The sequence below is a fragment of the Sturnira hondurensis genome, unplaced genomic scaffold, assembly GCF_014824575.4.
Source record: "Sturnira hondurensis isolate 20B ecotype Veracruz unplaced genomic scaffold, ASM1482457v3 Scaffold0014584, whole genome shotgun sequence".
NCBI lineage: Eukaryota > Metazoa > Chordata > Mammalia > Chiroptera > Phyllostomidae > Sturnira > Sturnira hondurensis.
Window position 1 is genome coordinate 273465 of NW_028087215.1, and position 60948 is coordinate 334412.

Genomic DNA, 60948 nt, shown 5'->3' on the forward strand with positions numbered 1-60948 from the left:
AAGGGAATTTTTTACTCCTTATTTTATTTTTCTCAACAAAGATTTTTTTTAAATCAAAGTTCTAAAGTCTTTGTTTTTATTGGAAAGCAATTACATGTTCCTTAATTTAAAGAGGAAATGATAGTTTATTCTACAAGCTTGAGATAAGTGTTGGGACTTTTTCCCAGAGCATTCATGTTATAATTTATTAAGATTTCTATGGCAAAATTCCCAATTATAAAGTCTATTTATTTTGAACTTTCATATTAGGAAAGTAATTTGTCATGTTGCCTTATTATGAGTGTCTGGCTTCCTTGCCGAGCAATTTCCAGTTAGGCTCCTGTTGGGAATCCCCTTGATGTTTGGAGCTACTCTGCTTCCTTTTTCACTTCACTTAGTGCATAACTTAGACTTCAAATACAAGTGCAGCCTCAGCTATAAAGTGAGGAATAAGGCCATGAAACAAATTGATATGAGTGGCCCATGACAACTGGGTCACATAGCATTAGAATCGATCATCCAAAACAATAAATATACATTCAATAATAAACAAAGCAGCAAAATACATTCAGACAGTGATAGCTGCCATTAGTACAATAAAATAGGGGACTGTGTTAGAGAATGATTGAAGACTTCATTTGGATCAGTCATGCAAGGCTTCTCTGAGTGTAACCAAATGCAAGTCCAACTGCCTGCCACTCACTACAACAGGCTATACTCAAGAGGCAGGTGCTGACATAAAGGAAAGTGGTTTGTCTGCAGATGCTGGCCCTCTGGAAGATGGGGGACTCCTGTCTCAAAGCCCATCTCCACCTCTCAGTGGAGGCAAAAGTTTTTATAAGGAGGGAGAGGGGAACAGAACAAAGAGATCAGGGAAGGGATTGAAAAATTCTCTATGTGCAGATGAACATAGCCCATTCCAATAAGGCATGTGATGGTCCGGTGTCCATCATCCTGGTTTAGTCAACCCAGCTTCACGTCATCCTGGCTCCACAGGTAAAGGCCAGCAAATCACCTGGAGCTGGGATGCGTGAAGGTCCGGGTCTGTATCTTTTGAAGTTAGTTCTTAGGACTCTTATACAAACATGCTGTTCATCTACAAGCTACATATTAGTCAGAGTCAGCACTTGCAGAAACAATGTCAAAGGAACGATGGGGTGGGTTACAATTTCCCACTGTTAGAATTTTCCACTGTTACATGAGGAGATAATTTGGCAGGGAAAAGGCAAAGAAATCAGCTGTGTCAAGAGCAGATCTCCCTTAGCAGAGGAAATAATAAGTGCCCAGGCAGTGAAGCAGGAACCAGCGTGGTCTGTTCCAAGAATGAAATGTAACCCAGGACAGCAAGTATAGAGTCAAAGACGTAAGCAAGGGCAAGGTCACTTGCACTTGGGAGGCCATGGGGAGGAGTTCACCTTTAGATTTTACTCCACACATGGGTGAGGTGAGGGTATGGTCAAGCAGCAGCACGGTTTTCACAGAGGAAATCAGAGATGGTATTATGTCCTGTTTTTTGCTTGTAGAGCTTACATGGGCCATAGGTGAAGAGAGGACTGTAGCATGACAAGAGTGGAGGCAGACCAAAGAGGAGGCCATCAATAATATCAGAGCAAGAAGTGAGGCCTCCTAATCCAGAGGGTAGTGGAGACGCAGAGACTAAGACAGAACATCAGGACTTGCTGGGAGTGGAAGGGGGAGCAAAAGGGATCAAGAGCAACGATTCAATATTTGACATGAGCCTCCATGAGCCTTCCAGTCACTGTAATGAGCTTGGCGATAAAAATGACAATAAGACATAGTAGTTGCCTTATGGAGTTTATGATCTATAACTATTTAATAAATGCTACTTAGTTAATAAACTAATAATTTAGAAAAAATAAGTTAGATTTAAATGTCCCATTTTTAACAACATGAAGTCCAGATAGGTTGAAATAGGCTAAATTTAACAAATAAATAGTAGCTAAATAAATTACAAGGAAATAAAATATATATGTATATGTATATACACATATATATTAAGATATAGAGTAAAGTAGAAAAGCTTTTTTTGACACTGGGGTATAAGCAATAAGGAAAAATAGTAATGGGTTGACTTTAAATTTTTAAACTTTCATATGTCAAAAATGTATCATAAACAATACTAAAAGGCAACCAATACTGGAAAATATAATCACAGCATATATGACAGATTTGCTGTGCTTAATGTATAAAGAGACCTTATAAATCAATACAGAAAAGATGAACAAAGCTCAATAAACAAAAAAGCAAAAATACAGGGTAAGTCTAAACAAAAAGTTACAGGTAATCAATAATATACATATTTAAAATATAATATGATTTTTTACCTTCCAAACTGGTAAATATTTTTAAAAGCATAATAATAATCCAGGAGTTATGCTAAGAGAATAAAATTGACACTTTTTTTGAGAGAAATTCTTTTAAAAGTTCATTCCCTTTTATCTGGCAACTTTTTTTTTTAATGTAGCTAAATGACGTAGTCAAGATTGTGTAAAGTCATATATAAATTTTATGGCACTGTTAGGTGTGGTAATATAATTTCCACAATAGGGCGCTGATTAAATAAATAATGGTAAATCCACATGGTGTAATATAGTGTAGCTAGCTAAAATCGCATGGCAGAAAAAAAAAGAACTTACTGACGTATGGCAAATTGTACATAACATGTTTTATGTGATAAAAGCAGGTTATAAAACAATAAGCCAAATATAATATTTTTGTAAATGCTCATAGAGGAACTGTGTCAATAAAGACATTCACCAAATTGTTTATAGTAACTACCCTTGAGAAATGAAATTGTAAGTGATTTTTTCCCCTCTACATGTCTGTGTTTTCCAAAGTTTCCACATTGGACATGTGTGATAATGTCTTTTTATATTACAAAATAAATGTTATATATACAAAAGGGTAAGTCCTCAAAAACAAAAGGAGTCACTGAGCCTCTAACTAAAGGAAACCAACTGTGATCAGTCATCAGAATAAAGGCTTTCGGGACACTCCCACGTAAAACGCTCAACACAAGGTTCCCCTGATACTGATAATAGACCAACGACCCCCGCCCAGTGCGGGTGGAGCAGGGACAGGAACAAAGACATCCTGAAGTGCACATCCTGTTAGTCATCCTTCAAAGGTCAGCCCATACCAGCAGGAAGCGTGGTGCCAACAAGGCAATCAAACTAGTACCCACAAGTACTTGCAAATCACACTGTCCTCTGAAATGAGGTGGCACAAGCTTTGACTGTGACCCAGTAGACCATTTGTCTGATTCTATTAAAAGAGCCCGAAGAATGATCAACCTGGTTGTTTCTGGTCTCTACCTGCTATAAGTTAACTAGGTAAACTGGCCGACTTTATGAAACACTGTATCTAACAAACATGTGACCCGAAAATCTTGAGTGATGATCAATCTATGAATTTAACACTTGAACATTCAGGAGCCCAGAAATCAACTCTACCTACTAAACTCATTGTAGGAGTTACATGTAATTTCTTTTGAAGCCTCTATGGTTTATACTTAAAAAATAACTTTAAAAATTACCGTAGTTGCTTTACATAGGAAATAGGTAAAAGCCTTTGTATTTCTACAGCATCTGTCATTTGAGGGCCTCTAAGTTTCTGGTGTCCCCCACCCCACTTTCTTTAGATTGGTCTTATTTAATTTCAAATAAAAATAAAACACTTTGGCATTTTAATTGTTTTCAGAGGAGCTTCTTTTTTCTTTTCTTTTTCTTTCTTTCTTCCTTTCTTTCATCTTTCTTTATGTCAATGCCTGTGTCCATTCTTTTTTTTTAAATTGAGGTATAGTTGACATGTAATATTATATTAGTTTCAAGTGCACAACATAATGACTCTATTTGTATGTATATTTGGAAATGTTCACCACAGTAAGTCTAGTCAACTCTACCTTGGTGGTCTTGAAACTGGAGCTACTGAAAAAAAGTAAAATCCCCAAATCCAATTCAATAGGTAGTATCTAAAGTATTATTAGTTTCCTCTTTTATACTTTACTACAATAGTTTTCAAACTTTGATGTCTACCTGATTCTTCTGAGGAGCTTGTAAAGAAATAGACATGCCTGTGAGACTCTGACCAGACCTACTAGGTCAGAGTCTCACAGGTGCTGAAGCCCTACTAGGGGTCAGCAAGTTCCCTTGGGGTTTCTGGTGCACGCAGAGGTGGGAGAAGCACTGCTCTGGGTGAAAAGGTGCGGTGGGTGCTGGAGGTAGCCAAAACAAGTATGAAATGTCTAACTGAAAGAGAACATTTAAAAAAGAAAGCTGAATAATGGCATTAAGTCCTAGTTGGGGTCATTTTTATATGGGCTTTTTTTCTATAATCTGGGTAGAGAATAGATATATTAGAATCAGTCCAATTCAGTGGTTAAAGTGTTAATCAGAACGTCCATTCACTTCTCAAAATGTGTGACAAGGAGCAAAGGAGTGTTCCTATCAGCTGATCCTAGGGAAAAAAAAGTAAACACTCCCAACATGCTCTGAGGCACAGGGAGTGGCTCAGGTTTCTGACAGTTCCCTGAGGTGGTGAAAAAAAGTAATAATTAACAGCTTCTTGGGCTTGATGACCTTGTTGAGTGCGGAGGAGGACCGCCTGCCAGGAGCCAGAACCCCAGCGGTGCTCAGGTAAGCCACGCTCGCCCCTCCTCCTGCTCTTGGCACAGACCTCCAGAACAGGTGAGAGAGCGCTGATTTTCGACAGTTCGTGACCCAGCAGGGGAGCACAGTCTCCGAAGCAAGTTCAGCCCAACAACTAAGGTAAAAAGGCCCCTTCTGCTCACACTGCGAATAACAGGTGAAAGTGGGGGTAGGGAAAAGCAGAACCCGTAGGCAGCCCGGTTGAAGGCATCAGAGCAGCCTGAAACCCAGGCATTACTTTTCCTTTTGATTTTTTCAGAATGCCCTTTCCTGACCAAGGTATGGAGGGGAGGAGCAGGAAAAGGAGGGAGGGAGTGGGGAAGGTGGGGGAGGTTAGTGTGGTCAATGAGCCCCTCCTCCCTTTTCTCCAGGGAAATATTTCAGTGAGCACTTGACTTGGAAGTGCACTTACTCTCCAGAGATACTAGCCTACTTACTCTGAGTGTTCTTAGGGTTACAATATTGTATTTAATCAGCAGGCAAGGAAGGTCTTTTTAATCGAGGGTTCAGCTAAACTTTCGTTTGTTTCCACAAAGCTACAGAGATGTCTCCCCCACCAAAAAAAAAAAGAATAAGAAAGAAAAAGAAAAAGATTTGTGATAAAAAGACCAGATAAAACAATGAAAGAATAATCCTAACTGATTAAACGGGAGTCTGTGAGTTAAGGATAAAACTCAGAGGCAGGAAAGCCATAGGTTCAAATCCTGGCTTTGCCACTTAGCTTTTTGTCCCTTAGCAAGTTACTTAACTTATCCATGCCTCAGTTGGTTATCTATAAAAATGAGCATCCTAACAGGACCTGCCAGTAGAGCTTAGATGGGTATTAAATACTTAGCAAGTGTCCTATAAATGGTACCTCCTATTAGCACGACGAAATAAGCTATTCTGCCAAAGGAGCCAGATCAGGAAGCAGGAGCTGAGCTGGGGAGACTGTAGACATTGTGGAGGCACTGGAGCTGAACAGGTTTCCAGAGAGCGGATCCAAGACATGGGAGCAGATGGCAAGTGGGAAAGGTATTACCTTTCTTAGTAGCAATGAAATCCTGACTTCTTGCCATTTTTCAAATAGGGTAGTGGCAAATTCAAATTTATTTGTTAGTCAATCACTTTTACTTTGGAAAAGTCATATTTATATTCATCCATATCTTATTCCAAATATGAAAGACAATTTTGATAGGAGAGTTACGCACAATCCCATATTGTGGAACCCATGATGTATGAGTTTTGTAAGACATATTGCCTCTTGAGTAACTGGGGAAACTTAGACCACAGAGTCGATGTCCTACATTGTAGCACATCATTGTACTGTTTGTATTGAAGTGAGGCAGACCTCCATTTGTGTCGATAGTCAAGAAATGTAAAAGAGAGATACCTGTTTTTGTTGGTCTTTGCCTCTTAAATTATATGCAAGTGACCTTATTTTATGAAATTTTTTTAAAGGGCACTCTTGTTAATGTTGTTTTATTAGTGTTGATAACTTTGAGGAAGGGACAAATATAGTAGCTGTGACTAGCAAGGTATTTTCACTGATGAAATTTTATCTTTTTATTTTATCAGTATAAAACATGTAAGTGGTTTGCAGTTAATCCTAGTTTAATATCATCATTTTTTTTGAGTGCCAATACTACCTGGCTTTCTTAAATTTATTTTTTATTTAAGAATAGTTGGCATACAATCTTATATTGGTTATATTAGTTTCAAGTGTGAAATATAGTGATTGAACATTTTCATTCCTTACTGTTACAGAACAGACGGGGGGTCTCGAATGATGTACTGTTACCAAATGGACCCACCCTTGTGCCCCAGGGGTTCCACCCCACAACTACTAGGTTTGCCTTGCCCGCGGCCAGGAAAAGACATCTTTCAATACCAGAGACTGGTGAAAAGGAAAGGGATTATTCATTTAAAAAGTTATACAGACTTAGAGTAATGACTTAATGTCTTCATTAAAAAGGCTAAAGTCCTTAGAATACCCACAAACACACAGTCCTTCTTCCTTCTCCCCTCTGCCCAGTCCGGGGTACCATATCTCAGGAAAAGAAGCAGATGTCCATGGTTCAGGCCTCGGCTCCAGCACCATTAGCTGTGTCGCCGCAGTGTTCTCCAGTTAATCCAAAACCATATGGCACCTTCTCATGGTCCACTAGCAAGAGTCCTTTCACCCCTTTTCTTCCAGGCAAAGTCTCTCCTGCTTCCTAAACCACGTGGCAAAAAGGGAGCACCCTAAAGCCGCACAGTCCCAACTTCCACCAAAACCATGTGGTCCCAAAAAGCCCCCAATGGCTTCTGTGCCTGGGTTTAAATCCCAGCGCCAATCTTCCTCTGCAGCCCCATTTCTGACTCCTCCCACAATTAGTTATACCTGCCAGCATTCCTGTATTCTTCCAGTTTTACTGGGTTGCCATAGTAAGTCCAGGTAGGTGTGGCCCCATGTTGTGGAGCCAATCATCTCCAAGCTCTCACATAGGCGCTGTAACCAGAAGGAGTTGCCTCCCAGTAGCCTCTGGGATTGAAGTCACTCCCATCCCCCTGGCTCCAAGCTTCGCCACAGCTATTTAACCTATCGATGAAACCAGTTAAAGGTTATAGATATGTTAAATGACCATTCTAGAGGTTATCTGCAAAACTGTTGCTATTCAAAACAACTGTCAATGGCCCTGCTCCATGTATCCCATCCCCTAGCTCAGATTTGTGGGGGTAAGGACATCTTATATACTTTTTTTTCTAATATTTCCTGGACACCCTGAGTTCTGGACCCCGTTACCATTTGGGCGCCCCCCCCCCACTTGGCTGTACCCTGCCGTATTACCATGTGATCACCCCACTAATTCCATTCACCATCTGTCACCATGTAACTTATCACAGTATTATGGACTATATTCCCCTTCCCCTTTTCACCGATTTCCCCACACTCCATCCTGGTAACTATCCCTTTGGTCTCTGTTTTTATGAGTCTGTTTTTGTTTTGTTACATTTTAAATTCCACATATAAATGAAATCACACAGTATTTATCTTTCTATGCCTAACTTATTTCACTTAGCATAATATCCTCTAGATCTATTCATGTGTCATAAATGGCACGATTTCATTCTTTTTTACTGCTGTGTAATATTCCATTGTATTTACAGGGGTAGGCAAAAGTAGGCTTACAATTCTTCTTGTGGAAAAAGACATGCAGGTTATGAAACAACAGCAAACTCTGCTTCACACACTCACAACTGTAAACCTACTTCTTCCACTCTTGTATATGCCACATCTTTATCCATTCATCTCTCAGTAGACACAATTTTCTTAATTGCAGAATTAAAATTCTCCAATGTACTTTTCATTGTACATTGACTGGAAAATTGTGGATAGAATTCTAAACCCAACCAAACTGAATTTTACTACAGTATGGTCTTCTGGAGCCTGATTGCATCTAGTGTGGTTTAGCTAAAATCTTATAAAAGAAACACATAAATGGGGGTAAGTCTTCCTAAAGTCTGTTTTAGTACGCAGTTTTAATATGTTTTTTCACTATTCTAAAGCATATGACATTTTATGATAAACTATTAAATGTTTTGGGAGAGGGAGAGAGAGAAATAACCAACAGTGATCAAGAAAAAATTAACCTTTGACATACATTCAAGACAGCACATGTATATGGCGTGTCTCTTTAAAATGTAATTTAAAGATAGAATTACATCTATCTTTAACTTCCTAATATTTGTTTTAACTTCCTAAAATAAGAAGCATACAATACTTTTAATTTAAATTGAAATATAATGCCAACATTCAATTTGCTTGTACAGACTAATTGCTTACACCATGCAGACTGAGAATTTGGAGTTGTTAGAGCTACCTGGGCTTCATATAAAACTTTAGATTTTAAAAAAATATTCAAGTATGGGTCAATTGAAAAAATACAACCCCTAAGAAAGAACAGCTTCTGAATATTCTCTCTTTGCAGGAATGTCTAGGGTTAGAGAGGGTTAGGCTCTGTTACAAAAATTAGTGGTATGCCTTTCAAAGCTATCAAATACAGTGATTTCATCACTTCATAACATCATCTCAAGTACCTAACTGGTATTACTGCTTCCAGTAGCCGAACATCAAAGTGTCTTCTTTTTAAGTGATGAGGGTGTCATTTTAGTAGCTGAAATGGCTGAAGGACAACTTCTAATTCGTCATCATCGCAGAGCCTAGCAATTGGAGCTCAAGAGAAGACTCCAGTTCTTTTGCAGACAGCATATGAACAGGAGAGATGAATCAGGATGCCTGTCAAGTCAACCTTAGAATCTTCTCTTGGAAAGTTAGATAAAGTAAAAAATCCTTGAGCTATACCACAGCGGCAGTTCCAGAAGATGCACTGGCAGGCTGAGCAGCTCCCTTCTAGACTGTGTGCAGGTGAGATGCTTTGAGGCTTACTACAGCTAGTTTGCTTCTTCCACTACTCTTGCTTCCCTCACTTCCCCGAGGGCACACTGGGGAGAACAAAGCACATGGCCTTAGCAATGTGTAAATATGCAATGGAATATTGAAGTCTTGCTTTTCAAATTTGATCTGCCTGAACTGAGAGCAACGGCACGCTCATGTAGAAGTCTGATTATTGTTTGAGCCACATCCTGTTTAGTCCTATCTTAAATTCAGGCACTATGACATATTCTTGTTTATTTTTTTGTCTCAAAACAAGCGTTTCCTGACTGCAATTAATATCACTTAATAAAATGATAGTTTATGTACTCCAACTCTTAACTTTTACCATCTCTGCAAATGAGACACATTCTTTAGGAAAAATAGTGGAGCCAAATGTTTCCCCAAAACCACATGTCTCTTGACTCTTTTGGATAATAAATAGAATTACAGTTTTTTTTCTAATTTCCTTGAAATGAGATAATTGGTATATAGATTCTTTCTTCTCAACTTCAAGATTCCAGGTCAGAGCTTAGAGAAAACTTTATTTTCTTTAAAGCTTTATTTTGGATCAGAATACATATTTGTAACTTTCCATTGCTTCTTCAAGCCAAAACCTGTTCAGTAGTACCTATGAAATAAAAAACAATAATTATAAGTTAATTTCATAGCTCTCGATTTTACTGTTAATATTTTAATATGCCTCCCCATATGTTGAATATATTCATTATTTTGCATGTGTTTTGGATATATATATATATATACTTGGATATCTACATTCACTCTAGGCTTACAAAACAGAAATAGGAAATGATCCTGTTCTGAAGGAAAAATAGTCAAATTAAGTAAAATAAAATGTGCTACTTGAAAACAAAAAGCAGTAAGTAATTAGAAATGTGCAGGTATTTTCCTGTGAAAGTTGAGTGGCAGCAGAGATTCTCTTTACTGGGGAACCTAGGGAATTTAGCGTCTGTACTTTTTTTAGTTCATTGTAAAATGATGGCCACCCTGACGCTGCACGCACCCATTGGCCTCAGGGATAAGGTGCTGTGGACAGAGGTACAGGCCACACTTCCTGTGGTTGGCATGGCAGTGGAGCCAGAGGCGGAACTCATGAAATAGTTGTTGACTATACAAAGGAGCGAACCAAATCTTCCACTTTTTAATTAAACAAGTAACCATTTCATTACTCCATGTTTTGGGCACAGGAAGGTATTTTAATTGGCTGGCCCATTTGAGTTCATTGCAGCATGGATTCCCCATCCATCCTCTGGCTTCCTCTAGTAACTGGCCAGTGAGGGCAAGCCCACATGAGAGCAGCATACAGAGCAGGGGGAGGCAACCTCGGATGTGTCTGATGCTCTCAGGTCTCTGCTGCCCACACACTCAGCGCTCCCATTCTGCCTGCTCAGATCCATTCTACCTGCCTAGCCTCTTTCCTTCCCTGCAGAGCCACCTAGACTTATGTGAACCTATACTACCTAGTACTGTCAGGACTGTTTATTTCTCTAAAACTGAATTGCTAACCCTCCTAATTACTATCTCTTGAGTTTCATTCTGTCTAGACAAAATGAAAAATAAGTAACCACAATTGTTAAACCATCTTATTTCATACACAATCTAATCAAAAAGCTCTGGCCTCAGGACTAAAGAGGGGGCCTCCCAGTAAAGTACATCGATTTGGACAACTGCCTTCTTCTTCAAGTCATAGATTATTGTGCCCTCTCAAATTAATTGTGCACATCCAAAGTAAGAACTCTAGGTGTCTATATCTATAATTTTTTCTGTTTTCATAAACCTCTCCATCTCACTAATCCTGACCTCCATTCTCCTCCTCTTAAGTCTTTAGAGGAAACTAACTCAGGCGCATAAATCTACTGAGTCCTTATAGTTTAAAAGGTATTCACAGGGGCCCAACCAGCTTTTACTTTGCTATGAATCATGGTTAATGGGAATGGAGAGGGAAAACTATTTGAATTCATAGATCCATTTATTATTTCAACAACTAACAGTAAAATGAGACTTTTACCAAATTACATTTTTACGTATCAGGTATTTAGACTGTTTGAATATTTTGCCTAGCCTGTTTGTAGATTCATACATGGTTAATATTCCTTCCTATTCAATTAGCATTTGCAGCTTATGAACAAAAAATTTATATTGTTTTTATTTTCTTCCCTACATTCCATTCAATTATCTTTCTTCCTGAGGTCAGAGAATAATGTTAAGAGCTTTTGAAATCCTTTAATCCCATCTGAAATCTCCTGCTTGGCCTCAGCACAGGCCATGAGTTTACAGAGCTGTTATTTGCCATCTTTGATGGTACCTTAGCTATTTTATGAATACAAATAGGAAGCCAATCAGGAAGCTGCTGCAGTGATTCTGGAGCCCATCACTGTCAGTTTGCCCCTTGTGATTGCAAGAAGCATCCATCTGTAGTTCTTCAGTTCAGAATATCTCCAGCTTCTAGTCTCAGCTAGAAAATGTTTTTAACTGAGGTCTAGGATGGTTTTATCAATAATTCTTAATCCTTTGGGCCATATCTGCAACTTTACATTTAGTCAGTCACTCAACAAATATTAATGGAATTCTTTCCATGTTCCGGGCAAAATTCTAATAGCTGGAGGTACACATGTAAATTTTTAAAAGCCCTTATTGTAAGAAATTAATGTTGTAGTTAGGGAAGATGGACAATGTAAGTAAATAAGCTCATTTCAGATACTGTTGTGTAACTAGATGAAAATAATGTAAGTGTGGTGGAGACTTGCATAGAGAAAGCCTCTGAGAGAAGAGACAAGTGGGCTGAGACCTGTAGGATGGGAAAAAGCAGTCATGTGACATCGGGAGCAGGAGCTCCCACCAGGAGGAGCAGCAAGTTTAAATCCCCGAAACAGGAATTAGCTTAGGAGGTGATTGAGAACCAGAAAGAAGGCCAACATAACCAAAATTGAGTGAATGCTGAAGAGATTGGCAGGACCTTGTGAGTCATTGCAAAGAGGTTATATTTTATTCTAGTTCATTCTTGGAAGTCTTTGCAAGGTTTTAATCATGACGAAGTCTGGTTCGATCTTTAAAATTATCGTGCCGGATGCTGTGTGGGAGAATGGAATACCGGTCACAATGTGGATGCAGGGAGACCAGCAGGAGGCTGATGGAATAATTCAGGAAAAAGATGATGGTGGCTTGACTCAAAGTGCTGCCTTTGGAAATAGAAACTTTTGAGACCAAGTTACATATGAAGGTACAATCCATAGACCTTACTTCTGAATTGGAATCTGGTTATGATGAAAGAAGAAGAATGAGAACGAGTCTTAGTTTTGATGAGTAATCGGACAGATAGGGAAGAATTGTGGCGATGGGGATTCTGGAGCATGGGAGAAAGCCAGTGGTCCTGTTCTGGCCGAGTCGACATTGAGATGGCCTTTAGACATCCAGAGAGGTTAAGCTGTAGTGACATGAGTCTGGAGCTAAGCAGAGAGGCTGGGCTGAGGAGGGATTAGACTGCCCAGAAGAACGTGGAGATGAGAGGATGGCCCGGGGCAGAACCAGCCAGCACTTTGTGGTTGTTAGAGGAGAAGTAGGTGGAGAAGGCCATGAGACAGCACGAAAATAAGGCAAGGTGGCTGTGACTGCTTTAAAAAGCCTTAAGGAGAGAAGTGTTTCCAAAGAAGGCAACAATCAACCTTGTCAAATGCTGCAAAGAGACAGAGAAAATAATGAGAAAAAATGAACTGTTGGAATGGAAGAGGAGAGGTGCAAGGAAGGGTAACTTAAGGGATAGATGATAAAGAGCCTGGATTCAGGAGGGAGAAGGCAGCGTTTGGGCAGCAAGATAACCCCGGGAAATCTTACTAGGGTGCATCAATAACTTTTTCGTGGGTGATTAGAATGACCAACCTTGGTACAAAAGTGAGGTTTTAGAAACAAGAGCAAGGGCTGTGTAACGAAATAACCCAAACTAAATATCGTGAATGAGTGACTGAGATTACTGGGGCTCACAAAGCATGTTGTGGATGTGTGGGAGGCAGCCTAAAATGCTAGGTAGCTTCTGTCTTACAAAGTCAATTTGCCTACTTTACTAGCCTCTGACCCTCTGGCTTTAGTACTCTCCATGAGACCCTCTTCCTCCAAATGATGTGTTATCAAAGAGGATGGCATTCCCAACTAGAGAAACACATTCTCTGAGCAAGAGGATATGAGTAGAAAAGACATAAATCAATAAAAACAATGCAAGGCGGAATGCAGAACATGGCATCACAGCAGTGTAGGTAGGTAGGTAGGTAGGGCCCTAGGAGATTAGATAAAGTCCCATTTGAGCAGGGACTAGAAGGAAGCAGAAATCTGGATTTGCAGTGATGAGAGCCTTCTTGTGCAAAGGAACTGGTGAGAAGGCTTGGTGGTTTGAGATTCCTTTGGACTAGAAGGCCTGATATTAAAAAAAGCTTCAACTTTAACTTTGAAAAGGTAGGTTTGGGTGGAATTGCAGAAAGCCTAAATGTCAGATTTAGGGGTTTAGGCAGTATTTGCTTAAGAATGAGTTCCCAGGGAGGTTTGTAAACAAGGAGATGTTAAATAACAAAGGTAAAATCATAAGGAAAACTAGTTTAGTTTAGAGACTACTTAGGTCAGAGACTTTACAATGTGCCTGCTGAGATATACTCATACTTTCTAGTATAGATTATAGATTGTAACAGTGTGCTACAAGAAAAAATATGCATCAGGAATTTTGTGAGAATAGCTGTTTTCCCTCCATTCTTCTGTTTGTTTTGTTTTTTACTTTATTTTATTTTATTTAGTATTGCCATTCTGGAGAAAAAAGAAGACGTATTTTCCACACACCCTACCCCAACTGAAATTATCTGATTTAGAAGGGGAAGAAGAAAATTCCTCCCTACTTTTGTTTTAAATTTTTTTAAATGATCTTTTCTCTCCAGCCTACCTTTTTATTCTGGTTATATCCCTTGTGATTCTACAGGCTTGAAGCAGTGGTAATTAAATATTCCATTCCTGCAAGATGGAATAACTAGAAATTACTATACTTAAAATCTCTGGTTATACCTTAAGGTCATTTACATGAAGACCTAAAGGAGGTTATCATTCGTGTCTGACCACAGTTTCAGAGCCTGAAAGAGACTTCAAGGATGTTACATCACGCTATTCAACCCCGCGAGTCTGAGCTTGACTTTGGCTGCCTGAAAACATAAGATTGTGTTTGTGGGAATGGGCAGAGTTCAGCCAGTCTGGATTGAATTTCTATGATGGAATGAATATGTTTCCTTGCAAAGAATCTCACAGGAGAAAGTTCTTTCTAGAAATACTCCACAAACAGACTTACCAAACTGGCACATCCTTCCTTGGCTCAGGTCCCTTATTTTGTAGTTTTTCAACTTACCTAGTACAGTTTTCTCCTTTCTTCACACCTCCAAACATTGCCTTAGGAGCTCCCCTCCACTATAGCTGCTTACATTCCCCTGATTCCACAAACAGTTCAGTGATTGCAAAATGCCTCTCTTTGAATCATAGAAGACTTTGGGATTTAATGTCTTCTTAGAAAAAATAACAATGAGCTGCTAAGTAAGCAGCAGCTTGAAACTGAATAGAGTTTTTCCCACAAGTCTCCAGAAATTTTATTTTAAGATATAATAACAGTCAGACATCTAATATTTTTAAATAAATTTTTGGAGATTTTACTATAAAATATAACCGGCAAGCTTTCATAAGCATCATTTCAGCTGGGCAAATTCTTCGTGTGGCTTCTCACGTTTTACCTTTATTCTTCTCAATAAAATATAAGCTGTGCGGCAGCTTCAAACACTCCCACACCTTTCCATTTATAAAGAGATGGGGCAGGAGGATGACTTAAATCACTAAAACCTGGTCATATCCAAACTGTGGATAAATTGAAAAAGAAATCCTTAGGGTGTATTCCAAGGCGAATACTAAAACTTCAGAAATAAGATTCTGTACACTAGGAGTAATGCCGCATTTGGACGTGCTGGGTGTGCTCACTACTAGGAGTGTAACTAATGCAGCCATCAGCTGTAAAGTGATTATCAGCATAACTCTGATGCAGGATTTTTCTAAAAAATGTGCAAACCATTAGCATTTGTAATGGGCCAACATTGTGGTGTGTATTGCACTTTCATAGAAATAGTGTTCCACCCTGTCCGCCTTTCTCTCTCTCTCTCTCTTTACCCCACATGGGTCGATCTCTCAGGTTGATTCCCCGTGGGGAGGCTGTTCTTCAAGTTGTGCATAATTTTTTCATATGTCCTCTTTGCCATCTCTCATTAGAGGCTGTTGAAATTAAATTCTATGTTCCTCTTCCTTCACTACTATTTTCCCTAAATTATCGGAAGAATATAATATTCAGTTTAAAGTAGAAGGTGATATCAAAGAGAAAAAACTGATTTTTCTCAAAAGCACAGGTTGAGTAGTAAGAACAGAGGAAAACACCTAAGCATCTTAAAACTTAAATGGATTGGGACTGGGAAAGGTGGGTGGGAAGACAGAAAAAAAAAACATTATTACTGGTTCCCAAAATAAATTATCTTATGAACAATTGTGAAAAATAGGTTTGGAGGATGCCATTTAGAAACTCACTCATAGTGAGTTGTAGTTAAAACTCTGAACTCCAGGTTTATCTTCTTATAATTGAAGATTTTGGAGAACATCTCATTTGTCCTCAATAGTAATTCCCTCAGACATAGAAAAATCCTTGAAAAGAATCTTAGCATGGACTGATTTATAGAAAATCAAAATTTTTCATCTCTACTACCTTTTCCAAACTGCGAAAACACCATTGGTGAACTGGGAAAAAGTACAGGCCTTGCCAACACTCAGGCCTTGCTTCAAACCACCTGTCCCACTTACTAAGTGTTTGAAATGGAGGCAATGTATCCACACCTGGCAGGGGTGGTCTGAGGGCCAAATGAGAGAAGGTCTATAGATTGGCTCACCTACCCAGTCTGAGATCCGTAGCAGGCAAATGCTAAAAAGTATCTTCTTTTCCCTTCCCTTCCTTCCCCAACTGAACCCTCATGCCCATATGTGAAACACTGCTTAAACACGCCACTCAGATATCTCTACACACCAGGCACACGACAAAAAAAATTCAGTTTAAGTCAGAAACTTAGTCAGAAACTGATTAATGAATGCATCAGAAGGACATACCGCTAACATTATTCTAATGTTTTAGGGTATCCTTAGATGATCTCAGAAAGGGGGAGAAGATGACGATGACGGCTCACCAGTGCTCTTCTTGGATCTTCGTCAATGAGAGGACATTCCTTACCGGGTAACTATACACCTGTCTTATATGTTATCCTAGTCGCAGTCATGTGTAGATTATACCCCAGCAATATGCTATTCTAAGCATGATATATGACCCACAACATTAAAAATATGAATTACCAGTTGAGAAATTAAATAAGAAGTTGAATAAACATGTTCCTAAAGACTGCTAAACCATAGCCTTTCATAGAAAATCACTCATATTTTATAAATGTGGTTTAATTTTACTAAAGGCTAAATTTATGCTATAGTAGTTGGTATAGTTCTCAGGAACAGCATTGAACAGAGGATCTAAGGCTACACATAAGTGACTTATCCAAAGAGTTAGCCGAGTAGCCCACACAGGGTTTCCTGTCCTCTCCTCTCTCTCCTCTGGCCTCAGGACACACTTGATTTTGACCATTTCTCTCTAAGCATTAGGTTATGCAATATATGGCCAACATCCACGGCTTTTTTTTTATACACAGCAAATAGCATATTGTGTTGCTTTGGTAATAATGGAGTAGGGATGCAAAAATTATCAGAGAAAAGATGAGAACTGAACTTCACTGAGCTGGGGCTGCAGCGAAGGAAGGAAAAGGTTACATGCTAAGCAACAACAAGTGGTACCTTGACCCATGTCTTGCAAGAAACAGAAACCGAGCCACATACATGAGAGAGGGATGTGAATGTAAATGATGCAGAACTGGGAAATAGGAAAGCAGAGGGAACAAATATGCTTAAAAATGGCATTAAAGCCACAGGAGGAAGATAGCATGAAGTATAAGCAGTAGGAAGAAGACATAACATAAAGGATAGTGGATTCCCTTTTTCATTCCTCAGATACTTACTAACTGCTTCCTGTGGGCAGGTACTCTTTTTGATCCTGAGCATTCAGAAATGAACCAAACAAAGATTTTACCATCATGGGTGTGCCTTCTAAAAAGGCATATAGTAGCCCCCCTTTATCCACAGTTTTATTTTCCACAGTCTCGGTTAGCTGCAGTCTGAAAATATTAAATGAAAACTTCCCCAAATAAGCAATTCATAAGTTTTAAATTGTGCATCATTCTGGGTAGTGTAATGGAATCTCACCATCCCACTCCATCCTACCTGAGACATGAGTCATCCTTTTGTCCAGCATATCCAGGCTGTCTAGGCTTCCCACCCATTGGTCACTTAGTACCTATCTCAGTTACCAGGTACACTGTCACGGTACTACAGCACTTGTGTTCGAGTAGCCCTTCTTTTATTTAATAATGGCCCCCAAACACTAAATGAGTGATGATGGAAATTCAGACAGATATGCCAGAGAGAAGCCAAAAGTGCTTCCTGCAAATGTAAAGGTGAAAGTTCTCGTTAAGGAATGGGAAAAAAAATATGCTGAGGTTTCCACAATCCATGGTAAGAAAGAATCTTTCATCCATGAAATTGCCTAATTTATAAATTAAACTTTATCATAGGTATGTATATCTAGGGAAAACATAGTATATATAGGGTTTGGTACTGTCTGCAGTTTTAGGCACCCACTAGAGGTCTTAGAATGTATCCCCCACAGATAAGAGAGGACTGCTATACAGTCAATTAAAGGTATTATAAGGTATTAAACATAAAAATAAAGCAAGAAAGGGCGCGCTGAGTGCTGGGAGAGGAGTGGCAGGTTGATATTTTATATAAGATAGCCTGAGCAATCCTCAGTGAGGAAGTAACAGAATAAAAACCCAAAGGAGGTGAAGGAGCAAGCTGTGCGGGCAACTGCCTGGGAGCACCCAGGCAAAGGGGAGAGCAAGTTCACAGGCCTGAGGTGGGCACGTGCCTGTAAGGGAGGAGGAGGCAGGTGTGGAGAAGTGCAGTGGGGAGGATCGTAGAAGATGAAGTTAGACACGTAATGGGGCCAGAGCGGGAGGGTCTCAAGCCATCGTGAGACTCCACGTTTCCCACTCACACCATGTGAAACCATTGAAGAATGCTGAGTACGTGGGTAATTGGGCCGGTCTGGGTGTTAATAGCAGATTGAAGAAAAGACAAGAATAGAAACAGAGAAACTGTAGAGGAGCTGATAGTTCAGGGTAGAGGTGACAGTGCCTTTGACCCAGGTGGCAGCAGTGGAGGGAGGGAGGGAGGGAAAAGGGTCAGATTCTGGATATATGATGAAGGAAGAGACAATAGAATTTCCTTAAGATTTCCACATAGGGTGTGACAGGAAGAGAATAACCAAGGATGGTTCCAAGGGTTTTTGTCTAGAAGAAGAGAGTTAAAATTTTCTGATATTATAAAGGCTATAGGAAGAGCAGGTTTGGGGCAGATTATTAGGAGTTCAGAATGATAAGATCAACAAGGAAATAAAGGTAAACAGAGACGATTCAAGATCCAAGATTAGAAAAGGATGAAATAAAGTAGGAAAAACAGAAAACAAGAAGGCAATAAAGAAGTATGTTGGCTGAAAAGTGAGCAAAATGATGGTGGAGACTGAACAGAGAGGAAGAGCAGTAATGTACCGGGTAATACAGCAGATTATATATGTATGGTTTATCCAGAAGATATCCAGCCATGTAATATAAAAAAGAGAGACATTTATTGAAGAAGATACAAGACATATTGCACATAGGGCAATGATGCCTCAGTCCCCTTCAAAGTAGGCACCTTGGGACTTCACACAGTTCTAATACCATCAGCATCCCCATTGTATTTTTCCTAAATCTCATTGAATGTCTGAAATCTCTTCCCTTTCAAAGGTGGCTTTAGTTTTGGGAAAAACCAGAAGTCACAGAGCACCAAATCTGGGCTATAGAGGGGCTGAGTCAGCTGGGTGATTTGATGTTTCACCAAAAAACTCTGCAGAAGATGTGATGCATGAGTGAGCATGTTATTGTGATAAAGCTGCCAATCACCAGTTGCCCACAGCTGTAGCCTTCTAAATCATGCGAATAGTTCCTGTGAAGGAATATTCAAGCTTAATGCAAAATTAGATGCAGGTTCATTGCTCTACTCCCTCAGTCATTTTGAATGTGATGGCCACACAATACACATGCTCACTCAACAGCTGACTCACCAGCTCACACCCCCCACTGACTAGTACAGTGAAGGTGTCATTGTTCATGCATGGACATTCCAGTCCACTCTCCTTCACTGTCAGTTTACATCGATGTTGTGCAAACCATTCTCATTATATTAACAATGGCTGGACTTTTTCTGGACAGACCTTGCGTGTATGTGTGTGCGTATGAGGTCTGTCCAGAAGATATCCAGCATTTATAAATATGACAACACCTTGATATACAGGGTAACTGAGTGAATGAAACCACTTCAGGATGTCAAGATAGCTGAAGCATTGATGGAGATACGAGCGGAAGAGGGAAGTTGAGGAGTTATAAAATTGAAATGAAAAACTGAGAAATTTATTTTTTGAAATATTAAGTGCAGATGACAGACAGTGAAGGTCAGGGAAAGTAGGCCCCACGTGAAAAGAAGCTAAAAGGGACAGAAGGTCCTAGAGACGGATAAGAAATTGACATGATAACAAGATGGGCATTGTTGGGAGGATCAGAGAGACAGCCATTTGGGAAGAGAAAAAGTAAAAGCAAAAGATGGAAAAGGACTAAGTGATCTGCAAGAGAAGCAGAAAGCAAATGAGGTTCAAGGTAAGATGATGGAGAAGATGGGAAAGCCTGTGAATAAAAGCTAAGAGGCTCCCAAGAGAGTGACAGAAAGGGAAGAACCCGGTGAGAGCCCTACCGCATCTGCCTCCTCCCAAAGAAAATTACGGAAGGAAGGGAAGTGTCTCCAAAGACGACAGCCCTGGGTCAACACGAGTGTTCTTTTTTGCCTCAACGCCTTTGTGCTGTGTCAGTTTAACCAACCAGGGAAACAAATTTAAAAATTATCATACCAGGGGGAGACTTCAGAGAAGGAAAAGCACAGAGCATAAGAAAAGAATGTACAAAGCCCTGCATATATATTGTCCTGTTGTTCAACTCTGGATGACTCAGTTCAGCTCATGAAATCATGACTCCCCTCTGCCCCTGCAGTGCATTGCTAAACTGCTCCTGGGCCCACCTCTCAGGTTACAACCGCTGAGGGTGCAGCCGTTGGTGGTCCCTGAGTCACTTCACCGGATGCAGCAGCTCTACTGCCTGAATTCCTGAGGAAGCAAGGGCCTTTCTCACTCAAATTTTTAGACTTACCCTTACCATCAGATTAAAATATGCTCTAAACAGGTACAAGGTCACTCCCTCCACAGTCCTCTGTCTGCACACCCTGGCATCAATCTCTCTTCCCCGAAAAAACCTCAAGACAAATGTCATAGAGAAGCTCCTATGGCCTCCCTGACTCCTGTCTGCTCTTGGGGGAATTTCTGTCCTGGCTGACTCCTGTCATTGGTATGCATGCATTTCTCTTTATTTCCTAGGTTATTTTTCCTCCTAGTCCTTTCTCTAGAACAGTTTTCTTCCACCTTTCTAGAGCCCCTAGTTCAGTTCTAATAAGCTCCATGTCAATCTCACTGGAGCTGTGACCAGCCAATGGTAATGCTGCCCTGGATGGCCACATGCCCTTCTTTTGTTCATCTGTGGAGTCAGAGTGTGAAAATCACAAATTTTCACTGACATAGACACTAGAATTTACCGTCAACTTCTTTTGTAATATTTTGTTTCCCAGTCTCAGCTTTTCACTTTCCCCTTGAAACTTTCCCTGAACTTCAGTGAGAGCTTAATTAGCCTGTGTTAAGTATTTGTATACTTGTTTTTTAAAAATATTTATTTACAAACTATTAAGTATGATGATTTGATAATTTGATAAATTATTGTATTTTATATATTAATTTTTATGTAATTGTAAAAGCTGAGAAACTCTAGAAACATATAGACTTAAAAAATAAAGATTATGCATAATCTCACTACTGAGGAAACATATCCACTATTTAATTTGGCCATATTCCCCATCTGGTAAGCATTCTATTTGCCATAGTTGAGATCATACTGCATCTTGTTTTACACACCTGGCACTATATTAGAAATATTTTCATTTACCATTAAAAATCTTTCTAAAGATGATTGTAATGACATTGCAGCATTCGATGATATAGAAGCATCCTAATAGACTCATTCCTTTCCTTTCAACCCTCAGGATGGCTCCAACTTTTTGAATACACAACGGCTAGTTCACAGAAGTAGAAATACTGGATCAGAGTACAAATAAATCTGGTGTTATCGCTACAAAAATTAGCTTTCTGAAAACAATAGATGAGTTTTCTCTCTCACCAACGGCTTAGGTCTGGGGTTGTCTCCTAACAGATGGTTGGTGTCCTGAGGTGCAATGTATGAACCCTTGGAGGGTTAGCCCCCAGCATCTTTTGCATCCTGTTTCCCAAGGTCGGAGGGCATCTGGCTGATTCTAAGTGAAACACAGATAATTGAGTGTTATTTGAACACTCATGGAAAACATTAGACAAGTATAATGCACACATGAAATTTTTGATTGTACAAACCTTATTGCTCAGGATGAATAAAACACTTCCTTAAAAAGAGAATTTGATTAGAAAAACTTTGACAACAGATGGTACTTGGACTTACCCAAAGTCGGGAACACAGTACAGGAATAATTACTTATTATAGCACAGCCACAGCTCTCAGCCGGAATGTGTTCATCACTTTCCTACAAAATAGCCTAAAAGTCACTCTACACTGTTTTCCACCTCTGGAAATATTTTTATAAATACTTTCTAATAATTGGGAATATAATAGGAGAAAGAAAACTAACAAAATTAAAGAATCTATGTGCCTGCCCACTTTATAATTAGCCTGCAGTAAATATGTCACAATGAAACTATATATCTTTAGGAGGGTACTTCCAAAGAAATGTCTGTAATTATAGTGACCCTTAGTTTGTGTCCCATGTTTAATTGACTGAAATGAGGACTTATAGTTTATCTTCTATAACCCAGAGCCACTTCCAGACCCTACTATCTATGTATTAATTGGAACTCCAGATGGCAAAGTAAAATATAGTATTTATACAAACACCTGACTTGAAGTCAGCATTTCTCAAAATGTGGTCCTTGAGCCACCTGCCTCCCAACCAGAGTCTTCTGAAAAACGCAGGTCCTGGGTTCCACCCCAGACGCTGTGGGTGGCTCCGATGCACCATGAAGTCTAAGAGTCACTGCTTGGAGCAGGAAAGGATGGAAGCCTGAGGACTTCAGACCACCTGGAACAAACCAAGTTCTTGGAGCCTCAGGAAGTCTTTACAAAGCAGTGGCCAGAAACATTAAAAGCAATGACTACCAATGACATTTCACACGGCCCAAATCTGGCAAACACCTTTATTGATTTACTCACTTGTAGTTATTCAGCTCTTCCTCTGTACTAGTCATTGTCCTAGCAAACAAGACAGTTGCCAACTTATTAAGGGATTTTTATTTTTTCCACAGAAATACACAAAAATAATGGAAATTAATACAAAAATAGAATCTGCTTGATAGAAATTTTAGTTTTAGCCAGTTTCATTTTAGTTTTAGCCAGTTTCACATGTATTGAACTACATGTGATCAATAAAATGAAATGTTTTAATATTAATAGACCCGTAATCAGTATAAAATTTGTCTCACTACCAGGTGAGAATTCTGAATTTAGAACCTTCTTTGAGCGAAGGCTGTTAGTGCACATTAGCTTCATGCTCACATGACTGAGTTCCAGTTGCTGTTTCATTTCCCCCGGGGTCCTCACTACTCTGTTGTTTCACCTGGTTAATATTCAAAGGGAGCTGATTTCTTAAAAAATGGTTTCACATGAATGCTTTTGAAGTGCTTTCATTTTCAGTCCTAGGCTGAAATCAGGGCACTTTAGAGGTGAGTAAATGCCAGCCCTGTGCTTGAAAAAAAAGTGTGAATTCAGTGTTCAAAAGCAGATTGGATTTCACTCTGGAAAGCTGTTAGACTCTTTCTTCTACTTAGGAACCTAATACAAACCCTTGCAGGCTGCCACCTTTCCAAAGGCAGCCCACGAGGCACGTGCACATTCCTGTCCTTAGTAAATAACTTTAATTAGCATGATGTAATAAATTTTAGCAGAAAGTACATTATTCCAAACAGTTTCTTCCAAGTGCGTTGGCCAGCACCCTTTGCTGAAACAAAGGAACCCGCCACCTGCACCTCTGAGCACAAATTCAGCACAAAGAACCGGTGTTCAGAGGCTGCTGCTGCCTGGCTGGGAAAGCCTGAGGGCAATATTTGTCAAGTTCATGGCCAGGACCTTCTCTTGAGCAAAGGAACTAGAGCACACAGGGCGTGCCCCAGCATGCCCTGCCTGTAGGTTTGGAAAGAGAGAGCACCACTTCCGTGAAGTCCCCTCCACGTCTCTCATTAAGGGGGAGGGAGCCAGCCCTCTCAGACATAGTTTTATAAGGAGACGAGATTCTAAAATAAGCCAAGGAAAATGTCTGGTTCATGTTTAGAGCCATCTTTTTTAAGAGTGAGAAATTTTTTTCTATGTGGAGATTGTTTTTAAAAATTTATTTTAAAATTCTTATTATTTATGTTTGATGACCTAGTGAAAATAAAAGAACTTTTCATTCAGAAAATTGGGATATCACATTTGTTACTACATCAGAAAAGGTCCATAATGTACCCCCAGATGTGTGAAAGAGTTCACTTTTAAGCTTTCTTCATATCAGACATTTTTCAATGAGATTATATTGTCAATAATCATTAAGCATATCATTATGACTGTTATTCCCAGTATTTTACATTGATCTATCTCACTACTTCAATCCATTAACGAACAATAAGATCATCTTTCTGTCCAAGATAAACTAAAAATATTTCAATAGAAAGTCTGATAAAATAAAAATTTAAAAAGTCTAGAAATACATTAACCTACGGAGTTTACTTGAATTCTTGAATTTCTGGATATGTTAGTTACAGTGGTGAAAGATTTTTTTCTCTTTAAAAATGAGCCAGGATTTAATTTTCTATGTTTTATTCCCTAAATAAATAATTACTGAGAGCATCTTGCAAGCCAGAAGCTGTATTAGAAGGTGGGGTATGGAATTTTGAGCAAAAACAGACCACGGCAGTCTCAGGATGGATCTCCAACTCAAGCCTTTATCAGAATCACTCAGAGAGCTTATTGAACTAAAGATTGCTGGACTCCATTCCCAGAGTTTCCGACTGAGTAGGTTCAGGTTGGAGTGATCATTTGCCTAACAAGATCCTAGGTGGTACAGAGGCTACTGGTCTGGGAATCACACTTTGAGAACCACAGGTCTAAAAGCCTGACAACAAATTGAGGGTAAGTGTTCAAAAGGAAAGGAACCCAGTTTTAGGGGAGAATAAGGACCCAGCTGAAGCAGGAAGGGTCCAGAGATCTGAAGGAGGATGGAGCTGGCAAGTTTAAGGGAGTAAGCAGGAGAACATTTCTAACTCTGAGAGTTAGCCCAAAATGTTTGTGGCCAGAGGAAACACAGTTCTAGCAAGTGGAAGGTACTCAGTGTGGCCAGGTACAGGACATAGGGAAAAGCATCTTTTGAAAGGAAGCTAAAGAGGAAGAAATACCAAGCAGGACTTTACCTATTGTGATAAGCATTAGGGGTTTTTATCCAAGAGCAACAGGAAACATTTAAGGATGTTAAACAACGCCGATGATATAATGAGATGTGTTCTATATACGCTGTATAGAGTATGCAGAATAGTCGGAGGATGCCCAGAAGAGAAACAAGGTGGTTATCTAATATAAATGTTCTCAAATGGAAGGAGAACCAATGGTCAAAGCCACGACAGCATCACAGAAGAGGAAGGTAAGGAAAGCTCCTGTCTAGCTCCCACTCACTCGGATGGACCTCAAGATCCATGATCACCTGTTGTGCTTCAGACACTCTTGTGGCAATCCCAACAATCCAAGAGACTGAAAGGCATATCAGCAAAATAACTGAAAGCCTTCATTAGCAGACTAAATAGACATGGTTTCCTGATCCCAAAGGAACAAAGGGCATCAGACTGTGGAGTCCGCCCCGTCATCCTTAATAAGCACAGAACCCCCAGCTCTTCATACACAAAGGGTGTGTTTTACAACCAGCCTGCATCTGTTCCCATAATGACAGGTGTTGTGTGGCACGATAGTGTTTACTTTTCAACTAGCTTTTAAAAAATCTATAAGGCATGTACTGGAGACTTTAGCTCATGGAAAAATGAGAACCTACATCCCCCAATAGAAGTTAGATACCAATCTCATTGGTCCATTCCCTCGTGTCTATACCCAGCTGCGCAGCAAGTGCAGTCAGCTCCGTCTCCAAAATCCAACCACTTCTCACCATCTAGCCCAAGCCATCATTATCTTTTGCCTGGACAACTGCAACCACCTTGTAATTGGGCATCCTGCTTCCATTTCCTGTCCCCACAGTCCATTCTCCCCCAGCAGCCACAAGTTTCCTTTACAATTAAGTCACCGTGTCTTGCTTAAATCCTTAAAGGTTTCTGTAGAAGAATCCTTACCAGAAAGCATCTCTAAGGCCCAACATGAGCTAGCCTGGAGGACCTTTAGCCCCTCTTCCCCTCTTTCTCTCCTTCCACCACGCCAAGCTTAGTCCGGCACAGAGGACTCGGCCTGCGTCTCCTTCCTGGAACAGTCTCCCTGGCTCTTCATGGCCAGCTCTTTTCCGTCACTGAGGTTTCTGGTTAACATTTCGGGCCTCCTGATGACCCTGTCTAAAATGTCCTCTTCGGTGCACTGCATCGCGTGATCTTGTATTATTGTTCTCCTGGCACTTATCCCCCTATAAACTTAGCATATTTCTTCATTTGTTCTTCTATTTTCTTCTGTCTTCCTCCTCCAGAAAGTAAGTCCCCTCACTTCAGGGGCCTCATTGGTTGTACAGATTGCAGTGCTCCCAGCATCTATTGTGTAGTCTGCTACACAGTAATTCTTCCACGAATGTTGGGTGGTTATGAATGAGTGTGGCAGTAACCTACCTCAAAAAACTGAGTCAGGAATTTAGTATTTAGACTTGACATGTGCTACCCTTAAATACAGATTCATATCTAGGAGCAAGGTGATTACCTACATCAGGGCTTCTCTCAGCTTTCATGTACATGCAAATTTCCTGGGGATCTTTGTTAAAAATACAACTTCTGATTTCTAACAAGATGTCTCCCAGGTGTCCCGACACTGCTTAGATAGGAGGCACTCTTAAGTCCATGATAAGCAGAATAATGGCACCCCCCCAAAATGATCCCCTGAAGCTATGACTATTTCACGTTACATGGCAAGAGGGAATTAAGATTGCAGGTGGAATCAAGGTTCCTAATCAGCTGAGATTAAAGCCAGTGTACTTGTAAAGGAGCTATTTGAGAAGAGCCAGGGTCAGGGTTTTGCTGGTGAGAATGACTCAAGGGCCAGTGCTGGCGTGGAAGGTGGAAAAGGGAGCCAGAAGCCAAGGAATGTGGGCACACCCTGGAAACTGAAGAAAGCCAGGAGATGTACTCGCCCCTAGAAACTTCAGAAGGAATACAGCTCTGCTGACCTGTAGGTCTCTTTGACCTACAAAACTGTAAGCTAATATACATATTTGTGCTGTTGAAAGCCACAATGTTTGTAATAATTTGTGGGGGGGGGGGGTTGGTAAAAAACCCAGTTTGCAAGTTTGCATACAGTGAAGACATTATTTTTAAAAATTTTTATTTATTTATCTTTAGAGGGGAAGGGAAAGAGAGAGGGAGGGAAATATCAATATATGGTTGCCTCTCATGAGTCCTCTGCTGGGAACTGGCCTGCAACCCAGGCATGTGCCCTGACTGGGAATCGAACCACGATCCTCTGGTTTGTAGGCCCAGGCTCAATCCACTGAGCTACACCAGTCAAGGCTGTTTGTAATAATTTGTAACAGCCGCAGTAGGAAACTACAACAAACATCCTCCCAGGAAGGTCTGAAAGCACAGGGTTCTTCCTTCGGTAACGGGGGAGAAAGAAGCAGAAGTGTTAGTGGCCAGTCACTTGTAACTAGTAAAGTTTTAACTGGAATAACCATCTATTTCAACCTGCAATCTGCCAGTAAAAAGACTTGCTTTTCTCTAAAAGAAAATATCACACTGATTCTCAGGATCCTAACATCTAAAAGAAAAGATTTCAACAGGTGAGCTGTAGCCTAGCAGCATCAAAATCACCTAGGAACATGTTAGAAATGCGTCTTCTCAGGACCCATCCCAGACTTACTCAGTCAGAAACGTTGGGGGGCCACTCACACTCTGTGTTTCAACAAGCCCCTCAGGTAGTTCTGGTGTTGGTTCCAGTTTTAGAAGCACTGAGCTAACATTAGCCCGCGTACCACCGTGTTTCATGTTGTCCGCACACACAGGACACAACATTGTTTTGTAGCTTTTGCAGTGTATTTTCTCGGGCATTACACGTTTACCTGTTCTCTCCAAAAGAGTCAGCTACAACAACAAACAGGTTCGATTTAATCGAAGCAGAAGTAGTTTTAAGTCCCTGCTGCGGATTAGAATAGAAATGTAAAGATTCATACTGATTTGAGTATGGCGTTGGGGATCCTGAACCAAAGACCATACCTCTGCGTTTCAGGCCAGAGAAGATTATAAAGCATATATTTTCCTCACGCTTCTTCCCTGTTCACAAACTTCTTTCATAAAATTCTTTAGATGCCAGACCACAGAGGAAGAGGGCTTAGTTAAGTGTCTACCCCCATCTGAGGTAGTTGTGAAATATGCTAGTGTGTTAAAGTGTCAAATACTGACATTTACCCTTATAAAAGGACTCTCTTAAAAAATCAGGCATCAGAGCCAGAGCACATTCCTGTTTTCTTCAGAAAACTAGGACTTCAATAAATGATACAGTCTTTCTTTGCCCCTCCCATTTTATCCCCTCTTCCACGTCTAATTAAATGTAGTGACACGTTCGGACTAGCCAAAGGCATTCTCTTTAGCAAGTTTTTATCATCAAAACACATTTTAAGTGTTTTTCTTTGTTTTGTATTTATTTATTGCCTAGCCATTACTTCAAGTTTCTTCTTAATACTGTAAAATTGTTCCTTACTCTTTTTGTTCTTATCTGAGTCTAGGAGTTGCAGGCCCGAGAGAAGTCGATACTTCCATCCGCTAAAGGCTCCGGGGCCACGGTTTACAGGGGTAACCTTGAAAAGGTGAACAAAAGGCCCAGAAAACACGAGAGTTACAAAATGGCCAAAAGTAGCCCGAGAGTGGGTTATGTAATGGAGACGGACGGGTCTGGTCATGATTGGATTAAGAAACTTTCAGATCCTTCTCTTTCCACTCCCTCTAGCCCTCCTCCCCACCCCGAGCTGACCCTGCCCCACTTTTTAAATTATCAGTTGTCGGCACCGAAGGGAGGGTTAGGGTCTTAAAACAGAACTGCTTAGAAGAACAAAGCAAACAAATCACAGACACTCTCACCCCAACCAGCAGCAATAACCAGTGATAGCCTTAGTAAAAAGTTGCCAGAAATGTTAGAAACCCTTCCTTTTCAAAAAGGGTGGAGGCTTCAGTGCAAGTCGGGGAGAGTTAGGCAAATTTGGAGCTCTCTGGTTATTTAGGTTTTGCATTTTCACTTCAGTCAAGATGATCACCCTCTCTCCATCTTCTCAGGTTTCAGACTGTGGAACCCAGGCCCTCATTTGCAATGGAAATGCACATAACCTACTTTGCTGGCTGGGCAAGGTCTCCATGCAAAGGTTGAAAGGCATTCTTTCCTCATCCTTTGAGGCAGGAGATGAAGCCTAAGGCAAAAACGACCCCGGGCTGTGGTCACTTCTTGAAGAGGGGCTGCAAAGGTTGCAGTTATAATTCCAGGATTCAGGTTGACAGTAATGACGGGTAAAGTGGGTTATGAGAATTCTGCTACTGCTTGCAGACTTCAGAAATATGAAATGATGGTTTGTTTTGGTAAATGTGGTCATGATGAGCCTGCACTTATTCTCTGCTCTCCTCTCTCCTGGTTCCACATTTTCCCAGACATAGAGGCCTAATATTATGTTTTTATGGAAGTAGAATTATGAAAGCATTATGAATGTATTATGCACTCATTATATACACTTTGGGAGGTATAAGAACTACAACATGTAAAATAAAAATTACAACCTTAATTCTCAGCAAATGATCGGTCTGTTACTTTTACATGTTTAAGTCATAGTTATTTTAGAAGACATACATAAGTTTAAATTGTTTTTTGAATTTCACATGCAATTGTCGATCTCATTGCTAACATTTAACATTATAAACAAAATCATTTATGAGAAGGTACTTTTTCAGAGGAGAAAAACTTGTAGTAAAAGAGCAAATTAGCATTCTTATTCTGCCTCAGTTTTTCATCTCTTTGAAGAGACTCTTTCATATACTTTAGCTACTTGCTCTGAAACAAGGCAGAACGCACAGTGGAATGTTCTTCCCAAAGCTGCTCTCATGTTGCAGTTCAGTGGCTGCCTGATTTGGAGACTGAACATTTTCCAGCAAGACTCCAAGAGGCAGGAGCAACAAAAACTCAGGAAGAATAGTCATGACCAAACATGCCTTCGGTGACTATGTTGGGCTGTATTTTCCTCTGAAGTTTAATTTGTGTCATGTGGCAGTCTCTGAAGTTCGCACTGGAATACAATACACAATAGTATTTATGCTTTGCCTTCAGCGAATCCAAACTGTAAGAATCACTTAGTAAAGAACAGGACAGGGATTTTTGGTTTCCAGGAAAGGAATTCAGTATCCACTTAATTATGCTGTAAATCAGTAGTAAAATAAGAGTAACATTTGGCATCTGTTTTATCTACATAGGGCATAATTCACTTTCACACATCATGCTGTCCAATATCTATGCATATGAGAGCTTTATAAAAGCCAGTAAAAATGGTTTTCCTCCAGGCAACTAAATAGCCTGATAAGATTGAGGAACTAATTTCTTGCTATGTCTGTTTTTCACAGCAAACATCAGAATGTGGGTAATTCCCATCTGCTGAGCAGCTGCAATGCAGACCACAAAGTGCAAAGTACACATAAGCATTTTACACGTAACACCGGATCTGTTATTACTCATTAAAACTGAGCTGGGAGCCTTAAAGGAACAGGAGCCCTGCGCTCTCCTCTGCATCCTTCCTCTACGTCGGTCACCCCGTGTTAAATTTCCCCCTGGCTAGCACTCTCCCCGGAACTTCAGGGAGGAATTCTGGGTGCCCATCAGCATCTATCAGGATCCTCGCCCTGCACTGCCCGGGAACAGTGCCAGGGTCTGTCCTGGGGAAGATTACGATTCTGTGTTCACGTTGTTAGATATCCAGATTACGTGGAAGTCTGCCATGCCCTAGTTTTGTAAAAAAAACACTATCCAGATTATTTACTGTGTGATGTTTGCTAAAAAGCATTCAGATCTTAGAAAGTCAGTTTTTTACATATCACACAAAATGTACAGGTTGTCTGAGTGAACCTCGCATCTGCCTCCTGGGTTTCCCTGTGGCTTCCACATGCCACGTATTCATCAGCGGAGACTAGAGCTGGGATCCGTTTCTTATCACCCGTATTATAGCTTTGTTCGGGCAACTGAATTGTTGCCAGGCAATCTGGTTGTAGTTGTGTGAACTCTTTGTGTGCTGAGAGGGAAGGGTTCTCTTTTCTGTTTGGGGGGGCAGTCCATATGTAACTTTTAAGTGTACCCTAAAAATATGTTACAGTTAACATTGACAGTTCATGGTGTACATTAAATCAGTGTCCCCTTTCCTGACTAGGGCTGCCTACATGACACTTTGGTGATTACCTTTGGATTTCCTAAACCACACAGTCCCTATACTTATTTTTGGTCCCTTTTAGACTGTAGATCCTTCCATGTATGTGAGACATCTGGTCACCTTTCCATGAAACATAGCCTAATTCCTGCCTCTCTATCCCAGTACTGTTGCAATGGTGCCACTCATCTTGCTACATCTTGTCCTGTCCTGAAATCCGTTTTCCTTAAGTTCTCTAGTGTCCCTAAGCCTCCTCATGTCTTTTTCTTGCCCATTGCCTGTAGGGTGAATTCTAAGCTTCTTAAAATGGTTCATGAGCTTCCTATCTGCTTCTTTAGCTCATTGCTTACCACTCTCCATTTTACATGTCATACTCAGAATCCCAACTCCTTGATCTTTCTCCACAACAACTATAGAAAGAGCTACATGTCCTTGTGACTGTATACTTTGCTTGGTCAGCTCCTCACCTCTTCCTGATTTAATTCCTACCCTCCAGAGTTTGTTGTACATCTATTCCTCTGAGCTCTCACTCACCCTCAGGAGGATTCACCCTGAGGCCTCTTGATTGGGATCACGCAGTGAATGTATGAATGAATGACCACTAGTACAGGTGTTCCGTTAGGGGACATGGTTGGAATCAGTCAGCAGATGGTCAGTCTGACAATAACATTTCAGCTCCTTCTGCTCCTCATGCCAACGAGTCAACGTGGAATGTACAAGCTGCATTTTAGTCTGTGTTGTATCAGACCCAGTGTTTCATCAGCTGTATAAAGGGATTATCTTTAAAAGGTCCTCTGATCAGAAACATATAATTGAAATGTGATCATCTTTCAGTGTTTGGTGTGCACTCACCATTGATATAGTTGTTCAGCTAACTTCTGAATATTCTTTGCTAATTCCTCACTTTATTGCACCATTAATTTACCTAATTTTATTTCAACACTATTTGGCTGAGCTTGCTCTACTCTTCTCCCAGACTCCAGTATTTCTTCAAAATATCATTGACAGTCAGAAAGATCCTGCCTGTAGTAAAAAAAAAGAAAGAAAGAAAGAAAGAAAAGAAAAGAAAAAGAAAAAGGGGGAGACTTCTGTGATATTTGGTGGGTTAGCTGACTTTCTCTGCATAGGGCCAGGTAATACATATTTTAGGGTCTGTGGAACATCTGGTTTCTGACACAATGATTCAACTCTGCAGTTCTAACAGGAAAGCAGCTATAGACAATAAGCCAACAAATTAGTGTGGCTGTACTCCAATAAAACTTTATTTACAAGAAGCAGATGGCCCAGGACCACAGTCTGCCAATTGCCTGGGTCATTTGGAGGCTTATTTCTGTGGAGAAAGATTTTGTTCAGATACAGAAACATTTTCCAAATAGCTTGTTCCCAGAGAATAATTTTTCTAATTATACATAATCCTGAGGTAAACACTTTGAAGGACACTTGTACTATATCTTGTTGAGCAGTTTTATCAGAAACAGAAGCTGAGGGAATACGATTATGTAAAAATTCATTTGCTTTAATAACAACTCTCACAGCTCAGCATATCAGAAGTTGCATCCCAAGCGAATCCCAAATTTCTGTATGCTGCTCTGGCCCTCAATGATAAGAGCTCTAAAAGTGTTTACGATCTTTACTGGTACTATCATTTTTAGGAAGGACCCGACAGAAATAATTCCAAGGCACAAAAATCAGCGTGCTCATCGATATTTAGAACAGAAGTATTTATTAACACTAAAATTCTAATGTCACCCAGTTGGGACGTGGAACAATAGCATGCAAGAATGCTGCAGAAATTTTTAATGGGGTGATTGTGTGGAGTGTATTGATCCTTGGAAATGTGCACATGAAAAAATGACAAGGTAAAGTAGTCAGATGGAAAAAGAATGTGATCCCAAACATGTAAAACAATATGCATTAATTCTGTCCATCAATATTCAGTATTTATTGAATAAGAAACTACCAGGAGCAAGTCTCTGTTCTAAGCACTGCAAAGGCATCAATGAATTTTTGTTGGGCAGACCAAAATCCCTGCTTTTGTGGGGCCAAGATTTTTTATGGAAGAGAGAGACATATTAAGGAGCACGGATTTTTAGTGATTGATATATTTGGAAGATTAATATCATAAGATTTCTCCCACATAAATTCACTTCCTTTTTTTAAAAAAAGGCTTTTCCTTTTTCACCAGTATGTTTTGTTGTTTTAGGAATAGAGATTTCTCTGATCACTTCATTCGACCAGCATTTTCTGAGTTCTCGCTCTGTGCCTGGCCCTGTTCAGGGCACAAGAAATAGAGCATGAACAAAACATGCAGACGTGCCTACTCTTGGGGAGGTGTAGTCTAGCAGAGGATAATGGGGGCAGAATATAAGATGATATTACAAAGTATATATTCTTATAATACATAGGAATATATATCTACTGCAAGAGTATAAGTAAAATATATACGAGGATAAGTGGTGTTTAAGCAGCAGAAGCAAAGAGATAAATGTTTGAAAAGGAAAACTTCTAGATTGGTGGTCAAGAAGGACTTCTTGAGAAGATGACTTTTGAATAAATATTTTTAAAAAACGAATATGCTGACATTGTGGAGGTTTGGAGGAAAGGTCATTCAGGACAGAGGGATCAAGTACAGCAGCCCTGAGGTACCTGGAGTGTTCGAGCCACATCAAGGCAGCTAGTGATGGAGAGTAGTGAGTGGAGGAGAGAGAAGAAATGAGATCAAAGGTATAACAGCAGTGAAAGTCACATCTGGCCTTGGAAGTCATTGGAAGGATGCTGGTATTAATAATGAGAAGTCTAAACAAAAGAGAGATAAGATCAAGTATAAATTAAAATAACTCCTGCTGTTGAAAATAGACAAACAGATACAGGGGGGCTTTTAGGAAATTTGCAGTGATCCAGGTGAGACACAATAGTTGGACCAACAAAACAGGTCAGATAAGCATTTGGGGCTGTGGTGGCACAGGGAGAAGGATGGAGGTGTGTCAGGAAACAGCGGTCCCCCTCCCTCCCACCTCAGAACCCATGGGTCACAAAGGGGCAAATACTTCAGAAGCAGCAACCCTTTCTGAACCTTTGCTCTGTCTCTGGTGGGAAGTGTGATGCCAGACAAATCCTAGGTGCTTCACTTAGGTTGGTTAAATGTTGCAAAACAAAAAAGGAATGCAAAGCCAAATCTCTATTTTACAGGTGCCTTGTGCTGTAGAGCACTCTCCTCACTACCTTTGTCCTCAGTCCCATCCCTTCTTCAGCTATTTATTTACAGAGTAATACCTCTAACATTTTTGGGGTCCTAAGAAGCCTTCAGTTCTCAACTACCTCCATTACATTAAAATGACAGAACAGTAAGATCCCACTGAACCACTTCTTTCCATCTCACATCTTTATAACCGGGAAGCATCATCATTGCCTTTCACGGTTAAACAGCCAAAGACAGATTGTAACTGAATGTAACTTTTTTTTTTTTAGGGAACAACTTAATTCTTTATTGAAGACCTATAACATTTTTTATGAGAACCAGGAAAATCTGCATATTTCCTATGGACAGGTAAGTCCATCAAAGAAATGCAATACAGTTGATTCACAGAAAAAAAAAATCCCATAAAGGTACAGAGTGGTCAGGATGAGTTGGAGTCCATAAGCCAACAGCAAAAATGGTTTGTGAGAAACAGGTTAATCTTAAACTTGATCATAATTTTTTAAAGTATATCACAAAAATTCCAGTCCTGGGACATTTGTGACTTCCTAAGCAGTTTTTTGTGAATAAATATTTTAAAAATAACTTTAGTGACATATCTGCTTTCTACTTTAAAAATAGTGTATGGATAGCAATTCTACCAGCAATCTATCCTAATGCTTTATTATAAATGCACCAGAATACACAAAGAAGGATTTTCATAGTGATATCATTTGTAATGAAAAAAAAATTGAAGGTACGTTAAGTCTCCACCAATGGAGAATCGCTCAGATCACTCGTGACATATCTGTAACACGGTTTGATTTGGTTGTTAAAACGAACGTGCACCATGTCACAGTAAAAATGTTAAAGAAACAACTCAGGAAAGTCCTGGAGCTAGAAGCATTTTTAGGGGTGCAGCTGACAGGCTACTGTACACACTGGCCTTAGGTCTTCCTTTTCTCTTTCTCATTCATTCATTCATTTAATCATTTGAAGGCCTCATTCTCCACAAGTCTCTCCATGCAGTCTTTTATTCTAATGCTGCTTATTTCCCATATTTATAATATCTTCTTGGTCCCAGGGAACATTATAATTTTCTAATATTCTGTTTTAAATCTTCAAATTTGATGGTAGAACATTGACTTTAGGCCATCATGTTTTGGCTTAAATCTGCAGCTGAGACAGAAGGATATTTACAAACCACTCTGTTGTTTACTAATAAGCTTTAATAATTTAGTTCAGTTGGATGTGTCAATTATCTTCCCAAGTATAATATAGATAAGAATAACTAATTCCTTTAAAAACAAATGAGCCAAACTTTAAATTATTTTATTATTGGCCCATATCTCAGATCTCTAATATCCATAATTAATAAAAATAGAAAATTTAGGAAAAGATCACAATCTTAAGAAAATGCTGATTTATATTTTCTTTTATAGTTTTGACAAAATTCATGGTGTTAAGAAGTGTGTTATCTTTAAGAATGTGTTTGGTTTTTGATGTTATAAACATACAAGTTGAGGCAGGCCCTTTCCAAACCTGTGAATTAGTACTCAATTCACAATAGGAAAGTCATATAATTTTGAAACAAAATCTTATGTCTCATGTAATTTTTAAAAATTACATGAAGTAAAGTATACAGTGAGAATATCAGGTTTTTTAGTCTTCCCCTCTTTGCTCACCAGTCAACAAAGTTAGACTCCAGAACTCCCCAAATCTTCTGCCTGACTTACAATGACGTCAAAAGGGGCAGTCCATAAAGGGTAACGTGTGGCTTTCTTAATCTCTGATTAATGGATTAAACAAATAGTTCTTGTCTACCAGGCACCAGACACTGCTCTGTAAGCTGGGGATACAGCATTTAAAACTAGGTGAAATGTGCTGCCTTCGTGCTGCTTACATTTTAGTAGACAGACAAGAGGCAGAAGTAAAATGTACTGTATCAGACTGTGATGGTGGCTGTGGAGAACTTCAAAGCGGAAGCAGACTCCAGAATCGACATGAGGTGGAAAGGCGGAGCCTTTGCTCAAAGACTCTGAAAGATGTGAGGGAGCAGACTCTGCAGAAGTCTGTGAGATGCACGGTTTGGCAGAAAAACAGCCTGAATGAAGAGTTTGAGCCTGGGCAGCAGGAATCCTGTGAGAACGGGAATTAGTGAACAGTGAAGGCAGAGAGAGAACTGAGAAAGGGAAGGCCCAGGAGTGTGTAGGGTCTTGTGAAGACTTTAGCTTCTACTTGGAATAAGATGGGAAACCACTGGGGAGTTATGAGTAGAACGGTGACATTATCTGAAAGGATTCATTGTAGAGGATCTTTCAGGCTACTGGGAATATACAGAGGGGCAGGAGAAGGATGAGGTAGATCAGAAAGAAACTTAAAATAAACCAGGCCATCAATGATGTGGCCCAGAATCATGGTGGCGGATGTGGTGACTGTGGTCATATTAGGGATATATTTTTAAGGTAGGGTTCATAGGATCTGTGTTGAATGTTTAGTATGAAAGAAAGATAAATGGTGACTGTAAAATTATTGGCCTGAACAACTGGAAGGATGAGGGTGCTATTTACCAAAATGGGAAAGACTGGGAGAAGAAAATATTTATGGAAGAACTATCATGAGTTAGTCAGAAACAGGTCAAGTTTGATGTCAAGTAGGCACTGTGACAACGGGATTTCAAGGGGCAGGTTCGGGCTGGAGATACAAAGTTGGCAGCTATTTGTTTAGAGATGACGTATGAAGATCCCTGAAATTACCAAGGATGTTTGTGTAGATGTGGAAGAAAAGAGACCTAAGAATTGGGACAAGGAAATTATATAAGCATAAATAAGCCTTCAAGGATAATCTGCAAAGAGATGCTTTCTGAAATTAGAAAACATTTTCATATTCCTTACATGATAGTTGGAGTATTTCTTTTTTTCCTCTTTATTTATATTGTTCATACTGTTATAGACGTCTCCATTTCCCCCCCTTTGCCCACCTCCACCCAGTCCCTGCCCCTTCCCTCTGACCATTACACACTGTTGTCTGTGTCCGTCGGTCATGCACATATGTTCTTTGGCTAATCAAGCAAGAATCATATAACCTCAGAAGAGCAGTTACTCTTTGAGTGTTTGATGTAGGGGATTAATTGAATTCTCATTAGGCAAAGACAGGATTTAATTCATCAATAATTGAAACATACTATCTGCATCATGTACTGACATTTCAAAGAACAAATTTTATTTGGTTGTTAAAAACAACTGTTAGTAACCTGACTTCTCAGCAATCTGACATATGAACTGAAAAATGGGAAAAATCAAAACTTTGTTTCAGAAGTGGCTCCAAGGTAGGTTTATCAGCTAAAGAAATAATAAGTAATAATATTCTTTGAACAGGCATTAAATACCAGGTCCTATGATGTAGGGACCACTGTGATGTTCATTCTTCTGAAGAAGCAACCCTGGTTTAAAGGTTTCAGCAACTTGTCCGAGGTCACACAGCTAGGAAGTTGCAGAGCCAGAGTTTGAATACAAGACTGTCTGATCTCACAGTCTGGAGTTTTCATTACACTCTCAAATAAAAATTGAGTCATTTCTGTTTTATAATAATCAATTTTTCATAATAACAGTAGTTATTGGATGGTTGGAATATGACTCTGCTTAGTTTCTGTACTTTCCAAATTGCCTATAGTGCTAACACATTACTTTAATAACACAAAGGCTTACATAAACAAGAGAAAAATACATTAGAAAATAAGTTCTATGGGAATATGCTTTGGTATTAATATTTATAACCTCTAAATAAGTAAATATTTCATAGATGTTCATTAATTTTTCTTTGTTTGCATGGAGTTTCCTTTTTTTAATAATAGTTCCAACTCAGGAGACATCATTCAAATGTTATTTATGGTATTCAAAACAATCATTTCTGTTTTATTTTGTACAGTGTTTTCATATACATTATTTCACTCATCTGCATATCTTTGTGAGTTTAAACTTTCCTGTTTAAAAATAAAGAAAGAGCCACTAAATCTCTCAACAGTTCTGATTTCTAATTTAGTGCATTTTTTAATTCTACTTGAATTTTAAGTTAAACAGAAATAGATAATTAAATTTCCACTTAACCAGAGAACACAGTGTCCAGACAGCATTTTAACATACTGTGCCCTCTGGTAGGGAGGTCATCACCATTATGACTTACTTCACTGGTAATAGCTGTTTTCAAAAATTGAAAAGAATGTTTCAAAACCAAAATTATTTTGTAGATAAATAGAAAAACCAAACAATCCCACTTGGAAATTTATGCTTTTGTTTATTAAGATGTCTTACATAATTTCTACATCTTCAATGAAAACATCTGCCTTCTATAAATAATGCAAGAATGTTTGAGATGATTGGTTTCTTCCCTAGACTGAAGATGATACACTAATTGTTGAAGGAATGTTGGACATTTGCTGGGGAGTAAAACGGCCTATACAGCTGAAAATACAAGATGAGAAACAAATCCCTTCTTTTACTATGAAGTCACCAGATGGCTTTTCCAAAATGTAAGCTCTTATTCACGTTTTGAATTCTCTAGATAATCTTCGTATTTACTTGTATTGAATGCAGTCTTAAAGGTGGGACCTCTACTAAATGCTTATGTTCAACCTCATGTAACCCTTCAGCAACCTTATGCAGCAGGTGTTCAGTCGCCAGAGCTCTGAGAGGTTAGGAAATTATACAGGATCTCCAATCACCATGTAGCAGAACTGGACCGAACCTCAGGTCTATGGGCTCAGGAGCCTGTGCCCTTGATCTCTTTACTGTATTGCTTCTTTCCTGGAATACTGCCCCCCATCATTGGAAAAGAAAAAATGTAAAGGCAAGAAAAAAGTAGTCAAAATTTAAATTTCCCTTGAAACAAAGGGCTCTTTCTACTTTCTAAAAAGGAGACTTAATCACGGTTCCCTGATTGTCCTGACCCTGTTCAGCGAGGCATAGCAAAATGCATCTGAAGCACAATAAATGCACACGACGGTTCTCTGTGTGGGTTTGTGCAACTGAACCTTGAATAAAAAGTTGGGCTATTTTTTTCATTACCTTTTGCAATTATGAGAAAAACCAATAAATATTCTCAGAAGGAATCATATGTATATATTTTTTTGTTTTCTGCACCCCTTTCTTCCTTTCTTATAATTTTAATTTTTAGTTAAAGTATAGTTAGTATACAATATTATATTAGACTGAAATACATGACACAGTGATTTAACATTTATCTATCTTACTATGTGACCACAGTCAGTTTAGTAACTACCTGTCACCATGCAAACTTACAATACTATTATCGGCTATATTCCCCTTCACCTTTTTCACCCATTCCTCTTCCCCTCTCCTACCTGGCAGTTCGTTATGTGTTTCTATTATTTTACTTTTGTTTTGCTTGTCCATTTCTTTTACCTTTTAAAAATTCCACATATAGGTGAAATTATGCAACCTTTGTCTCTAACTATCTGACTTATTTTACTTAGAATACAACCCTTTAGATCTGTCTACCCATGTTGTTGTAAATGGAAGGATTTCATTCTTATTTTTTATCACTGAGTAATGTTCTACTGTGTGTATGTGTGTATATTCTCTATTCATTTCTCTATCAATGGATAGCTGGTTGCTTCTGTATCACAGCTACTGTAAATAATGTTGCTATGAACATAGAGGTACATATATCTTTCCAAATTAGTGTTCTCATTTTCTTTGAACAAATACCCCAAAACAGAATTGCTGGGTTATATAGTAACCGTAAAACTCTTAGAAGAAAATATAGTGATAAACTATTTGATATAATTCTGAGTAATACCATTTTGGATAATACCCCTTAAGGAAAACAAAAGCAAAAATAAACAATTGGGATTTCAAAGTAAAATGCTTCTGTACAGTGAAGGAAATCATCAACAAACTGGAATGACAATTACAAAACGGAAAATATATTTGCAAATAATATATCTTATCAGGAATTACTATCCAAAATATATGAATATTTCATAACTAAATAACAAAAAAATAAACAATCTGATTTAAAAAATGGGTAGGGACATGAAGAGATATTTCTCCAAAGACATACAAATGGTTAAGAGACATTTGAAAACATCACTAATCACCAGAATGGCTGTTACCAAAATGTCAACAAATAGCAAGTGCTGTGAGGATGTGGTGAAAAGGGAATACTTATGCAACCACTATGGAAATAGAACGGATATTACTTTAAAACAACTTAAAATAGATCTACCATACAAGTTCCATTCCTCTTTAATCCTTGAGATTGCAACTCATCTCCATTTTGTGTGCATGTGAAGGTCCTAAATCTTCACCTCATCTATCTTCCCTTCCATAGGTAGAAGGGCAAGAGTTCTAGCAGAGAGGGTAGGGTGAAAACCAGATATCACCTTAAAGAAGTTCTGCTTTTCCTTTGAAGAAAACACTGAAGCTCCCACTATTATTTGCACCCAAACTCATGATGTACTACCTTGGATCCCATTTTCATTTGTCATTGTTTATTAGAACATTGCTATGAATTAAAAAGGATTTATCTCCTTTAGTTTAAGATTGAGAAAGAATCACCTGGAATACTTTGCTTGATTTTTACCAGAGTAATGAGACTTATAGGAGAATGTCTGAGTACACATTCACAGTATTTGAGATCTTTCTGGTGGGTACAAATTGTCAGGAAAAGATCCCACTCCTCTCTTTCACCCACATAAGAGCGAGATTAGATTCAGTTGTGATGAATTAGCCAAGAATCCCTCTTGGGAATAAACTGAATTCTCATCGGGAAGGTGCAGCATCATTTAGAATGTTGTTCCTTGTCCTCTGGTTTCTTAGTGGGCTTCATAGATGCCTAAGGCACTAGTCTTTCTTTCAATCCAACCCTAGACACCCTCATTTATTTACACACCAAGCCTCCAATGACTGTGAAAAGAAATGGACCTTTCCCTTCCTCTGTAAAAACTTCTTTCAGGTCTCCTTCACCATACTGGATTTCTAAGGGCAGAACTTACACCTCTTTTGTCACCGGATCACAGATTTCTTATCCCCAGTGGGTGGATGTTGAGCAGAAGAAGCAGAAGTTGTGCATTCAGCTGCGGGAAGGGCTGCCACCTGTCTTTCAGTTCACCCTTTGAAATAATCTTCAGTTTGTCATGCTAGTTTGATTTTTTGTATTTATTGCCATTTTATTGTCCATATTTCTTCTTCTCCTCCTCCTCCTCCTCCTCCTCCTCCTCCTCCTCCTCCTTCAAGAAGACCCTTTAACATTTCATATAATAAGGGCTTGGTGATGATGAACTCCTGTAGCTTTTTCTGGGAAGCTTTTTATCTACCCTTTGATTCTAAATGATAGCTTTGCAAGGTAGAGTAATCTTGGTTGTAGATTCTTGCTTTTTGTCGCTTTGAATATTTCTTGCCAATCACTTCTGGCCTGCAAAGTTTCTGTTGAGAAATCAACTGACAGTCTTATAGAAGCTCCCTTGTAGATAACTAACTGCTTTTCTCTTGCCGTTTTTAAAATTCTCTCTTTGTGCTTAACCTTTCCCATTTTCATTACAATGTGTCTTGGTGTGGGCATTCTTGGATTCATCTTCTTTGTAACTCTCTGTGCTTCTTGGACTTTTATGTCTATTTCCTTTACCAAGTTAGAAAAATCTTCTGTCATTATTTTTTCAGACAGGTTTTTAATTCCTTGCTCTCTCTCCTCTCCTTCTGGTACCCCCATGATGTGAATGTTGGCATACTTTTAAGTTGTCTCTGATGTTGTTTATACTATCCTTATTTTTTGGATTTTTTAACTGTTCTTCTTGGAAGTTTTTTGCTTCCTTATATTCCAAAACACTGGTTGATTCTCAGCTTCATCTAACCTACTCTTGATTACCTGTAAATTATTCTTCATTTCAATTAGTGCATCCTCCGTTTCTGACTGGTCATTTTTTTATGCTGTTGAGGTTCTCACTATGTTCACTGAGCATCCTTTTTCTTATAATCAGTGTTTTGAACTCTGCATCTAGTAGAATGCTTTTCTCTGTTTTGCCTAGTTATTTTTCTAGAGTTTTGATCTGTTCTTTCATTTGGGACATGTTTCTTTGTCTCCTCATTTTGGCAGCCTCCTATGTCTGTTTCTATGCATTAAGTAAAGCTATTATGTCTCCCGCGCTTGGTAGACTGCCCTAATGTAGTGCATATTCTGTAAGGTCCAGTGCATAGCCTCCTTGATCACCCAAACTGGGCAGTTGAGTTTGCTCCTTGTGTGGGCTGGGTACACCTTCCTGTTGTAGTTGAAATTTGATTGCTGTCAGTACATCAGTGGAGGGATTTACCCCCAGGCCAATTAGCTGCAAAGAATGCCTGTGACTACTGATCACCAACCTCCTCTGGTGCCTTTCAAGCTACTGTCCATTCATGCCTGAATGGGTTATGCTTCAGATTTTCCTAAAATCTCTCAAACAAGCAGCATCTGGCCTCAACGTGGCCCATACCTCTCACTAAGTGGCCTCAGCTCTGTCGCCAGCAACAGCTGGCCTTGGTTTGCAGCTTGGCCTTACCCGAGCACCTCAAAGTCCAGCACAAGTAGCAGCCATCTACAGATCACTTTGTAGTTCATGTAGGGTATCCCTGAGCAAAAGATATGCTGTGGCTGACCTTGGCCTGTACCTCTTAAAAGCTCCCAGAGCCAGAACACCCAGTGGATAGGTTCAGACCACATCAAAGCATTACTACCCAACCACCTCTACAAATAACACACTCAAGGAGTAGATTCAGTGGGCACCACAGCCTTGCTGAAATAAGTTCTGCTCTGTAGGGTGGGCCTCTGCACAACTCATGCTCACAGTGAACTCCAGCACTAAGGCAGTAGCTTGAAAGGCACCAGAGATACACCAGGAAGAGCCAAAAGAGGACATTCATATGCAAAAGCCTCTGCAAACAACTTGGGTGGACCTGTAAGTTGGGAGAGACAGTGTTTCAGGAAATCACCAGGGCAGAGTAAACAGTGTGAACCAGGTCCATGGAAACTTAGATATGACACAGGCCTCACAGCTCTGTGGGATAGGGAAGGGGGATGCTCATCGAGGGAATATGGCCTCTGCCAGCACTTCAGTCTGGGAGAAAAAACTGCTGCCCCAGCTCTCACGCTGATGTCAGGCAATTCAGTTTCTCCCTGTATGTCTTGGTGCCTTTTACTGTTTCCGTGCTGGAGTTCAGAGGGAGGGAGTCTGAGTAAGTCCATGCATCAGCAGGAACTGCCTAGGACTCTAGAACCCCTCCATCTCCCTCAGCCTCAATCCCTGCTGGATTTTACAACCAGAAGGTACAGGAACTTATCTTCCTGGAACTGGAACCTGGAATGAGGGCCTAGTGTGTGTCTGAGACCCCACACTCTTCAGAGGGATCTGTGCAGCCAAAATATCCCTCCCAATTTTTATCTGCTACATGTGGGTATGGAACCAGCCTGTTCCATGCCTCTACCCTTCCTCTCAGTCTCAGTGTGGCTTCTTCTTTAATTCTGTAGCTGTAGGACTTCTATTTAGGCAGTTCTAAATGATGGCTGTTCTGTAGTTTAGTTGTAATTTTGATGCAGTTGTCTGAAAAGGTGAGTACCACATTTACCTATGCTGCTATCTTGGCAGGAGGAACACTGGTTTGTTTTAATTACATTTGAAATAAGCCACACTGAGTCGGTTTAATAGGAGTAAAAGCTTAAATAAATCAGTTTCTTTGATCTGTGATGAATTGTAATAATCCTTTATAGAATGAAGTCTATGGACAGTACTTCGATCTCTCATATTTGGTACAAGTATTTTCTTTTGAAATTTTTTGTATTAAAATGGCAGTTTTTATGTTTACTTATATCAGTTTTTATTTCCTCTTTTCATATCTTTCCAAAGTCAGCTTTGGGATGTTTTGGACAAGTCATGGTAGAATCAAATAAAGAGCCAAAACTGGACAGACGCATATTTGAATGTTACTGATAGCGTTTTTTCTTTCTTACAATATGGGTAGAAAAGTGACTGCATTCTATTTGTCTATCAAATTTCTACCTTTTTTCTTTGAAACTCATTAGCATACTTCCCACAGTTAAATTTGCTAATGGTATAGAGCTTGGTCAGACCAATGCAAATAGTCTCACGCTGGGGCAAGTTTAACTCTTTGATATTACATAAAGTTCTAATAAGTTTCATTTGGAAAACTCTGGGTAATTGTCCTCAAACTTACTCATGGACAAAGTTGTACATGGTGATACTTTAAACTGTACAATCCAGAGCTACATTTGTGTAGTCTCCTAACACGGTAGAAAGAAAATGGGTTAAACACTGCATATATTGAACCATGTTTGTTTCCCTGTAGTAGTGTGAAACCACTAAGTTATAAGAAAGTAATAACAGGTGCCAAGTCTGCTAGAGTTTCCAAGAATTTGTGGTACATCACTGGTCTGGCCTTCCTGGGAATTTCATTTTCCCATATGAAATAGAATCAGGTTGCTTTGCCTTTTGAGGTTTTGTTTTTCTTTGGCATTCTGTCTCAGTTGCTACCCAATTTTCTATGGTAATTTTATCGGCCTCCTTTGTTATTAATCTTCTATAGACTGAGAGGAATGGATAGTTTCATCTACCATAATAACTAGATTCTGAGTCAGGACCTAAATAGTTCTCCTTTTGTTAAAGTTATTGCCTGTAGTTCTGTGACATTATGACATTTGTTTGGACTGGCTATTGGCTAGGTAGTAGAGTTCACTGGGAAACTAATTAACAAATATATTAGATTTTCCTTATCTCCTCCATAAGACTATTGTGAAGCTCAAATGCTATAAAAGTTATAAAAAGACTTCAAAATAATTGAAAGATCAAGGGAACATATTATGTCTATTCATATTCACCACCACTAGTATTTTTAAAATTATTATTGAATTATTGGCATATCCTTATTTAATAAATTGTGTAGGTCTTGGGTGTACAGTTCTCTAATATATCATCTATATATTGCACTGTGTGTTCACTCCCCCAAATCAAGTCTCCTTCCATCACCATTTATCTCCTTTTTACCCTCTTCTACCTACCCTACCTCCATTTCCCTCTGGCAATCACTATACTGTTGTCTGCGTCTATGAGGTTTTTTTCTTAACCCTGTACCTTTTCCACATAGTCCTCCCACCCCCTCTTCCCTCTAATAGCTGCCTGTTTTCCGTATCTATGGATCTCTTACTATTTTGTTCGTTAGATTCTATATATAGAATCATATGGTATTTGTCTTTCTCTCACTGGCTTATTTCACTTAGCATAATGTTCTCCAGGTCCATTCATGCTGTCAAAAATGGAAAGATTTCCTTCATTTTTACAGCCAAGAACAATAGTATTCTATTGTGTAAATGCACCACATTTTTTTATCTGCTCATCTACTGAGCTGCATTTGGCTGCTTGATGGGCACTTGAGCTGCTTCCAAATCTTGGCTATTGTAAATAACGCTGCAGTGAATATAGGGATGCATATATTCCTTCAAATCAGTATTCTGGGTTTCTTCAGATATGTTCTCAGAAGTGGAATCACTGGGTCATAAGGCAGTTCCATTCTTAATTTTGGGGGGAAACTCTATACTGTTTTCCACAGTGGTTGTACCAATCTGCATTCTCACCAACAGTGCAAAAGGGTTCCCCGTTCTCCACATCCTCACCAACACTTGTTTGTTGACTGATTTGGTGATAGCCATTCTGACAAGTCTGAAGTGATGTCTCATGGTGGTTTTAATTTGCATTCCTCTGACCCTTAGTGACATTGAGCATCTTTTCATGTCTATTAGTCCTCTGTATGTCCTCTTTGGAGATATGTCTATTCAGGTCTTTTATCCATTTTTAAATTGGATTGTTTTTTGGTGTTGAGTTTTGTAAGTTCTATATGCATTTTGTATATTAACCCCTTATCAAATGTATCGTTGCATACATGTTCTCCCACTTAAGGTTTGCCTTTTCATTTTGTTGATGCTTTTGTTTGCTTTGCAAAAGTTTTTTAGTTTGATATAGTCCCATTTTTTTAATTTTTATTTGCTTCCCCTGTTTGAGGAAACGTTAGAAAAAATATTGCTATGAGAGATGTCCAAGATTTTACTGTCTGTTTTCTTCTAGGATTTTATGGTTTCAAGTATTACATTTAAGTCTGTAATCCATTTTGAGTTTATCCTTGTGTATGGTTTAGGAAGGCAGTCTATTTTCATTTTTTGTCCATAACTCTCCAATTTCCCTGGCACCATTAATTAAATATATTATCTTTAACCCATCATATATTCTTCCTCCTTTGTCAAATATTAATTGACATAAAGGCATAGTTTTTTAAGTTTTTAAAAAATATTTTATTTATTTATCTTTATAGGGGAAGGGAAGGAGAGAGGGAGAGAAATATCAATGTATGGTTGCCTCTCATGCATCTCCTGCTGGGAACTGGCCTGCAACAGAGGCATGTGCCCTGACTGGGAATCAAACTGCGATCCTTTGGTTCGCAGGCCAGCACTCAATCCACTGAGCTACACCAGCCAGGGCGCATAGTTATATTTCTGGGCTTTCTATTCTGTTCCATTGATCTATGTGTCTGTTTGTATGCCAATACCAGGCTGTTTTGATTAGTCTAGCTTTGTAGTATAGTTTGATATCAGGTAGTAAGATCCCTCCAACTTTGTTCTTCTTTCTCAAGATTGCTGTGGCTATTCAGAGTCTTTTGTGGGTCTATATAAATTTTTGGAATATTTTTTCTAATTCTGTGAAATATACCATTGTTATCTCGATAAGAATCGCAGTGAATCTATAGATTGTTTTGGTAGCATGAACATTTTAATTATGTTAATTTCCCCCATCCATGAACACATTATACACTTTCCCTTATTTCTATATTCTTCAATTTCTTTTTTCAGTTATTATAATTTTCTGGGTATAGGTCTTTTACATCCTTGGTTAAAGTTACTTCAGGTTTGTTTTTTTAAATGTAATTGTAAATGTGATTGTTTTCTTAGTTTCCCTTTCTGATAGTTCATTACTGCTGTATAAAAATGCAGTTGATTTCTGGATATTTATTTTATATCCTGCTGTTTTACTAAATTCATTTATCAGTTCTAGTTTTTTGGGTGGAATCTTCAGGGTTCTCTATCTACAGAATCATGACACCTGCAAACAATGACAGTTTTATTTCTTCCTTTCCTATTTAGATGCCTTTTATTTTTTTCTTTTTGTCTGATTGCTGTGTCTAGGACTTCCATTACTATGTTGAATAAGGGTGTTGAAAGTAGACATCCCTGCCTTGCTCCTGACCTTAAGGGAAACATGTTTAGTTTTTGCCCATTGAGTATGATGTTGGCTGTGGGTTTGTCATATATGGCCTTTGTGGAGGTATGTTTCCTCTATTCCCACTTGCTGACTGTTTTTATCAAAAAATAAATACTGGATATCGTCAAATACTTTTTCTGCACTTATTGATATGATCGAGTGATTTTGATCCTTCACTTTGTTTAAGTGATATATCAGGTTTATTAATTTACATATAATGACCACTAATATTAATAAGTATTTTTTGTTGCCACCAGTTAGTGTCACAAATTTCCTATGGGTGAATATTTTTTGGTCATAAGGAAAAATAGACATTATGAAAGAAACTTGTAGTAAAACTAAGGCTCATCCTGTCAATAATGGTATCCATTAACATACAGAGATCCAGGAATAACTTGGATCTCCAGTGGTTCCTGGGTCATCATGAAGTAGATACAGATCATGGTGATTATGATGAGGTTGACAGTGAAGATGAGGATGATTTGATCATTTAACAAATATTGAGTGCTTGGTATGTGTTGGGTGCTGTTTTAAGACTTATACAAGTTAACTCAGTTTTTCAACCACCTTATCATAACCCATGCTGTTATCATCCCCATTTTATAGAAATGACACAGAGAAGTTAAGTAACTTGTCTATGGCCATATTTTTAAAAAAACAAAAGGTGGGTATTGGCCCTTGTGGAAAAAAGAAGCTGCTGCCCAGTTTTACTTATTCTGGGCACTAGGATATGTTGACAATTGTTAGTGTTCCATATAAATCAAGTTTCTCTAGAAAATAAGTTTCCATACACTTTTCTTCTTTGCAAATTGCATTCTTCATCGTAGTCAACGCCTAAAAGACAGGCGCCGTCTTTTTATTTTGGAGCTACTCTCCCCAACAATGCTTTCAAAACAAAGAGGAACCCAAGGCATGTTGGCAGAATGAACACCTGTGTCCAAACTCACTTAAAAGCATTATCAGGTCTCTGTATAAAATGGATTATGTTGGTTTCTACTAATTTTATTTGCACATTCATTATACAGAATCTATATAACCTTGTGTTTCAGTGTGTAACTGAATTATTGTGTCAAGATATGTTCACAATAAATAAAACAAGTATTTAAAATACATGCTGAGCACTCTGGTATAAATATTATTTTAATAATGTAAAATTATTATAAATTAGGGTGATATCTCTATCAACATAGGCCCACAGTGCTAATAAATTATAAATCTGAAAACCATTGTAGACCTCATTATAAATGAAATGGATGTCACTTGTAAGATCTATTATTTTTCAGGGGAATGACACGCTGGGGAGAATTTGATGATCTTCATAACATCAGTGAACTGGACAAGACCCAGATTCCAGTGCCTGAATCAATGAGTCCCCAGGAAGGTCAGTGTCAAACAGTTATTAATGGGGAGACTTTAATGCATGAATCATAACTGTTTCTCTGAAATTTAACATTTTATACACCGCTCCATAATAAACTCTTATTTTATGTTTTTAGGAAAGGCTCTTAGAAGCACACTAACTTAAATCACTGTAGTTCTAGTATGGTGTTTAAGAATGTTACTTGCCTATATAAAAATTTGATGCTTTTAAAAATTACATCAATTCACTAAGGGATGTCTCCAGAACCCAGATTTTTAGGAATATTTGAATGACATTTATGTTCATACAATTGTTCAATATTTTCCTCAAGGATTAACATCATTTATTATACTCAGTAGCTTGTTATGTTAGGCCATGCCAAACCAATGGAAAATGCAAGCTTCTATAACAAGTCACATCAGTAGTCATAACAATAATACTTATGTGATGTAATGACATCAATGATTATCATTTACTGAAACTCTAATATCAGGTGTGATGCTGGTTTACACGGATTTCGTTTCTATATAATATGTATGGATCCATGAAGGAAGATGACAGAGGCTGCCAGTGGGTTCTGTTCCTAGCAGTGATGTCAACAAGCCAGCTTCACACTGAACAAGGGTTCCTTTTGGCATTACCTTCCGGGGTCGTCCAACAACCTCTGATGTTTAGTTGTTTTTTTTTTAACTATTATTAATTCAGCTTCCTCTGCTGTCACTGTAACAAACCATATTCTATAACAAACCATATTCTATAACAAACATGATGTTTCTTCCAGGATTCCTTTATCTTTGTCTTATGGCCTCTTGACATCTTTTAGATAAGGATCTTTCCAATTAGCCACTTGGAAAAAAATGCTCGCCTAAGCCTAGGGGCATCTCAATATCTTGACACTGAAGACACCATAAAAGTCTACTTGTATTTTAGGACCAGTCCTGGAGGAAGATGAACTATCTCATGACTATTTTATGATATTCTTAATTACAACAGAGAATTATTTAAACTCTCAAGGTAAAATGGAATACAAATGTCATCAGCAAGCTCTCTTCCTACATGAGAACATTGCTATTTTCTCACTGCTTAAAAGCATTAGAGTCCATTGCTTAGCTACATTTTTAGTTATTAAATACATATACAAGTCCACCCAGAATGCAAGGAGGTGGGCGGCTAAATGATATGGCCTTATCATCTTTATTCTTCCCAGATTATTTATCTTATCACAGCAGCACTCTGAAGCCTCTTGCAGATGAAGAGCCAAAACCTCCATTGCTCTATAGAACCATGAGTGAAGCAGCTCTGGTGAGAAAAAGGATGAAGCCTCCAATGATGGGCGGAAAAGACAGACAGAGACATAGAGCTTCCATTAATGGGCACTTTTACAACCATGAAGTGAGTTACAATTCTGTTGGTGTCATAAAATAGCGTTCTCTGCTATACTAACAATAACAATGGGACTAGTATATCTGATACTGACTGGGTATTCTCTGTGTATTAGGTATTTAACTGTTTTAAATTAATGTTGCTTAATTTTCTCATTAATCACTGTAACAATAGTATGAAGTAGTTACCATTATTTTCCCTACTCTACATATGAGTTCATTGAGATTTACAGAGGTTAAGCTATTTGTGTTAGGTCATACTGCTTTTAAGTAGTAGCTTTGAACTTGAACCCAGCTTTGCTTTACTCCAGAACCCAAATTCTTAGCCACCATGATGAATGATCCCTATTTAAGTGGCAGCTACTGTGCCAAGCTTTGGAAATATAAAAATGAATCCACTGAAGCCCCTATCAGAAAGGAGCGCAGGACATGGGCAAAAAATCCAGTACATTAAATGTTAACATTTAAATACCATTTACAATTTTTTTAAGTTTTATTTACTTTAGTAAATCAGACTTCTCATTTCATGTGTTCCCTTCCAGGTCTTGCAAAAATACACATCTCATTTTTTATATGAGTATAGCTGTAGTTTAGATATTATTTGTATTCTGATTTTTCACCAAATATGTGTTCAATTTACATGTGCCTTTTCATGCTATTTGTAAGACATTTCGCTGTACTAAAGATAGAAAATGCATCATTTTTCTAAAACAAATATTTTTCATGTCATGTATTTTAACAATTATTCATCCATTCATGGAATAAATACTTCACAAGTATTCAGTCTGTGCCAGGCACCATTCTAAGCCCTTCGATCCAAGATAATAATTCATTCCTCTTGAGCCTTTCCCGTGGGGCTTTTTACCTTATTCCTTCTTCCACCCTTGTGAGGTTATCAGTATTGTGCCTTTGGAGGCTGGTAGGAGCAAACCATCCTCTCTTCTGAATTCTTTGTTCAAATTAGACAATTTTTTTGGTTCAAAAATTATCTCCTGGCCATAAAGTTACGTAGACAGTCCCAACCCAAGTGCAGGTACAGATTCCCCTGGTTTCTTCCCAGAACTGTGCCACGTGTGATCATCTTGTGAGGTGATTTGTGTTAAAGGAAGCTGTGAAAGCCACATTGTACCAAATGATTGGCTTCCAGATGGAATGGATCTCCTGTGATACAAATGAAATTGTAGCTAAGCTGGCCATGTAGCATAGTGGTTAAATGGTTCTATGCCTGAGTGTTAGCTTGCTGACCTGATTTCAAATTCTTGCTGAGCGAAGTTAAAAATTTACTCAATTTCTTAGCTTTAGTTCCTTCATCTTTCCTACTTAACAAAGTTGTTGAAGAGACTGCATGAAATAAGGTGAGTTAAGCACAGTGCCTAACACGAGGGACCAAAAGAACTCAATGTACATTAGCTTTACTGTTGTTGATTGAAAGAGATCAAGCTGGGACTACAAGTCCTTTATACAAATGTCATTCACTGTGATTTAATAACTAACAAAAAAAGAAAAAGAAAACCCCCAAACCCAAAGCACTCTATCAATGGGTATGTCATTATGAGCATCTATAAACTTAAATTGATTTAGTCTTTAATTGTGTTTTTATACTATGAAACCTCTCGATAATGCCAGCATTGTTAGGCTGTGAATAACACCCATAATAGAACTTACATTGTGATATTAGTAGATAACATATGAATATGACTTGACCTGTAGCATATTTCTATCCATGCAAATAAGAAATAATTTTATAATAGGGTTGTATTAAGTATTTGGCTAACAAAACTGATAGAATGAATTTGTTTTAAAATAAAACCCTGAAAAACATGATTTCAAAGTCCTTGTATGTTGGCACATGAGAAGGTCTTGGAGATCATCTAGTCCTACTCTCTTATTTTATAATGAAATCATTGAGGCCTCTTCAGGTCTCAGCGTTAAGTGAGTTGAGAAGGTTGGAATTAGCAGACACTAGAATCTAGGTCTCCTGAATCCTAATCTAGTTCTATTGTCAAACTCCATGAAGACGTCAAACCATATGAGGTCTGTCCAGAAAAAGTTCAGCTTTTGTTAACATAATGAGAATGTTTTACATGACCTTGATGTAACCTGGTAGCTAAGGTGCATGTATGAACAATGACGACTTCACTGTACTAGTCAGTGGGGGTAGTAGATGCTGTTGAGTGAGCACGTGTACTGTGTGGCCATCACATTAAAAATGACTGAGCAAGTGGAGCAACAAATCTGCATCAAATTTTGCATTAAGCTTGAATATTTCTCCATGGAAACTATTCAGATTATTCCAAAGGTCACAGCTATGGGCAACTGGTTACTAGAAACTTAATCACGACAACGCGCCCACTTGTACATCACGTCTGACACAGAGATTTCGGTGAAACCTCAAATCACTCAGCCCCGCATAGCCCAGATTTGACAACCTGTGACTTGTGTTTTTTCCCCAAACTAAAATCACCTTTGAAAGGGAAGAGATTTCAGACCATCTATGAGATTCAGGAAACTATCACAGGAGAGCTGATGGCAACTGGGAGAACTGTGTGAGGCCCCAAGGTCCCTACCTGGAAGGGGACTGACGTGACATTATCCTATGTACAATGTTTCTTGTATCTTGAATCTTCAATAAATTCCTCTATTTTTATATTACATGGCTGGATACTTTCTGAACAGATCTCGTATAGTTCTAGAGCTTCAACTGGTAGCACTTTCAGCCCAACCATTGGCTGAGGTATAGGCTGATCCATATGAAATTGCGAACATTGGAACATTTCTGATCAATCAAAAAGGAGAGCTTTCAGATGTTCCAAATTAATAACAATGTAGAACAGCAGGAGGAAAGTGTGGCATGTGAGTTTGAAAAAGCCTTTTCGTGTTATTTTTTCTTAAACTCAGCTTCCTTTTCTTTCATTTTTTTATTAAAAATTTTTTTATATTTCTTTTCCACTTTTTTATTATATATTTTTTCATTATATATATATTTATTACCATTTAGTCCCCATATATTCCTCACCTCTCTGTAATCACCACACTGTTGTCCAGGTCCATGAGTCCTTTTTCCTTCTTGCTCAATTCCTCTACCCCCGAACTGCCCCCCTCCTTAGCTGTCCTGCTCTCTGTGAGTCTGTCTTTATCTCGCTTGTTAGTTCAGTTTGTTCCTTTGATTCCACGAATGAGTGAAATCAAATGTATTTGTCTTTCTCTGACTGGACCATTACACTCAGCATAATGTTCTCCAGGTCCATCCAGTGCTATTTCAAAGGGCGAAATTTTCTTTTTCTCATGGCCAAGTAGTATGCCATTGTGTAAATGTCCCATAGTTGTTTTATTCACTCATCTACTGATGGACACTTGGGCTGCTTCCACATCTTGGTGATTGTAAATAATGCTGCAATGAACATAGGGGTGCTTATGTTCTTTCAAATTAGTGTTTTGGGTTCCTTCAGATATATTCCCAGAAGTGGGATTGCTGGGTCAAAAGGCAGATCTATTTTTAATTTTTTGGTATCTCCATACTGCTTTCCACAGTGGCTGCACCAATCTGCATTCCTACCAGTTGTGTTTAGTTATAATAATTAATTCATTTTAAAATCTTAAAATATACTAAAGAATGGTGTGGTTACCTAGTGAAAATATTTTGTACATAGCTAGATTATATTTTCCCTAATTTACTCTAGAAACAATACAAGGCTGCTTAAAAGGAGACAGGACACTTAACAACAACAAAGAAGCAAAAACAGGAAAACAGGCTTTTTATACTGGTGACCTTGGATTTTTACTTTATTTTGGCCAAAGAAAGCCAGTTTCAAAATATTGACTGTTGTTACTTTGCTGTAATTTTAAGACACATGTGTTTTTTTTTTTAAGACATCCATTTTCACTCCAGCCTTTGGATCAGAAACTAAGGTCAGAGTAAACAGTAACATGAACACTGAAGAAGTAATAAAGCAACTTCTTCAAAAATTCAAGGTAATTTTATCACTAAACTAAGATATAAATACCTTCTTTATAATTTAACTGTAGACACATAAATTCTGTCTTCTGAAAAAGACCTATGAACATGTAAATCTAAGTTCAATGTTCTGTTCTGAAGAATTCTTTCCTGCATATGACACCTTTTATTAATTGTTCTCTAAGAAATTACATTATTCCCAGGGAGCAGAAGTTTTATGTCTACAAGTGAAAAAATGGATGTGAGAAGATGGATACATAATTTGGGTCTGGTTGGCTTAGAAAACATCATATGACAACTAAGAATTCATGTCTGTTCATTTTTTTCCACTGACAGATTGAAAACAGTGCCCAGGATTTTGCACTTTACATTCTTTTTGCATCAGGAGGTAAGAAAGCTTTATCACACTTTGTACCTGTCTCCTGCGGCTTACAGTTTTCTGCCCACAGGGGGCAGCAGAACAGTTTGCTTCATTCTGTGCAAGAAAGGGGAGAAGGAAGGAAGGAGGGCGGGGTGTTCTAGAAGAACCAACGAATAAGGTATCCTAGAAGACTTCATAATGCAAGGGAATTTACTTCTTGGCTAAACACTCAATTATCTGAATGGGGATTAAAGCCCTCACGAATCCATGAAGTTTCCCAGGAACCTTTCCAGTAATTGTTAAGCATTTAAATCATTATCCATCTCTTGCACACCTTTCTTTTTGATTTTCCCTTCCCACTTTGGCTTTTACTGAGTCATCATTACATACCATTTTCCTCCGATCTTGTTATTATCTCTTTCTTAGCAGAGTGTCTGACACACTGTAGGAGTGTTATTCTTCCACAGTAGAGAATCATTCAGAAGTGGCTGGGTAGAAGGTAAAATGTGAGAACCAGGCCTCTGGGGAGGGGTTGCCTGTGGGATGCTAGGAGCCACTAGTGAGAGATCAGAGAAAACCTAAGGCGATGCTCAAATTTTTGAAAACCTCAAATTTGAAAAAGTTGAAACGTGAGATTGTGGAAATATCTCAGGTGATAATTTAAGTTTCAGAATGTTTAAAGGAGTAATGAATGATATAAAATAATACATTTTAATATCAGAATATAAGAAAATTAAAACTGGATCTCCAAACATACACAAAATTAGAGTTCCTATCATTTGAAAGCTTAAACATAAGAAATATACATATAATTTTTTAATTTCTCAGGATGTATATATTCATATGCTAGCTTAAGAAAGGTATAAAAACATGTAAAAGGTATAAGCAATAAATTATGAAGAATACCAGAAAAAAAGATTAGTACCTAAAATATCAAAGACCTTGCAACTAATTCAATAAAAACAGAAAAAGGTATGATAAAGCAATTCAAAGAATAAAAAATTAAAATGACCAGTAAATATTTTTTAGGAAAAGGCAATACCAGTCTTCAAAGAAATGTCGTAGCCAAGGAAGTGCAGGTTCAGTTCACAAAGTGATATTACCTTGCCCTTGTCAGATCGGCAAGGTGTTTTTAAGTGACTCTGCCTCTGGCTAGTGTAGATAAAGGTCAAAGTTACTTCCATGCAACTCTGGTAAAAATATAGTTGTCTTTGCTTTTTCAGAATTCACTGTAGCAGTATTAATTAAAATGTACAGTATACCTATGTACTCTTTACCCCAGCAATCCCACTGTGAGAATTTATTTCACAAAAATAAAAACACTAGTACCTATGGATTTATGCACAAGCCTGTTTATAATGACAAAAAGCCAAAGTTACTTACCCCAGGGGAATGATTAAAGAACTGATTGTTATTCAGACAGTAAATGGAATGAGTAAGATTTATGTCAGTTGAATAGGAGGAAATTCTATAATTTCACACACAGTAAATGAAAAATGCAAGATGCCTACAATGTTTATCTATGATCCTATCTTTGTAAAAGTGTTATAAATCTCTATTTACATATGTGGTATATATGATTATACAATCAGGGAGAAAGGCATGGAAAGAAAAATGTCATGATTAAAAAATACGTGTCTACAGTAAAATGTCACATTTTTGGTCACATTTTATTATTTTAGCACACCACCATCTTCATGGATGGTGAGCTGTGTGTGTAAGGAGATACAGGAAGGGAGGGTGCTCGGGTGACACAAACGCTGACTGTCTCAGAGCCCGGGACTCCAGGCGACTTTCACCTTCTGCCTTGTGCTTCCCTCTGTAGTTTCAATCACAAGAGTGTGTGTGCATGTGTGTGTCTGTGTGTTTTCATTTAATTGAAGAAAATTGGGAATAATTAACAAATATAATTGTATATATCTGGAGATATATTGTATATATCTGTATGTATATATCTGATGATTTGTCACATGTCTACATTGTGGAATGATGATCAATAATAGCAAGATAATCAACACATCCACCACTTTATATAAACTTTTTTTCCCTTGTGGAAATCATGTTTCGTATTCACTCTTGGGAACTTTCAAGTGTACAGTTCCACGTTGTCAACTACCGTCACCATGCTGCATGTCAGGGCTTCAGAACTTATTTTTTGGATAACTGAAAATTTGGACCCCCTTTTCCTTCCTTAATAGAATGTGTTATTTTTATAATAAAAAATGTCCATTTTTACTGTAAAAATGTAGGTCTTTAAAATTTTATCTGTACATATCCTGTTTTCTTTTATATTTTGTGTCAAATTTTTTTGCACATAAAATCAAGAACTGAAGATAATCATAAGAGGAAAAATACAGTATGTGGCACCTGTCTGAGTAGTAATCTGGGAAATAAAGATGGGTGCCTTTCGAGACCTTTCTGTATGAGGCCCCTAATCTATAACAGTGTTTCTCAAATTGTAGTGCATTTCAAAATTACCCGGAAAGTTCATTTTAAATACAGATTCCCAAGCCCCCTAGATCTGGGGACAGTCTAAGAATATGTGTTTCTGATAATTATCCCAGGCAAGCATGAAGCAAAATCATGAAGCAAGAAACCTTGCTCCATAATATCCAGAACAGAACAAATTGAAGATGCAAAACCAAGTTAACATAAGATACAGAGGTCAAAAAAAGGATTCTTCTGGGTTATTGAGAGGAACTAAGTCATCAGCTAAGCTAAATGATTCAGAAGCGGTAGAGGAGTTACAAGAATAGATACTGTCGCTTCATTTGTGGGCTTCTGTGTTCTAGACCCTCTCCCGACATTTTCCCAGGGTAAGTCCAGCCCAGGGATGAGAACGGTTCCAACTCTTGGAACTTTTAAGAGCCCAGGGGAAATGTATTTTATCGATAGATGGTAACACAAAAAGGCCCAACTGGTCTACCCTTCCCCTTCAGTCTGTTCCAACATGGCAGAGACATTATTCATTAACAACGTGAGTCAGGCCATGAGATGGGAACCTCCCCTCAAATCCTCCAGTGGTCTCTCTTCTCACAGTAAAGCCAGGGTTTTTACAGTGAACTCATTACTTCTCTTCGTCTCTTACGACCCGCCCCTCATCTTCTCCATGCCCACTACCCTGGTCCCCTGCTGCTCTTTGAAAGCATTAGGCACGCCCTGGCCTCGTTTGCTTACTCTATTTAGAACACACTTCCCCCAATAGCTCCATGATTCCTCCCTGATCTGTTTTATGTCTTTACTCAAATGTTATTTGTTCATTGGGGCCTTCATTAGGCACCCCATCAATAATTGCAAACTTCTCCGTACACACATATTCACACATGCACATGTTATTCCATCTAGTTCTTGCTTTCATTTTCTTCTGAATACTTATCACTAACATATGGCATATTTTATTATTTTTCTTATTATTTGTATCATTCACTAGAATGTAAGGTCTATGATGGAATTGATTTTACTTTGTTTTGTTCTCTAGCGTACCCAGAACTATACAGAAATGCCCCACACATAGTAGGAACTCAAAAATGTTTAAAGAAGGAAGGAGGGAGAAAATATGGTGAATATAAGGGTACTCTGTTCTGGTCATGCTTCATCCTGATAAACATGAAATCACAGATATGAGAGCTACTTTGTCAGAAAGGCTTTGTGGTAGAAGGGTTTGTATATAACTTTTGGAAATTAGGAGCCCTGGCAATATACCAAATTGGAAGTAATTTTCTTTCTTATCTCATTATCATGGCTAAATGGATGAAGCCCACAGATGAGTGAAATAATAAAAATACTCCAATATCAAAAGATTCTGAATATATATTTAAGGAAGACCCAGGATTGGATGTGGAGTGAAAGAGAAAGGAAACATTGAAGATAATTACAAAAAATTGAACCTGAATAACTAGAAACATGGAATTACATTAACTGAAGTAGGAAAGTATTCATAAATATTTATTGAGTAAATGAATGAATGAACAATTATAAAGAAATTTTGTAGTGTGTTGCTTGATGGAAGACATATATGGGGCCGGACATTTGTCTGAACATACTAACCAAAGGCAAGATTGAATTCTCTGAGTCAAACTCTGAGGGACAGCAAGAGAAAGAAGTCCATTTTTAGTCCATTTAAAGGTTTTTTAATTTCGATTTAATGATTTTGAGTGAGTGCCTCCTATATATAGTCCCTGGGTCTGATTTTCGTTGTTTTTTTGGAAGGGCAGGGGCAGGGGTTCTTTCTACGTCTTTCACAGTGAGCTAAAAAAAAAAAAGTTGATGGCCAAATTATCTTTCTTCTTTTTTCTCTGACATGGATTTTTGACTGTAGTTGGTTCTTGTTTTCTTTTGCAGAAAGGAGGCGGCTAAAGAAGACAGATGTTCCACTACTGCATCGGCTCCTTCAGGGACCTTCTAAAGAGAACGCTCGCATTTTCCTCATGGACAAAGATACAGAGGAAATTAGCAGTGATGTATGTGTACCATCACCCTGAATCTGACTTAGCTTCCCCCTGACTCAGAACCTCTCACGTAAATGCTCTGCTTTCTCTTGTGTGTGTTTGTGTGTTTTTCAGGTGGCTCAGTACATTAACTTTCATTTTTCTCTCCTGGAATCTATCCTTCAAAGGTTAAATGAAGAAGAAAAAAGAGAGATTCAAAGAATAATAACAAAGTAAGTCAAGACCATGCATGCTGGGTGCTTGCTCCTTTAATAGGTTCAATGCACAAAATGTGTCCAGATTTTAATATTCTTTTTCTCCTTCTCATTTTCAGATTCAGTACAGAAAAGGCTATTATACTGAAATATCTCCAAAGGAAACAGGTAGTAAAAACAGAGACAACGGTTTAGTAGTACAGGCCGCTCTTGCTAAAACACTTCAACAAAATCAGAGCGATGTTATTATATGATGAGTGCACACATCCTGTACTTACCTTCATACAAATATATACGGACTTGAGTCTGCAGAAGACTGAATATTGGAAAAGCTTGTCTCTCTTTGAGATGATGAGGTTCACTCGGGTTCACAGTTGGACTGCAATGAGCTTGAATTTAGTTTCAGTAACTGAAATAAGCCTGGATACTGTGTATTCCAAATAGCCTTTATAGTGAAACACTCAGTGAACTGGAATTTAAATGGTGTCTTCAGTGTGATACAGTTTAAACATGTCTTAGCCTGAACTGTCAAGAGAACTGGAGTATCAACAACCAACTCTCAGGAATGATCAGGAGTAAAAGCTGCCAGCTCTTGAAATAAAACAGAAGCATATTCTTACCTCACCAAGAAATCCGATTGTAACAGTGTCTTACAGCTCTTCAAACACTCTAGTATTTTCATGAAGTCCAGGGCTGTCTTTATGTGGTAGGTGACTTTTGACTATCTGTAACGTCAAAACTATTGGTTCTTTGAGAGGGAAAAGCTTGTGGTGTCATTAAGAAATACAAATTGTCATTTTCTCAACCTGAGCCCCCCCACCCTTTTTTTGCTCTGTTTTACTGATGACTTTCAAAAATATTCTTAAAGTTTTTTTAGGTTGGTTAAACTAGTTTATTTTTCCAAGCAGACATAGCACGGAGACTTAACATTTAATCATCTATTAAGCCAAGACGTGGCCTGCAATAACCACTGTTAGTGGATGAGTACAGAGGACAATGCAGACCTATTGCAGCCGAAGCTGGGCAAGGTGCTAGCATGCTGCTGTTTTTCTTCAAGACATCTTATTCTGTAAAACAGTGCTCGAGGTATTTACAAGTGGCTAAACCGATTTGAAAAAAAACGCCAAGAATGCCACAAGTGTCCTTTGTGATTCTGTTTATGAACTGTGTGTTAAAATGGAGTTGTGTGCAGCTTGCTTCCATTCTGTAAACTACCTCCACCTGCATTTGCCACACACTTGTGTTACACTGTTTGAAAGAATTACATGTCCTCTGGGATATGGCTGTCTGTACTAAACCCAGTTGGTTTACGAAACATTTTCAAAACGAAAGTGTTACTTCTCGGTGTCACCAAAATCTAAACTGGATGAGAGGAAAAGTGTGCTGAGACCTCGTCGGTCCTCCTAAGTCTTTGCTATTGCATAAAACAGAGGCTCCCCTCTTTATCCTTTCATCTGTCAATCAGTGAGAGGATAGGCAAATGTGACAGTTACAGTTCAGTGTGCTTAAAAAAAACTTAAAGTAGCGTCAAGTACCTTCCACGAACATGACAAAAGATGTATCTTTAATCTATTGAAAGTCCACAGAATGCATAAGAAAAATACCAAGTACTGGGCAGAAAAAAAAAGCAGATAACATGAAAAGTAAAACCACAGAAGAGGAAATACAAGTGGCTACTAAGTATATGAAAAAAGTTGTGTCTTAACAGTGACAGACTGTATTCGTC

The 60948-nt window shown here is 38.6% G+C and overlaps 1 protein-coding gene across 2 annotated transcripts; it reads left to right on the plus strand.

Moving 5' to 3' along the window:
- The first annotated feature begins 4499 nt into the window (after positions 1–4499).
- RASSF6 (Ras association domain family member 6) lies at positions 4500–60721 on the plus strand. 2 transcript variants are annotated; one of them, XM_037063428.1, is made up of 11 exons: positions 4500–4634; positions 16238–16336; positions 34507–34585; positions 38605–38741; positions 48806–48903; positions 50090–50274; positions 54135–54236; positions 54556–54607; positions 58922–59040; positions 59143–59240; positions 59342–60721. In XM_037063428.1, exons 1-11 carry the CDS (start codon positions 4573–4575, stop codon positions 59415–59417), a joined length of 1107 nt encoding a protein of 368 aa, XP_036919323.1. In that variant the 5' UTR covers positions 4500–4572; the 3' UTR covers positions 59418–60721. The 2 variants fall into 2 exon arrangements, with proteins under 2 accessions (XP_036919323.1, XP_036919324.1); XM_037063429.1 differs by lacking the exon at positions 4500–4634 and adding an exon at positions 4643–4766.
- Positions 60722–60948: the final 227 nt, after the last annotated feature.

Bases quoted from the DNA above. Each gene is read 5' to 3' on its own strand.
- RASSF6 (XM_037063428.1), top strand. From the start codon at position 4,573: ATGACCTTGTTGAGTGCGGAGGAGGACCGCCTGCCAGGAGCCAGAACC. The intron at 48,904-50,089 runs GTCAGTGTCAAA...TATTCTTCCCAG, and splicing joins ATCAATGAGTCCCCAGGAAG to ATTATTTATCTTATCACAGC. The intron at 59,241-59,341 runs GTAAGTCAAGAC...TCTCATTTTCAG, and splicing joins ATTCAAAGAATAATAACAAA to ATTCAGTACAGAAAAGGCTA.